We start from the raw sequence: 64535 nt of genomic DNA, 5'->3' as shown, positions 1-64535 counted from the left end.
TGTTGGATTTGAATCCAAGTCCACTCTTGTCATTGGGGGATTGTTGCATACTCAACATCGTGTCAAGTTTGCATTTCCCTTCATGACCCTTTATCAAGTCATTCTTCAAAGAAGTGACTTGGGCCTTGAGCTCTTTGATTTCCTCTACATGGTTAGTAACAACACAAGTACTAGAGGAAGTAGAACCTTCATTGTTAGAGCAACAAGGCAAGGAAGATAATTCATCACAAGATTTAGCAATACTATGAGTGGATGAATTACAAGGACTAGCACGTGGCAATATAGCATTTTGAGTAGTAGTGCTAGTATCCACATGAGGCTCACAAGGTGTTGCCTTAGATATGATAGCCTCATGAGCTAACTTTAGCCTATCATGAGAGGCTAGAAGATCCTCATGGGAGCTAGAAAGCTTTCCATGATTTTCTTCCAATTTCCCATAATTGCAAGTTAGCAAATCAAGTTGAGCCCTTAGCTCAACATTCTCCTTCATGATAGATGCTTCACAAGAAGTAGAGTTAGTAGCACAAGCATCATCACAAGACATATCAAGAAGAGAGGGTAACATAGCATGCTCTTTTAAATATGAAGCTTGTAGTTGCTCATATGACTTGGTGAGGATAGAGTGTTCGCTCTCCAAGGCCTTGTGGGCCTTGTCTAGATCATCTAGATCCTTAACAAGTTTATCATGGCCAACACCAACTTTGAACTTTTCATTTTTAAGCAATTTTAATTTAGCTTTAGCATGGTCTCTTTCTTTAGTGAGTTTAGCAAATATGTCATTTTGAGACACCTCAAGGGTTTGAAGTTGCTCCTCAAGAGAGGCTACGGTCTCTTGTTCTTCTTCAAGATCATTCTTTAAAGATGCTACATCATCGGCATACTCTCGTTCAAGAGCACCCTTTTTATCAATGGTGTTCTCATGCATCCAAATAAGTTTTTGGCTCTCAATAGCGGTAGTCAAGATTTCAAAGAAGTGAGAGCTAGCAATTTTATCTTTGTAAAGAACCTTGAATACACTCTCACCTTTATCGCGTAGAGAGACAACCCAATCCTCTTCTTCATATTCATCCTCATTCTTATCACCACGAGACATATTAGGTTCCATGGTCGGAGGTACCGTGGAACCCTTGGCCATAAGGCATATATGAGGACCGTGAAATAAAGATGAGGAGTTACTTGAGGCTCCTTTCAAGATCTTGTCTTGACCAACAGAATCTTTGGTTTCCTCTACATTGTTAGACACACAACAACTAGAGGAAATAGAATCATTTTTATCATGGCCACAAGACAATGCAAGCATATCATCATTAGATTTTTTCAAGCAACTTACACATGATATGCAAGGACTATCAACACAAGCATGTAAATCATCTTTAGTGCTAGATGTGTTTAAGTCCAAAGATGAACCATTGCAATGAGATATAGATGAAGGATCATCAATAGTAAGCTCAATACCAACATTGCAATCTCCATCACCACTCACCATATCATTACCTTGTGTCTTGAAACACTTTGGTGAAGTGGATGAAGATGAGAACTCATCACGGCCGGAAGTGGAAGCAATACAATCATCCTCAATGATATTGGACACATCATATTTATCTCGAAGCTTTGTCCATAATTCATGAGCGCTCCCAAAAGGCATGATTGAAGAAGTAACTACATTGCTCACAACAATGGAAAACACATGAGAAGCAAGAGCATCGAGACAAGAGTTTTTCTTCTCCTCATAAGATAAATTTTGGGGATCCTTAGGAGAAGAAAAACCCATGTCAAGAAATCGCTCCATGTTCGGGGAAATACCCCGCAAAATATTAAGCACATAAATTTTCCATAGATCATAATTTGTGCCATCAAATATAAACAAGTTATTGTGATCTAATCCCCTAACCGACATCTTTACTCTCAAGGCGGTGAAGCCTAAGAATGAGAGACCTTGCTCTGATACCAATTGAAAGGACACGGATGTCGCCTAGAGGGGGGGTGAATAGGCGATTTAAAACTTTTACGAGATGGGCTTAACAAATGCGGAATAAAACTAGCGTTTACTTTGTCAAGCCCAAAGCCTATATACTATGGTTCACCTATGTGCACCAACAACTTATTCTAAGCAAGAGGTCACCTATGTGCAGCAACAACTTATGCTAGGCAATACAAGCAAGTATGTGATAGCAAGATATATATAACTTCAAGCACGATGGCTATCACAAGGTAAAGTGCATAAGTAAAGAGCTCGGGTATAGAGATAACCGAGGCACGCGGGAGACGATGATTTATCCCGGAGTTCACACTCTTGCGAGTGCTAATCTCCGGTGGAGAGGTGCGGTTGCTTAGTGCTCCCGAACGCCACAAGAGGCTCACCTTGAGGTGTGGTTGCTCGATGCACACCAACGCCACAAAGGCCTCACCCCAAGATGCGGTACTCACACCACACACCGAACGCCACGAAGGCGCCTCACCTAAATCTCCGGTGACCCTCGCCACAAAGGCCTAGGTCACGGTTCCACTAAGGGATTTCCTTCGAGGCGGAAACCGGGCCTTACACAAAGATTGGGGCACACATCCACAACTTAATTGGAGGCTCCCAACAAATCGCCACAAAGGCCAAGAATCCGTCTAGGGTTCCAAGAACCCAAGAGTAACAACTTTCTTGCTTTCACCTCCACGAATCACCGTGGAGAACTCAAACCGATGCACCAAATGCAATGGCAAGAACACCACAAAGATGCTCAAGTCCTTCTCTCTCAAATTCCAACAAAGCTACAAAAGCTATTGGGGGAATAAGAGAGGAAGAACAAAGGAATTCACAAAGAACACCAAGATCAAGATCTAGAGAGTTCCACTCACAAAGAGATGGATTTGATTGGTAGAAATGTAGATCTAGATCTCCTCTTCCTTTTCCCTCAAATGGATTCAAGAATCATTGGAGGAGTAGAGGGATGTGGAAAGCTCTCAAGGTCAGCAATGGTGGAGAGCCAAAGGAGGAAGAAGAAGTGGGGAGAAAGAGGAGGAAGAAGGCCTTAAATAGGGGCCTCAGATTTCTGCCCGTTGGGGCAAAAATCGCGACAGGCCGGCAGTGCCGGCCTTGTGCCACCGGCAGTGCCGGGGTGGCCGGCAATGCTGGCCATTTTCCACCGGCAGTGCCGGGGTGGCCGGCAGTGCAGGCCTTGCGCCACCAGCAGTGCCGGGGTGCTCCCGGCGGCAGTTCCGGCGGCAGTTCCGGCCCCCCAGTTTTTTTGCCCAAACACCCGATACGAAAACTTTAAGAACTTTTGCATCCGGACTCCGATTTTGATGATCTTGGGCTCGTTTCGAAGCTAGTAACAAGCTCTACAAGATCATGCAGGGAACCATCATAGTCCAGTAAGGTAGGATAGAAATAAAAGACGAAAGGTTTGACCTGTCTAAAAAAGACATACCGGTAAAACCTCCAACCTCGAAAATGCAACAAGTTGAGTTAGGAAACTCGGATTTAGGTGAAACCAATTTTGTTGTAAAGGGTATGACAAGAGCTACCCAACAAAGAGTGAAAAGCTTAAGAACAAGTGGGGTAGGTTTTTCTATGTATTTTAGAGTGAAACCTCTCAATACGAGAAACCGAGAAAAACTCCAATATCGAAAACGCAACAAGTGATTCATGCGGAATCCGTTTTCGATGAACTAGAGCTTGCTATGGAAGTAAGCACAAGCTCTAAAACATCACATGGATAAGATCCAAATAACAACCAAGAAATATGATGCAAGGATGCAAAGGTTTGAGCTCTCTCCGAATGATACGATCGAGTTACTCACTCGAGAGCCCTCTTGATAGTACGGCAACTAAACTATAAGCCGGTCTCCAACTACACTATGAGACCGGTGAGAAAGAAACCCTATCAAGAGCAAACCTTATACTTGCGCATTCCACTTGAGCTCGATGATGACGATCTTGACCTCAACAAGATGGAACGCCTTTCTTGATTGTGCTTGCTTGACGAAGTCTTGTGGGTTGCTCCCCCATAATCCACCATGGGAGAGCTTCTTCTTCGGCGCAACTTCACATATGCATGATAACCATATGGATGGCAAGAGTCAATCAAAGGATCTCTTCGAGATGGCTCATCTTGAACTTGCACTTCATTTCTTCATTCTTCATCATGTTGATGTCTTGAAGGAACTTGAGGGCTCACTTCATCTTCATCTTCAAGACATACTTGATACTTGATATCTTTCATCAAATTCTTCTTATTGCAACCTTGAAGCCAACATATGGTTCAAGAATTGCCTATGGACAACTCCTACAAATATAACTCAATGCAAACATTAGTCCATAGGGATTGTCATTAATTACCAAAACCACACATGGGGGCTCCATGCACTTTCACCAGTCCCCGAGTTTCGGGTTAAGAACTTTGTTCTTAGCGCAAAACTTATCTTAAAACCGCGCAAAACCGGCACTGCCAGTCCCCGAGTTTCGGGTTAAGAACTTTGTTCTTAGCGCAAAACTTAACTCATTTCTTCTTTTTCTTGAACAGGTCACCGCTGACGCTCGGAAGGCGCTTTTCGAGGAGCTTTTGTGGGAGCACCGGGAGCTCGCTGAGGCACATGACAAGTGCCAAGGTAAGTTTTTGTTCCACCGGCATCTTTGCTACCGGAAACCTTTTTTCCTTGTGATATTTACAATTTCTGTTCAACAGTGATCCCGGAAGCTTCCATCGATGCTCTGAAAGAGCAGCTCGCCACGGCCCAACGTACTATTTTTTCCTTTCTCCTTTGAACTTGGTTTCTTTTCCTTTTTACTAGTGTAACCTTGTTAACACTCTTTTTTCCGGTTACAGGGGAGAAGGACCAGCTCAACCGGCAGCACCAGGAGGAGCTGAACGCCCTCAAGACCAGCTACCAGGAGCTCAAGTCTCAGCTGATTCAGCTGGGGCTTGACCACGCCAAGGCCCTCAGAGCCGCTGAAGTGACCGCAGCGGCCAAGTTGGACGAGGCTCTGGAGGATGCTTGCAATGCCACTGTGGTGTTGCGGGCAGAGCTGGAGGAGATGGCCAAGGCCCGGAAGGGTGCCGAGGAGAAGGCCGCGCGGCTGGAGGAGGAGCATAAGGAGTGCGATCAGCTGATCCTGCAGACCGACACACTCGCCCTCCGTAAGTTCTTTTCTTTTACACTTTGATTACTGCACACAAGCCTTTCTTCCTTCGACCCCATTTTCTTTCCGCTATCTTTCCATCCGGTCTCTCTTCTTCCGGATTCTTTTCTCTCCGGTCTCTTTTTCTTCCGGACTCTTTTCCTTAAACTTTTTCTTTCTTTGCATAGGCCTCTTTCCGGACTCGCAGAGGTACGCCGTCAAGAAGGTCGACGCGCAACGCAAGGACAAAGGCCAAGCGGATCTTACCGTACCATGGACGCCCAAGGACCATCTGGTCGCGCTTAACGCGCGGGTGTCCCATATGCGCTGCATAGACCGCAATCTTTCGGACATCCCTGATGTAGCTACCCAGCTATACAGGACTTTATGGCACAGCGAGGAGGTGCCGGACACCTTCTCCCTCATCGACGATCGCCTCAAGGGTGCCGGCAAGAGGATCCGCGAGTGGCGGTGCTCTGCTGCCCGCGCGCCGGAGCGGACTCCGCCCTCCGCGTCGCCTGCTCCTGGTACCCGGAGCTCAACCTGGATGCGCTTACCGGCGTGCGCGAAGGCGCAGAAACGGATCTGGACCCGATCCTTACCGCTAAGCGGCAGGATCGCGCGTACCGGATCGCGGAGTATGCCGACATGCGCACCTTCATCCCTCCCCCTCCTGGCGTCACGGACTATCTCGACGAGGAGGAGGATGAAGCCGAAGAAGAGCTCCTGGACGACGCTGATGCCGGTGCTGCTCCTCCGGAAGCCCCTGCTGCGTGATTACTCTCTTTGAAGTGTTTGCCTGCTATCTGTTTGTTGGTCCTGCTTATCTTTGAAACAATGTTCGTTAAATTCTGCCCCGGAATGCCGGGGTCTATGATGTAAGACTTTAAGTTTGCCTGTGGTTGTGCTACAACATTTCCTGCCGGTAAGTTATACCGGTAGCTAAGTATTTCTAAGTTTGCTTTAGCACATTTGCTTTTGGTTTTAACTTTATCCTGCACTGCAAAGATTCCTCAATTGTTTCCGCATCCAATTTGATGCATACTTGGTTCTTTTGCCTTGGCTCTGCCTGCCTTCTCTGGGCGTTCTTTGGCGTATGAGCACAAGGTTCTTTCACCAAACAAGCATCTTCTTGAACTTAGAAATAACTTTGAAATTTTGCAAAAAACCGGTTTAACCGGGGTTAGTTAAACTTTCCGGATTGTTCTTTCCTGCTCTCCCTTCTCGCAGTTCATGTGCTTATCCCCTACCGGTTTATCTTGCTTGCCATGAAGCCGATTTGCGGACAGCAGCAGAGTCGAAGACTCCGGTAGGATTTAGCACACTACTAAACCGGAAAGAAAAAACATTCAATAAGCAACCGGTAAACTGAAAAAATAGACAAGTTACATGCAACTTAAGTTGGGGTAGTCCCCGAGATTCATTCAAGGTTCCGGCATCTTTTATTCATAGCATATAAGGTACAAAAAGGAACTTCTTACACCACCACTTCAAGAGTAGAAAGGGCGCAACAGAGCTACGTTCCATGGACGCTTGCTCTCCTCTCCGGACCTGTCCGCCTTTCCTTTCTTCCACTCCTGTGCATCGATCAAGTAGTATGCATCATTGTGAAGCACCTTGCTTACAATGAAGGGACCTTCCCATGGTGGCAAGAGCTTATGCCGGCCTTCAGTGCGCTGCACCAGGTGAAGTACAAGATCTCCTTCCCGGAAAACTCTCGGGTTAACCTTCCGGTTATGATAGCGTCTTAGGTTTTGCTGGTAAATGGCTGTTCTTGCCAAAGCCAGCTCTCTTGCTTCTTCTAGCAAGTCCACATCGTTTTCTCTGGCCTCTTTGACCTCTTGCTCAGTATAGAGCTGTACCCTTGGTGAATCATGAATGATATCGGTTGGTATCACCGCTTCTGCTCCATAAACCATGAAGAAAGGAGTGTATTCGGTAGACCGGTTTGGGGTTGTTCTTATACTCCACAGTACTGATGGTAGCTCATCGAGCCAACATCCCGGTGACTTTTCCACTGCATCAATGAGTCTAGGCTTGATACCGGAAAGCACCAAAGCATTCATTCTTTCCACTTGGCCATTGCCTTGTGGGTGTGCCACTGAGCACAAATCCAACCGGATGTTGTTGTCTTCACAGAACCTTTTGAACTCACCTTGAGCAAAGTTGGTTCCATTATCAGTGATGATCTTTGTGCGGGTATCCATACCGCAAAATGACATCTTTTAGGAATTTCACCGCTGTATGCCCATCACACTTTGCGATAGGTTTTACTTCTAGCCATTTGGTGAACTTATCCACCATGACCAAGATGTGAGTCATGCTGCTTCTTGCAGTTTTGAATGGGCCAACCATGTCAAGGCACCAAACAGCAAATGGCCATGTTAGCGGTATTGTCTTTAAACCGGATGTTGGGGTATGGTTTTGCTTGGCGTACCTCTGGCAGCCGTTGCATTTTCTTACCAAATCCTCAGCGTTCTCCAAAGCAGTGGGCCAATAGAACCCATGCCGGAAAACTTTTGCTACCAGCGCCCTTGATGAAGCGTGATGCCCACATTCTCCTTGGTGAATTTCCTCAAGCATTTCTTTTCCTTCCTCCGGTTCCACACATCTTTGAAGGACACCGGTAACGCTTCTCTTGTACACCTCACCATTGATGAACGTGTAAGCTTTGGACCTTCTTTGTATCCTCCTTGATTCATTTTCGTCAGTCGGCAAGGTGCCGTTGATCAGGAATTCCTTAATAGGTTTAACCCATGACGGTATCTCTCGAACCAAAAACACCGGTGCATCTATTTCCATGCTATCCACCAGCATCATTTCTTCCGGTATGGGTACAGCAGTCCCCGAGCTTACCGGAGCAGTCCCCGAGCTTGCCGGAGCAGTCCCCGGGTTCCCTTCATCGATATCCATGGGTACTATGTGTGACTCTGGTACAAAAATTGATTCTGATTCCGGGCTTGGTTTGATCGATGGCACTCTTAAGTGAGCCAAAGCTATTCCGGGAGGAATTTCTTGCCTAGATGAGCCCAGCTTGGACAAAGCATCCGCGGCCTCATTTTCTGCGCGTGGCACATGGTGGAACTCACACCCTTCGAAGAATCCGGCAATCTTTTGCACGTGAAACCGGTACAAGGCCATGTTGGCATCTTTTGCATCCCAATCTCCTGAACACTGCTGTACCACAAGATCTGAATCGCCATAGCAAATGATCCGGTGCGCACCGATTTCTTTTGCGACCTTAAGCCCATGGATCAAAGCTTCATATTCAGCGACATTGTTTGATGCCCTGAAATGCACTTGCAAAACATACCGGAGGTGATCTCCTTTTGGGGAAGTGAGCACCACACCGGCACCTAGACCTTCCTTGACCTTGGATCCATCAAAGTGCATCTTCCAGTATTCTATCCTCTGATCTGGCGGTTTGTACTGCATCTCCGCCCAATCAACAAGGAAATCAGCCAAAGCCTGTGATTTTATGGCATCTCTTCTTTCATACACCGGCACGTATGGTGATATCTGGATTGCCCATTTCGCAATCCGGCCGCTGGCGTCTTTGTTGCACATGATGTCGGAAATTGGTGCTTCACTTACCACCTTCATGGGGTGCTCCTCAAAGTAGTGCTTGAGTTTTGTGGTGGCCATGTACACGCCATAAGTCATTTTTTGGAAGTGAGGGTAGTTTTGTTTTGATAGGGAGAGCACCTCGCTCAAGTAGTATACCGGCCTCTGGACGGTTTTTTCTTCCTCTTCTCTTTCAACCACAACCACTACACTCACAACCCGGTTTGTTGCTGCTATGTATAACAGCATAGGCTCTCTTTCTAGAGGTGAAGCCAGTATAGGTGCTGTGGCTAGCATTGTTTTTAGCTCTTTAAACGCTGCGTCTGCCTGAGGGGTCCAGACGAACGTGTCGGATTTTTTCATGAGAGCATAGAGTGGCAGAGCTTTTTCTCCCAATCTGCTTACAAACCGGCTCAGCGATGCCAAGCTTCCGGTAAACTTCTGCACATCTTTTAACTCTCGAGGAATAGTCATTCTTTCTATTGCCCGGATCTTTACCGGATTAACCTCTATGCCCCGGCTTGATACCAGGAAACCGAGCAGCTTGCCGGCAGGGACACCAAAGGTGCATTTTGCCGGATTGAGTTTCATCCGGAACCGTCTTAGGTTATCGAATGTTTGCCGGATGTCATCGATTAAGGTGTTCATTACCTTAGTTTTTATCACGATGTCATCCACATAGACTTGTACGTTTTTCCCAATTTGATCAAACAAGCATTTTTGCATACAGCGCTGGTACGTTGCACCAGCGTTGCGCAAACCAAAAGGCATAGTGACATAGCAATAAGCCCCGTGCGGGGTAATGAACGCAGTTTTTATTTGATCTTCCTTTTTCAAGGGAATTTGGTGGAAACCGGAATAGGCATCTAGGAAGGACAACAACTCACACCCAGCAGTTGAATCAATCACTTGATCGATTCGTGGCAAAGGAAAAGGATCTCTTGGGCAAGCCTTGTTCAGGTTGGTGTAGTCGATGCACATGCGCCACACCTTCGGAGCTTTGGCCTCCAGGTTCTCATCTTTCTTCTTTTCAACCATTACCGGATTGGCCAGCCACTCTGTGTGCGTGACCTCCACAATGAATCCGGCAACAAGCAGTTTGGTTACCTCTTCTCCTATGATCTTTCTTCTGTCTTCAGCGAACCGGCGCAGTGGTTGCCGTACCGGCTTGGCATCTTTCCGGACGTTTAGAGAGTGCTCAGCCAGCTCCCTCGGAACACCTACCAAATCATCAGTTGACCAGGCAAAGATATTCCGATTCTCACGGAGGAAGCTGACGAGCGCGCTTTCCTATGCTTGGTCGAGACCGGCACCGATACGAACGGTGCGCTCTGGGTAAGCCGGATCCAGCACGATGTCCTTTGTTTCATTCGTTGGCTTGAATGCCGGTGAGCCCATGTTTTCACTCATTGCCGCTAAGCTCATTTGTGAGGATTGAGCCAGCGCAACAGCTGTTTGCATTCTTTTCTTTTCCTCCGCGATCACCAGCGATTCCGCTAGGTTCGATCCGGCAGATGCGATTTCCAGTGAGATCTTATAGTTTCCCACCACAGTCAGTGGTCCACGAGGTGCCGGCATCTTCATCTTGAGGTAAGCCGTATGAGTTGTGGCCATGAAGGCTGCCAATGCCGGTCTCCCCAGCAATGCATGGTAGGGGCTGTCTAGATCCACCACCTCAAACTCCAGATTTTCCACCCGGCAATTGTCACGTCCTCCAAATGCCACGTCCACCCGAACTTTTCCTATCGGGGCACAGGACAAGCCAGGAACAATCCCGTGGAACGTTGTGCGCGTTGGCTGAAGCATGTTTTCTGTTATGCCCAGCGTATGCATGGTGTGCTTGTACATGATGTTGATGCTCTTTGCCATTGTCTATCAGCACCTTGCTGAACTTCACTCGAGTTTGTGGCCCTTTCATGATTGGGTCCACAACAAGAGCATATCCACCCGGATTCGGCATGATCTTTGGGTGATCCTTGGATGACCAGGTAATTTCCTGATTGGACCACATCATGTACTTGGGAACTGCCGGCATCACGGATTGACCTCCATGGAGCGCCGGTGTACACTTTGCCGGTCTGTTGGCTCGGTGACAAAGACAACACAGCAGATGCGGATCTTCGTAAACATTCCGGCCTAAAGGTGCCGGTGGAGGTGGCTGGTTATCATTTTGCTCCACCCGGTTAACTTGCGTACCGCTTTGCCGGTTTGGCTGTACCAGGTAAGGCGTTTGCCCGGTAAGTGGTGGTGGTGGCGGTAGCTGTTCTTGCTGCTGCGGCATGTCTTGTGGTGGCCGCGCATCTTTCATCGTTCCTTTTTGCATCAAGTACTTGGTCCAGGTGCGATCCTTTGTCGATGGTTTGACGGGTGTGCCGGATTCGGCGTGTGCCACCGGCAAGGTTGATCCATGGCAGCTTCCATGGTGTATTTTGCGGGTTCTTGCCGCTTTCTTTTACGGACCCAGGGTTTCTTTTCCACCCATTGTTTCTTAGGACCTGCCCATGGCTGCGATCCGGTTTTGCCTCTGCTGTCGGCCCGGCCTCGTAGTTTTCTTGCACAAGCAACTTGCTGCGGACCGTACCTTCGATCCAGTAAAATCTTCTCTTCTTTTGTTATTCCGGTTGTCCCGGTGTAGTTCGTGGCGCAGCTGTTCCGGCTCCGGTTGCAGTGCCGGCTGCGTTGGGTCTCCCAACGCATAGCTATCCGCCACACGTTTCATCTCTGCCCTCGTTGTCGGCTTGTTGCGCCGCAACTTTTGCCACAACGGTGAACCTCTTCTGCATCCACCGCTAAACCAAGCAATGGCTTGTGCCTCGATTACCCCTTCACAGGAGTTCCTTGTGGTGTTCCACGGGCAGGATAATCCCGGTCTGTTTCGTTCGGACGCCTGCACACACAGAGCAAGTTGCTGCGGCTTTGTTTGGCCTACGATAGGTGCTTGCTGAAATTGCTCACAAAGGCCTCCTCAAAATCCAGCCAGCCATTTATGCTCCCTGCCGGCAAGTTGTTTAGCCAGATTCTTGCCGGTCCAACCAAAAACGATGGTATGATCCTCACGGCCCAACGCCGGTTTCCTCCTCCTGCTACGGTTCCTCCACCGCCTGCAACGTATACCGCGGTCACGTAATCCGCGAGCAGTCTTCGGCTTTGTGGTGCCATCATATGTTTTTGTGTCACGGGGCAACATAAAGTTGCGAACTGGTGGTTTTTCTTTCATGATCCTTGGGCCAAAGCACTTTGGACCTGGAGGACCTTCCTCCTCGATCATTTCGACAAGTACACTCTATCCGTACGGTGCCTCGCATCCCGTTCCGGTAAGTATCTCTCTCCCAGGCGTTCTCCCAATGGGTTCCGGTATGCTGCCGGTCTGGTGGAATCGGCTTCATCGTAACATTCCGGCACCGCGGCCCTTGCCTGCCGGTACCTAGGGGGATCTATTTCCTCCTCATCGTACGCTGCCCTTGCAGCTCGATAGTTTTGCCCGGTCTCATATCTACCGGCATGATTGTTTCCGGCATAGCCTCTGGCGTAGCCTCGCTCTGCCCCTTGGCTTTTTCTTCTAGCATCATGTTGCCCGGCTTGTTGCTTTCCGGCAAGAACCGGATCGTACACAGTCATCTGCTGCGCATTCACATCTTTTTCTCTTTTTCTATCCGGATGGGGGGATGAAGCCTGCCCATGGGACTTGCTACCGGCATTCTTTGTTGAACGCACGGATTTTGAGGCCGCTGCCTTGTTCAGCTTAGCCAGCTGCTCAGCATTTTGCTGCTCTATGGTTTCCAGCAGCTCTCTGACGCGCTCTTGCTGCTTTACCAAAGCCTCTCCGGAAAGCGACTCACATAGCTCTCTGCAGCCTTAGCAGCTTTTATAGTTTTATCCGGGCTGCTATACTTAGGCTTTTCCACGATGCTAACGGATGCAGAGGCGCTCTTGCGGTAAGAATCTCTTTGCGCAAATCTTGATCTAGGTTGCGAGCTTTTAGCCGGTTTTCCGGCATCCTAGCAGCATGCGCGCTAACGAAGCAAAGCCATGGGCAGCGTTATACTCACGTACGGTTAGGTTCAGCTCGCGGCTGCGCCCGACGATGTCCTTGCCGCTCTCCGGCATCTTCGGCGCTGCGCCTCCAGCCTCCGCTTTGAGCCGCCGGAGTCGATGTTCTCGCGATGGGGGTGGCGAGGACGTTCATCGCTGCACGGAGCGGTGTCTCCGGTGGCGCGGATGATGCTCCCGCTGCGCCTGCGCCGCGCTCCAGCGGTGGCTTAGCCGCACGGGTCGAAACCGCGCGACCGGCACCTTCAGCCGCAACCTCCTTTCCTGCACCAGCCACACCGGTCATCATTACCTCAACGCTGCCGGCGGCGCGACCAGCACAGAGCCATCTTGGCGGGTCCGGTGCCACCAGCACCGGCGAGAGGCGCCGCGCACGGGGACGGTGCCGAAGTAGACGCGGTGGGCTGCCGAACTCGATGATGCGGCCGTTCTTGGGGAAGATGCCGCCGTTGGCGAAGCAGCTCGCGTTGTCGTTGATGAAGTCCATGGCGTAGATGCGCTGCACCAACGCGGACACCGTACGCTCGCCGGAGATCTCGAGGACGCCCGCCCGAATGTGAACTCCATCAAGCGCCACTTCATGCCCCACGGTGGGCGCCAACTGTCGTCGTGGTGAACGAGCAGATGCCATAGGATGGCTTAGTTTGGGGCCGAATGGACGCAAGAGGATTCGGGGAGGGTTTGCGATCAGGTGGGAAGAGGTTCCGATGGTTTCCTCAAGAACTTGGCCAAGGCCGAGGTTGAAGAAGAAAGACACAAGGAAGAACTCCCTCTAGATCACCATTTTCATTGATTCACACAAGTTCTGTGCTCTGCCTTCCTACATACGCGCGTACATACTTGCCCGTGAAGAAGGGCTGCCCCCTCTCCTTATATAGGGGAGAGGGTGGCTTACACTGCAAGAAACCCTAATGGCATCTTTGACTGGACAAACTACTTTACAGAGTTACTGTACAAAGCTACTTTAATCATAGGTGACACCGGGGCCTTCTTTTATCATAGAAGCTGACGTCCTCCGGCTTCTTTCTCCGTCACCTCTCTCTTTGGCGCCAGGGCTCTGAATAAAGTTACTTTGCTTAGCTCATCCTTGTCTTCTTGCTCTGAAGAGAATCTTTGACCAGTCCTGCCCGACAGGCTCTCCTTTCCGGTATCTTAAATAGGGTTAATACCCCTTTGGGGATACCGGCTTAGCCTTGCTCTCCCGGATTCCTACTAGGCTTCCGGTAAGAACATTAAACCGGTATCCTGATGGCTCAAACCATCCGGTTTGGCATGCCTTTGGCATACCGGGGGTTATCCCCCCAACAATAACCTGCAACATAAAAACGTTGCAGCCCCGAAGGGTCATTACACTTGGAATGGAAATGGCAAGATGTCATATGGTGGCTTTTTATGGCGCCTATCGCTACATGATATTTGGCAGGTGGAGTTCATATTTGCGTAAAGCCAGTTTTATTTTCCCTACTCTCAAAACATTTATTTAAAACATAGTATATCAATAAGACTAATTACTACCCATAATCCACCTGGTGCATTAATATTCAGAAATTCGACTGACGAGATCATCCAACAGTTTCAAGCTCTAATTGCTCATAGATGTCCGTAACCGGGGACACGGCTAAGTACTTAGATTTGACATGGTTGTTTTCATTAAGAGAATAAAACATTTATCTCTCGCAACCTCTCCACTTTGATAATATCCCAGGGCCAGCAATTTGAAAACAGTATGCACATAAAACAACTACCAATGCATAGAAAACAGTAGGATAATGAGTTTGTGACACTTGCCTTGGTCGGTGTTCAGACAGTCGTCGCAATCGCACTCGTTGCAATCCGGGCAATCTAACGCAAGCAAAACAATTCACAATCAAACACCAAACAACACAAACAGGTATAACACATAATGAAAATATGCATGCATGCTCTGGAAAGAAATTTGATATCAAACATTTTTATAAACAATTACTTTATGCAATAAAGATTTCAAATAGCCATTTAACCATGAACAAAATATATATGTATAAAATAGTTTCTTGCAGGCATACTGGTGAATAGGCAATTTAAGTATCTGCAATTTGGCGTTGGATTCATATTAAAATATTTTGCAGAATTTAAAATATACTAAAAATACTATATACACGATTTTAAATTGCAAAATTCGCAAGTTTCGTAACAGTACAAACTAACAGTACCAAAATATTCTTCTCATTTTTCTGAATCCAACGATATATTATTTGTTCAAAACCGAGTTACGAAACTTTAATAATGAATTTTACAAGATTAAACATTTCGCGGTTTATTAATAATTTTATCCGAAAAGCTGTCAGGAAAAGTTTCTCGGATGGAGAAACTTTCTACACGAAAGTTGCAGGGAATTCAATTACGAACTCAATGCAAAAGGAATCATCTAAAACGGAGCTATAGATTATTTGTTATGAATTTTCAAAGATTATATGCGTGAACAAGCTAGCACCAACTGCATGACCGATCGATTAGGAAGTACGAGACAGTACGGTTCAGTTATTTGAGCTACAGCCTACAGTGACCCTTGGATTCAGATCTAGTGGCATACGGAGGATTTGCTAATTCTATTCCAAAGTGAAAGCTGTGGCTTACTGTGGCACAGACGCGGCAAGGTGATGGCTCGGGCGGCGTCTCCGGATGATTTGCAACGGCGGTGACGTGGTCTGAGCAATGCGGCGGACACTGGCAGTACCGGCGGTGTTCTTGGCGACGGTTCTCGCGATCCTGAACGACGGCGACGACGGGACGACGACGACAACACCGGGCGGCACACTCTGCTGATCGTTCTTGTCTTCAGCAGAACTCCGGCGGCGATAATATCCCGGCTCCTTAGTGGTCTGTAGATGGGGTAAAAGGATGAGAACGAGGTGGTAGATCAAGGGGAAGATATTGGCGTAGGCGAGAGGGTCTCAGGAGGTCTGAGACGACGACGACATCAACCTCCGAAGCTCAGCGATGGCGGCGGCGGCTCGAACTCCGGCGAGAAATTTGCGCAGCCTGGCGGCGCAAAAATTGGGGATTTTAGGGGAATAAAATAGAGGAGGTTTGGGGGTATTTATAGGTCGAAAATCCGTGGCAAACGCCAGCGAAATCGTTGAGATTTTTGCGTACTGGTTCTCCGTTTCCTTCTCGTACAGGAGCTGGAGTTTTGCTGAAGGTTGAAGATGTACTGCGGGACCCACGGTCAGGAAAAGAAAAATTAAAGAAATCAAGAGAAGAGAAGATAGGATGCTGTGCGTCGTGGGTTGCTGGGACGACCAGCTGAGCCGTTTGGCTTGGCTGTGTCTTTTGCCCTGGCCGGTCAGTTCTCTTTTATTTTTCTTTATTCTTTTCTCTTTTCTGGTTCTTATTACTGTTTTAGCTACAGGTTATAAAACTGACGCAATTAATAATTTCGAAAATTTGTAAATACTCCCAGTACAATATCTGGACATAATGAGCACAGCTCCAATCCAGTAAGGCACTAGGATAAAAATAGTATGCATATAGATTAATCAACAAGGAGCAATACTAGCAGTATAAAACTTTTATGCAAGATACAAGTAAAACATTTTCTAAAACTGAAACTTTAACATGCTGATATGATGCAATGCATGTATTTGAAATGCACAGTTTTTGGGATGTTACACATACTGAAAGGACAGTAGGAGATATACCGTACCCAACGTCCTTCATCTCAGTATCAACGCCAATAACAACATTTGCGGACTTGCCGTTGTTCCCACGCTGATCATGGCGTTCTGGGCAATCAGGAGCCCAATGTCCAGGAGCGCCACAAACATGGCAGTTCCCTTTCTTCTTATAAGGAGTCTTCCTCTTGAAGTTGGTTGAGTTGGAGGCTTTGTTCTTCTCGTCAAACTTGCCTTTTCCATTGTTCTTATTCTTAGACTTGTGAGATTGGAAGTTCTTCTTCTGTACCACATTGACACTAGAACTCCCTCAAAACTACGAGCGCGTGTGTTCTTTGCTCTCGCCTTCTCTTCCACATGAAGCGAGCCAATGAGATCCGAAACGGAAAACTCTTGTCTCTTATGTTTCAGAGAAGTAGCAAAGTTCCTCCACGAAGGAGGAAGCTTTGCAATAATGCCACCAGCCACAAATTTGTCCGGTAAGGTACACTTAAATTGCTCGAGTTCTTTGGTAAGGGACTGAATCTCATGAGCCTGCTCAACCACGGAGCGCTCATCAGTCATCTTGTAGTCATAGTATTGCTCCATAACATACAATTCAGTGCCAGCGTCCAAGACCCCAAATTTGGACTCGAGCGCGTCCCACACATCTTTACCATGGTCGAAAGCTATGTACGGGTCAACAATGTTGTCCCCAAGAATGCTGAACAAGATCGCCTTAAACATGGCGTCGACCTTCTCAAACTTTTCCTGTTCCTCTGCAGAAAGAGGCCCCTCAGGTCTAGCATCCGTGGCGCTAAATCAACCTAGGTTTGTAAACCATAGAACTGCCTTTGTGCGCCACCTCTTGTAATGCATACCATCAAAGATGGGAGGTCGAGTAGCGGCAGCAACGCTGCTTGAATTGATTTGCCTAAAATTAGGTTTTTGGATTGTTGAATATATAAGCAAATATCTATATGAAATAATCCGTATAAGTAATTGATAAATCATGACTATGAAAATAACAAATAAACCAATCGTGCAGACTAGTAAGGTACATGAACATATCACATCTAAACAAGACAAACCGATCACATCTACCACAGAAACTAGAAGAAGAAACTCTAACAGAAACTGAAAGAGAAACGATAAGATCACATACTTTGCAGCAACATCGTTGTCGCCCATGTTTAGGTTGCCGAAGAAGTCGCTGAGATCCGGGAAGAAGTTGTCGGTGTGGAGGAACTCATCATCCGATGATGACGTCGTGATGCCAGTAGTCGCGCCGGAGCGCTCCCCAAAAACATGATTGTCCCTCACCCGTACAGGTTCACGAGAGGCAGGGTTCCGGAGGCCTACTGTCCCGACAGTCGGTGCACGCCGACGGAAGGGATGAGGACGTCGAAGGCGGCGGCGCAATGAACTGGAAACATGTAGTCACGTATGCGTCTAGTACAGGCTAGGGTTTGCGTCTGCGCTTATATAGTGCGGTTCGGGAAGGTCGTGGGACGCAGCCCACGTACGAGTCCAGAAAAACCGGAATGAAAACGGTTGTGTTAACGTCCGTTAATGACTCGTAATTTATTACACAATTAATTTCTCAAACATAAAAAAGATAAGCTCGGCTCGGCGAGATTCCCGCAACCCGGGACGTGTTTGGCAAGGCGGGCGGCGGAGGAGGAGGAGTGCGCGAGGGCTCTCTCTTCTCACTCACTTGCTAGCACTAGAACAACCCACCTTATATACCACTCCAACTATCTTCCAACTAGCAATGTGAGACTAAACTTTAGCCCCCACTAGTGCTGCCACTGATTTTTGAATTGTGCCATGTGAGTTTCAGAATTTGATAATGGGCCATGGGCCAAACGCCAAAATGCCCAAAAATTCCAGCATGGGCTGCCGATGTTGTTGCAGCTAGCATTTATACTACTTACTACTTGGGCCTTCATTATGTTACCTGCTTGAGGCTTGTAGCTCTCCTAGAACTCGATATGTTATGTTATCATGCTTGCAACCTTATGAATTAGCAGTACTATTGTTAAAACTGTATGGTCAAAACTAGTAAATCACCAGACTTATGCCATGTACTTCAGTGGAACACCTGGACGCTTGGATTTTGGGCGTGTGAAAGATGCTATTCTAGTTTTTCATTGAAAAATGGGCCTACTGATCTGTTCCTCTACGGGCCCAACTATGATACTAGCTGCCTGCACGGCTCCACCTCGCTCCACCTCCTTTTAAAAGAAGATCAGCAGAGAGACATTCCACAGCGGCACAACGCCTTCCTTCGAAAGCAGAGCAGTAGAGTCGGTCACTCCACGGCACAATAGAGAAGACAAAATGTCACTGAAGCCACCCTCAAAAACACAGTGGGCTTTCCTGCTGGCTTTCTCTGGCAATTGCGTCAGTGCAGACTGGAGGGCGAAAACGCGATGGCTAGGGTTTGGATCACGGGGAAAATCAAGTCTGCTTATTAATTAACTTTGGGGTTCTCTATGTGCGCCCGAACATTTCACTGAAATGCAGGTTAATCTTCATGATAAGTCCATGTCTATGTGGGTAGATGCATGCCATGTTATATACTGTACGTACTCGGTCCAATATCACTTTTGATTGCACTGGACAAAAAACCAAATGCATAGAAAACTACCGTACAACACTACAAAAGTTAAAGTATGATGCACACGCACAAGAGCGGCCCGAGGCAAACCGATCGAAAAGGTTCGTTTTGGTTGCATGGACAGGAGGACAAGGAAAATCCAACCCAACGGTCTGACATAAACGGACCAACGTGTCGGCGATGACCTATTTTCCGTTCTAAATTTTGGCTGAAAATGCGTCACAACGGACATGCCGTGGACCACTCGCGTGTCCCATCCTTGCTCGATCCATAGGCCACCGGCAGTTAAAGCCACCCCTCCCGCTTTTGGCATGGACGTCCCGGAAAGTTCATTAAAATGTGCATCTGATGATATAGTTTTGAATAATATGCAAATCATATTTGTTGATCCAATTAATAGTTAAAGTTTGTCTCAAAAAATAAAGTAGCCATGTATTTAAAAACAAAGGGAGTATATTTAATGGGTGTGTTTATGTTTCAGTTGACTGAAATTTTCTTAAGTCTAAGTCACCTCAGAAAAGTGCAACTGCAGTTTAAAGAAAAATGCAACTTGGTTCAGTTGCACATTTCTAGCAGAAAAGTGCAATAACACTTTTTTAATAGAAAAATGCAACTCAAACACTTTGTATTAAGTGATTTAGACCGAAGAAAATCTCAGTTGACAGAGACATAGCAAAACCAATATTTAATTATGAGAAGGTTAGCTCAAGAACTTGCCGCTTGTAGAAACACATAAGCACATAGCACCACATGGCTAACGTCTAACTTTGTCTTTGGCATTCTGTGGAGTTTGTCATCCACGGCGCAAAAAGCATGGCCGGCAATGGATCAATCGATCGGTTCAAGGAAGGCAAAAGTCTGAAACAAACCTTGTACTCGTAAACGACGTCTGAATCTAACTCTACCCTTTAAATCCCCGATTTCTGAACCTTGATCTCTCTGATCCTGGCCTTCCTGGTCGTTTTCTGGGCAAATATAATTCATGCGCTGGGAGTAGCAGACGTGGCTGGGATTACAGCAAATCTAGACTAAGGGTGGGCCTTACTGACCGGTGGGCTTAAAATTTCAGTTACCCCTTTTTCCTCACCTCAATCTCTCTGCAAAACCGCGCTTCTGTTCCGCCTGCTCGCCCCGTTTCCTGTTTAGACGCTGCGGCAATGGAGATCATCAGGTGATCGCGGCGGCGGTAAAGCGATCCAGGCGGCGCACGTCGTCCCCGAATCTAGACGTTCATCCTCGACTCCGCGACCAGTTCCCGACCAGTTGGAGCTCCAACTTCTCATTATCCCTGAGACTCTTGACCCGCGGCGGCCGCAACGACCTGCAACTCGCCGGTAGGGGAGACTAGGACAACGAAAGGGAGGAAGGAGGTAACCACCCGGATCCCATTCTCACTTCTTATTCTTAGTCTCGCATTGCTAGATTTTTAGTTTTTCAGATTGATAAATGTGGGGTTTGTGGCTGTTAATTCAGGGGTGTCTACTTCTAAATTATCCATGCGGTCAATTCAAGGATGTCTAGGTGTTATACATACATTTAGGAATAATATTTACAAGGTATACATCACTTTTCATGTAGGACATTTTCTGGGAAGTTAATCATGGATCCTTTTGAGGCTTTGATTGTACGATTTCACTTCGGTGGCGAGTTCATCCGAGTTAGTAATGAATTACAGTACGTGGGGGGAGATGAGTCCATGTCCTGCATTGAGCGTGCTAAGCTATGTTTTGTACAGCTGAAAGGCCATTTGAGTAACCACATGAATGTTAAGGCATCGATGAAGTATTATTATGTTACTCCTGGTAAGGAATTGGCCAATGGCCTGTTATTTTTGGGTGATGACATTAGCTGCAAGAAGATGTCAGATTGCACCATTGATGGTAGACTGGCTGAAGTATTTGTGGAGTACCATGGTGAAGAGGATGAAGAAGAAAGTGAGAAAAGTGGCAGCGACTTCCAAGATGAATTTGAAACTGAAAATGACAATGAAGATGGTGAAATTTCAGAGCCTGAAGTTGTGCTCATAGCAGATGAAAGCAATGTTATTGGTGAAGAAAATATTCTTGTGCCAGTTGTAGCTCGAGTTATCAATTCTGTGGTCACAAGTCCAGCAAAAACGAACATGAACAGAAACTCAACCTCAAACAGTTTTCAAAGAAGTGATAAGTTTGGACAGGGAAAGAGCTCACAAGGTGTATTCTCTCAGGGTGCTATGACCAGCAGCTCGCAAGTTTTAAATCCAAACACACAAGGGGGTAGCCAAGGACATTTACTAGCAGATCATAGTGGGATGGCTGATATTGTAGGGGGTGAATATGATAGTGATTCAGATGATTCAGATTACGTGCTTCCTTCTGATGACAGTGGTGAAGATGATAAAACAGTGCAGCTCAGAAAGTTTGCAAGGATGTACAAGAAAAAGTTGAAGGATTCTCAAAGGTTTGTGGAAAGTAAGGCAACATGTGCAGTCCCAATTGATCTTATGGCAAATATTGAAGAAGTAACTGAACAACAGAACATAGAGGCTGAATATGACTCAGGTTCAGAAGATTTTTCTTATGATGAAGCAAGTGATGGAGAAGGGAAATTTATTAGGAGGAGGACCAAATATGCAAGATATGATTCAAATACTGAAATTCCACACTTCAGTCTCGGAATGGTGTTCAAAAGCAAGATTGAATTTAGAAAGGCGGTGATTAAATATGGATTAAAGACTTATAGAAACATTAAGTTCATGAAGTCAGAAGATGACAGGGTGAGGGCAAAGTGTGCATGGCCAGGATGTCCTTGGCTCATATATGGTGCTATTTCCAGCAGATGCTCAAGGTTTCAAATAATAACTTACGAAGATGAGCACCATTGCGCTCCAAATAGAGTCAACAGTCTTGTGTCTGCCAAAGTAATTGCAAAAAGATATGGACATTTCATATTAGCTAACCCTACATGGAAAATCAGTAACATGCAATGCACCGTTTTGAAGGATTTCTTCGCTGATGTCTCTATATCAAAGTGTAAGGCAGCCAAAAAAATTGTCATGGACAAGTTGCTATCAGGTTTGAAAGAGGAATACACTAAGGTGTTTGACTACCAACTAGAACTGCTAAGGAGCAACCCTGGCAGTACTATTGTTGTATGCTTGGACCCAACAATTATGGAACAAAACATATTTCAGAGATTTTATGTTTCCTTTGAAGCCTTGAAGAAGGGGTTTAAAGCTGGATGTAGAAAAGTGATTGGGCTTGACGGATGCTTTTTCAAAGGAGCATGTCAAGGTGAGCTCTTATGTGCAATTGGAAGGGATGCTAATAACCAGATGTATCCTGTTGCTTGGGCGGTTGTAGAGCAGGAAACAAAAGAAAATTGGGAGTGGTTCATTGGCCTTTTAATCAAAGACTTGGATATAAATAATGATGGAGATGGTTGGGTTTTTATTTCTGACCAGCAAAAGGTAAACTATATTATTTATGTATAAATAACATTCTTATTTATGTACCTATACATTGTACATATACATTCTATATGTAGGTAGCTATATTATTTATGGAGCTAGGTCCATTAGTTATTTTACCTTACATTCTTATTTTTCAATTACATTTGTAGGGATTGATAGCTAGCATGCAGAATTATTTGCCAAGGGCACAACACAGAATGTGTGCAAGGCACATCTATGCCAACTGGAAGAAGAAACATAAATGCAGAAATGAACTCAATTATGCTCTGTTCTCTTTCCCTTAATATTGTATACTGTACATAAATGCATAAATGAACTCAATTATGCTCTGTTCTCTTTTCATTATATTGTATACAGTACATAAATGCAAATATGGATTCAATTCTGTTGCGTTCCTCTTTCTTTATATTGTATATATTGAACTAAATTCATGGTGTTCTCTCTTTTCTTTATATCGTAATCAGTACATAAATGCAAAACTGAACTCATTTTTGCTTTGTTCTCTGTTCTTTAGATTGTATACAATACATAAATGTAAAATTGAACTAAACTCTACTATTTTCTCATATTGCAACAATTACCAGCAATCGCAAACAGATTTCCAAGTCAGAGCAATCCAGATGCAGAACAAAGGAAAGGAAGCATGTCAATCTAGTTCAGGAAAGAGGAAGGGAAGTAAACCTGTTGATGCAGCAGGCAAATTTCAAAAGAAGGCCAAGAAGTGATCATCAACATGCACTTCTATTTTTATTTTTTTTGCTTTTTTGATGACAAACCGATGTCCTGAACATTCCAATTGTCACTTTGACCTACTGAAAATGATGTACTGACTGTATGGTGGCTAATGGTACTTGTACTACCTAATCTGAATCCATGTCAGTTTGTCATTTCTATATCAGTTTGTGTGTCATTTCTATATCAGTTTGTGTGTCATTTCTATATCCACATGACTTTCATTGACATCAAACCGTAGCATTACAATTTGCCCATTACATGACCACGCTAATGGCATCGCAACCTGTGAGAGAGGAAGAGCAGCTTCAGCCTGAGGCGCGGCGACAGGTCTGTGACGGCGCCCAAGAGCGCTCCGAGCCGGTCGAGCGGCCGGAGCTCGTCCGCCAAGGACAGGTCGTGCCCCTCCATCACCAGCCGCGTCAAGCACCAGCCCACACACAGGTGACGCCTCGCCATGCCGCCGTCTCGCTCCCACCGCATGGGGGACGGCCTAGTACACTGCTTTCAGCTCCCCAGCGCGCCGGACCGGCTGCACCGGCGACCTAGACGACGCCCTCCCTTCGGCATCCCTACAACGGTGGTTGTCCCTTCCGTGAACGACCTCGGCATGGCCACGGCCTCTCCTCAATCCCCTACACGCCCCCAGGCTGGACCAGGCCCAAATCCAACGTTAGTCTAGATTCCCCCTAATCCCAGCGCACAAACAACATTTGCCCAGAAAACGGCCAGGAAGGCCGGGATCGGAGAGATAAAGGTTCAAAAATCAGGGATTTGAAGGTCAGTGTTTGATTCAGACTTCGGCTACGAATACAAGGTTTGTTTCAGACTTTTGCCTTCAAGGAAAGATGAAGAGAATCGAGTCGTACGTCATCACTTTGAAGTTTGAAAAGGCTGCCAACATATATCACACCCATCACATATATGGTTGCCCCCGTCATCCTTTCCTTTCCTCTGTTGGATATTTAGCTGTATGAAAGGATGCAGGAAGCCAGGATCAATGCTGATTGCACGCGGCACGCATCCATGTTCCTCTTTCTGATCAACAATGCTCAACATATATAGGCTTGGCGAGGCATCAATGCTCAAATGTTCCTCTTTCCGATCAATGCTCGACCTTGTAATCTTTCTGTGAAGAAACCGTGTGCGGCGTTACTGTAAGTTGGTCAGCTAACATAATGTAAGCTTGTTTGTTCAGCACACGCTGCGAGAGTAAGAATTGTGGGCTCGGATCTATGAGCTTTTTACCGAGCCATATCCTGTAGGCGGTCGACACGTATCGCTCCAACTTTTTGTTCCTTTCTTCCCACTGCACTGCCCTTCCAAATCAGTCAAACGCAGGTCGTCTCCTCTCGCGCGTCCAGCTCCAGTAGACGCTCACTTAGCTACCTCCTCTTGTGTTGCGCGCGATCGATGGCCGCACTGTTGGCGCTACTTCTTGTGCTCGCCGTATCTGGAGGCGCCGCCGGCGACGACGAGGCCATGCTGCCCCGGCTCAAGCTCCGAGACGTGTCCATGAACGGCTGCGGGAGCTTCGTGAGCCTCCACAACGTGACGGCCAACGCGAGCGACATCTCCCACTCCCAGCGGCCCGTCCTCGTCGGTGGCGGCGGCGGGCTCGCGGTCTTCTGCCCGGACGAGGCGTGGCAGGGGCTCGTGGACCTCATGTCCAAGAACGGCTGCGGGAGCTTCGCGGGCCTCCTCTCCGCGACGGCGAGCGCGGCCGAGATCTTCCACGAGCACCTCCTCGGCGGCGGCGGGCTCACGGTCTTCTGCCCCGACGACAAGGCCGTCGCCGCGTTCGACCCCACGTTCCGAAGCCTCGCCGCGGGCGACCGGGTAGCCGTCCTTCTCTACCATGGCGTGGCGGCGTGCTACGGCAGGGAGCGGTTCAAGGGGTTCAACTATGTGTCGGTGCACACGCTGGCGGAGGACGCGGCGACGAAGAAGAACCAAGCCATAACAGTCCACGACGAAGGGGGCGCGCTCGCGCTGTGGCCGGCTCCGCCGTCGTACCCGAACGGCGGTGCATGGGTGACCAGGACGGCGTCGGAGGAGGCCCCGCTCGCCGTGTACGTGGTGGACACCGTGCTGCTGCCGAGCACGGTGGCGTGCATCGGGTATCTGGGCTGGCTGCGCTGCTCCATCGCCCCCTTCTCGGACTGGATTATGCCGATCTGCATCATGTCTTCCGCAGGGGGCCTGGTGGGCGCCCTGCTCGGAGTTCTTATCGCCGAATTCCTCATCCCCATCGACTGAGGCAGCTAGCAGGGATGCACGGAAGACCACCCTGTTCCATGAAGAGGTGTTTATCTTGTGGAATTTTACGCAGCTGCACCTGCATTAGTGTGCATACTAGGCTTTGCATGGCACCGTATGTGTACATGTGCTGGACTTGGTACACAATTAAGCCATTCTAGAATTAGAGAAAAATCGAGGCTACATTTTACAATTAAGCCATTCTAGAATTAGAAAAAGAAACCATTCATCCTTTTGCGATCTGATTTCGAAATTCAAAGACAGCATCAACTGACTCGCCTCCCTGTTCGAGAGCTCGACCTGCTCCACATGATCAGCTGATGGCCTACACGTTGGAAAGCTCCATCTGCTCCAACTCTCACGTCACAGTCTTGGCCGGAAGAGGAGCCTCTTCTTTGATCCCGGCTTATGTTCTTAATTTCTTGATAGGCAGATTTAATTGATAAATTAATTAGGATTAATAACAAATTACCAAGTTGTTATGAGCCTTGTTTTGGGAAAAATCAAATTAGCCTGTTTTGGGAAAGATCAAGCCATGTAAACATCAACATGACAAAACTGAAAAGATAGGAGAACCCTAACTTATGCAAAAAAGAAACCCTCATCTACAAAGGAAAATTTAGACAGAAGAAAACCCTAAGCAAAATATCAACGTGTGCCACTCGCCTTCGGCGCCAACCGTGGCAGCCACCAAACATAAAGTGGAGAGATCACCTTTTCACCTGAGCTCGAAGCGGGTCTATCGCCGATCAGCAACTTTGCTGACCTCCAAAGTACGTAGCTTGCTAACAACACATCCATTGCCATTGAAAGAATCTGGCTAGGGCAGCACAACAAATACGCCATCAAATTCCATATCTTGCACCCCGCGTGACGACGTCGGAGGAGGAAACTAGGCCTGGCAAACAAGAAGTTGAAAGCCACTTCTTGGGCTTGGCCACATGCACCGAAGGGGAGGCTTAATTTCTGCCCCACTAAAAATACCAACATTAAAGCATCTCCAACCGCCTTCGTATATTTGGCTAGAATTGTTATAAACAGAAAACTTGGTATATTGGTTCCAAATTGTTGCTCCAGCACCTTCGTATAAATGGTCCACACCAATTTTTTTTAGCAAACTTGGTATATTGGACCCTCAACTTGATATATTTGCAAAGTCTAGTGTGACTTCGTATATCTCCCGGAAGAGCCAAATTGTGATTTTTTTTTGGGAAAAATCAGGCCTGAAACCTTTTAGATTATAAGAAATATTTAAATTGGAAAAAATACAAAAAATTGAAATTTTCTTGTATTTGAAAATTTTCTCAAATTTAAAATGTACTCGAATTGAAAATTTCTTGAATTTAAAATTTGCCTAAATTTGAAATTTGCTCCAATTTAAATTTTGCTTGAATTTGAAAATTTGCTCGAATAAGAAAAATATGTTAAAAATAGAAAAAGCAGAAAAAGGAAAAACGGGGAAACTAAAAAAGAAAGAAAAAATCGAAAGAAAAAAAAAGAAAACGAAAACCAGAAAATTGAAAGAACCAGAATGAACCATAGAAAAAAAGAAAAACCCGAACCAGAAGGGCTGCAACCCGCTCGCTCTAGCGCTCGCGCGTGCATTAATCCGCCGCGCTGCGGGGCTGGAATAGAGATTGGTGAGAGAGAGAGGGCAGCGAGGGGAGGCGATTCCTATATGTCGACCAGGTCGGCGGCTACTCCGTGCCGCACACCCCTGGCCGGGTTTGGGCCAGGCCTATTTAACAGTTTTTTCCTTAATTAGTCCGGTTTCCTAGTTGAGTTTTCTATTCCGGTTTTCCTTTTTTTGGGTTTCTTGTTTGGTTTTCTATTTCACAGGTTTCAAGATTTAAAAAATGTTTAAATTTAAAATGTTCAATTTTCGTAAATTTCCATTTTTCAAGTTTTCGAATATTTTAAAATTTTGAAAATATTCATACACGGAAATTGTTCAATTTTTAAAATTTGAAGATTTAAAACTATTCAATTATAAAATGTTCAACTTTCGAAATATTCAGATTTGAAAATTTGTTCAAATTTCGAAAATAGTTAGGTTTAAAATTTGTAGAAATTTTGAAAATGTTTAGTTTTAAAATTTGTTTAAATTTTAAAAATGTTAAAATTTTAAAAAAATTGTTCAAGTTCAAAAAACGTTCACATCTAGAAAAAATTTTATATTTCTTTTTCAGAAATAATTATATTTTTGTAAAACCGAAAAAGTAAAAATAGAAAAAAGGAAAAGAAGATATTACCTGATCCAGCTGCAGTAGACGCTCACTTAGCTATCTCGAGAGCGGCGATTTTAAAGGAGCTTGTAGGTGTAGGTGTCACATCTACCATCCACTCTCTGCTTTAAAATTGGTAAGGCTTTTGACATTTGTCTAATATAAAACTAGTAATTGAAACATAAGTCAAACTTTTTTGAAACTAAAGTGATACATGCCTGTAAAAACAAGTTACTGTTTGCGCGCGAGCGATGGCCGCACTGTTTGCGCTACTTCAGTACTTCTTCTGCTCGCCGTATCTGGAGGCGCCGCCGGCGACGATGACGCCAGGCTGCCCCGGCTCAAGCTCCGAGACGTGTCCATGAACGGCTGCGGGAGCGACATATCCCAGTCCCAGCGGCGCTTCCTCGTCGGTGGCGGCGGCGGGCTCACGTTCTTCTGCCCGGACGAGGCGTGGCAGGGGCTCGTGGACCTCATGTCCAAGAACGGCTGCGGGAGCTTCGCGGGCCTCCTCGCCGCGACGGCGAGCGCGGCCGAGATCTTCCACGAGCACCTCCTCGGCGGCAGCGGGCTCACGGTCTTCTGCCCCGACGACAAGGCCGTCGCCGCGTTCGAACCCACGTTCCGAAGCCTCGCCGCGGGCGACCGGGTGGCCGTCCTGCTGTACCATGGCGTGGCGTCGTGCTACGGCGGGGAGCGGTTCAAGGGGTTCAACTATGTGTCGGTGAACACGCTGGCGGAGGACGCGGCGACGAAGAAGAATCAAGCAATGTTCGTCTGCGACGAAGGGGGCGCGCTGGAGCTGTGGCCGGCGCCGCCGTCGTACCCGAACGGCGCTGCATGGGTGACCAAGACGGCGTCGGAGGAGGCCCCGCTCGCCGTGTACGTGGTGGACACCGTGCTGCTGCCGAGCACGGTGGCGTGCGTCGGGTATCTGGGTTGGCTGCGCTGCTGCATCGCCCTCTTCCCGGACTGGATTGTGCCGGTCTGCATCAGCTGTGTCGCAGGGAGTGTGGTGGGCGCCCTGCTCGGAGTTCTTATCCTCGAATTCCTCGACCCCATCGACTGAGGCAGCAGGGAGGAGGGATGCACGAAGACGGCCCGTTCTGTGAATAGGTTGATCTTGTCGACTTTTTCTGCAGCTGCACCTGCATTAGTGCATACTAGGCTTTGCAGTTGCACACCATAGTGTAGGTGTTGGACTTGATACACGTTATTTTTTAGGTTATTTGACGGTACATCAGAAGCAAATCCAGTGGTCCAGATCGATAATAGTACTACTACGCAAAGATTATGTGTAGTATATTTTAGCGTGAAGGGTATTTTATGTGTAGTACATTTTACAATTAATCTGTTCTAATATTAAAAGAAGAAACCATTGTCGCACGATCTAAGTTCAAAATTCAAAAACAGCATCAACTCAATTGCCTCGTCGTTCGAGAGCTTACATGTTCCACCTTTCCTCCAAGAATTTGTCTAGGCATTGTCCCCGACACCAGAGCCCGTACTCCATCTCGGCCAGCACAGTATGCTTGCTTCAGGTTTGCATGTTTGTTGAACCATCTCGACACGAATAGATGTTGTTCATATGCTCGGGAACAAGAAAGGACCAAGGACGCGGACCACCACGAGAAACCAAGCTATTTATCCAAGTGGAGCTTTGAGGAGACCAATGGACCCCACATTAAGTCCTTAATTCCTTGATAGCTAGAATTAACTGATATGAATAACAAAAAAAAATACCATGTTGTCCTTGGGCTTAGTTTTGCCAAAATCAGACTAGTTGTTATTTTGCAAGTAATACATGTCTCATTTATAGAATAAGACCAAGTAACAAGCCACGGAAACACATACGACCTAACAGAATTAAAAAGATAGGAGAACCCAAACTTTTGCAAAAATAACCTTTGGCTAAAAAGGAAAATTGCAATCCAGACCAAAGAAATCCCGAGCAAAATATCAACGCATATCACTCGCCTTAGGCACCAACCGTAGCGACCACCCAAGGGAAAATAGAAATATTACCCCTTCACTTGAGCTCGACGCAGCTCCATTGCTGGTCAGCAGAATTGCCGACCTCCAAAGTAGTAGCTAGCCAAAGGCAAAGCAATTGTCATCAAAAGAATCTGGCCGGGGAAACACCCTGGAAACGCCATCGAACTCCAAATCTGGCACCCCAACGCAACGAGGTTGGAGGAGGAAACCATGCGTGCCAGCTTTTAACCCCGAACCCGACACAAGATTCCCCATCTTCAAACTGTAACCAACGTAGACTACCTTCTGCACTCACTCTTGAACAACCTCCCGAGTTCCATTCCGACGCTAGAGCGAGCACCGTCGAATCGATGCCCCCCGAGGACCCAAGTCCACCACGAGGATGTCGCTAGCCACGCAATCCCCGCTTGAACAGACTACCAGCCAGAATAGTCGCCGACCACATTGTAGAACACATCGGACAAGAAACTGGAACAGTTTTATTCATCGCTGCAGTCACCTTCGCCGAAACCAAGACGCGAGCGGCTAAAATCAAATTAGCCGTTGTATACACTTAATACTACACCCTAAATTATCTAGTGCCTTGTACGGTGGGAAATCTCATTTTTTTGTTGGCTACAAAATCTTCTTTTTTAGAACCCGTAGATATGCACGTCTTTCTATTAAGCTCAAAGGAAAAGTTATACTACGGTAGTTTATTAACCAAGGAAACCCACAAAAGAGAACTGGAATGCTCAAGATCCTAGGTGGACACTCAGCAGGCCACCAATGCAATCCAGTCGTTGTCCATTTATGTAAATCCTTTGGTACTAACTCACACTCCCTCTGTCTACAAATGTAAGACGTTTTAGCTAGCTAATCTAACTTGCTTAAACATCATACATTAACCAAACGAAGCGAGTATAACCTAAATGAAATGTACCGTATGGAGGAACCGAGTCTCTAGCTGTTTTCGATCAGTTTCCCTGCTGCAACATGGAATCCTGCACTGATGGCTCCCTCGTGGTTGTGGCAGAATATCTTTTCATCCCGTGACGTTGTATTCAACAAGTTTTGCTTGCGCTGTGAGCCGTTTCCATTTTCGGATCCCCTATCGAACACACGAGCCACGGTACAGACCTTTACATGCGTGATGAGTTGCTCACTGACTTTGCATTTTTCGTCTTTGGTGCCCCAGTCACGTCACACACTACTGCACAACTGAAGACGGGAAACAAAAAAGAGAAACCAACATACGCGGTGGCTTGCAGCGTGGCATGTGGCCTGTTGGCTGCCAAGTGCAAGCAGCCGATCTCTTACGAGTACTTCAAAGCTCAAACTGTTGTCACTCACGAGCCTGCGAGGTTGATAGTTAAGTACTCGTACGAGATCATCTCTTGTAAATGGCGTGAAACGCGCAAACAATAAAATAACCACGGTTTCGCGGCTTTAGCCCCAATAATTGTTTCGAGTAAAAACCGCTAAACGGCCTCATCCAGATATCTTTTTACTGCAAACGAGAAGTGTGCCTCCTAAATCCTCATATAATTAGATCGATTCGAGGAGTAGATATCCAGTTTACTGAATAGTTTTCTGGCACGTGGTGGGAGGAACAATTCAGTTTCCCTTCCCTCTCTCACAAGCATCCGCCCATTCCACGCCGCCAAGTGATCGTGATGGGATTCAAGTAACCGCCGCCCTCCGGTTCCGAGGTCACGCCGCGGCAATTAGGGGCTCCCATCTCGCCGCCGCCCCAAATTAGCCCTACCGCAATCTCCCCTTACCGACACGCCTCCCGAAAAGTACCTCATTGTGTACCGATTTTGTGGATTGGATTTATGGATTTTGGAGGGACCCTGTCCTCTTCAAGGATTAGGGTTTCTGATCTTATGGATGTTGGATGCTAATTAAGCTATTGGACATTTTGGATGAAAGCGAGCCTGCTCGAGGGAGGGGGGGTGCGGTGGTTGGGCTTGGCCCCCCCGGCGGCGCCCTGGCGAGCGCCACGGGAGGGAGGTTAGGGTTGCTAATTGTTGCGTTCAGAAACCCACCGGCGAGCAGCGACGGGCAACACAGTAGAGCCGGGAGGCTCCCAGGACTGCGGCTGGCCCTGGTCCCTCCGAGCGACGGCCCGCAAAGACTCGGCACGCACGTCCGATGCTGGTGCAAGGGCGTGCCACCTGACCTATACCTGGTCAGGAAGGTGATGGATGTGCCTCGCTTAGTTTCCTGCATGGCATACACGTAAACATTAAATACGAGCCTCGATCGGCTCTCAGGTTGTCCTGTGAATCGGCTCAAAGAGCCGATCCACCCATGATCCGTACGAGGTGTACGAATATATGGTGGTCCTGCTTGATCAATATAAAGCTAAAACGACCTACTACGATTTAGGGTTATCACCACATAATCGGAACATCCTACTCGTGATTGAGCCTGGCGGCCACGCACGGTGATCGTAAACCGACCCTAGACAAGGCCTAAAAACCAACACGAAGTTGATCCCCGGAACATCCTGTCTAGGGCTAGCAAACTACACCCTACGCGCCACTGGATCCTTCAACCCGTTTGTAAGGCCTAACTATGCAGATATTAAACTAATCCTTGAAGAACAATGAGCAATCATAACGGATCGGATCTACTAAATAATGATCAAGCGGGGTGCCGCCCTTACACCTAAGATAGGTGTAAGGGCGGCTAGACGTCTAAGGGTTGCACGACGACAGCATATGATACGATGAACAATGCTAACCCTAACACATCTAAGATAACTACGTTGCTCGCCATCAACAAGGCTTCAGCACGAGCAACGCATGAACAGCGAATAAACGTGTACTGCCTAGCTCGCAAGATGCGATCTAGGCAGCATGATGCTTATCCGGAAGAAACCCTCGAGACAAGGGAGTTGGCGATGCGCCTAGATTGGTTTGTGGTGAACGTGATTATTGTTTATTTCATAAACCCTAGATACATATTTATAGTCCGTAGACTTTCTAACGTGGGAATAATCCCAACCGGGCACGAGCCAAACTCTATCTAATCGACACGTATCCTACTATATTATAGATACACGGGCAAACTAGCCCAAACTTTGCATATAAGGCCGATTCATGTATTCCTTCCATGTATATTCTTCAAGCCCATCTCCAATCGCGGCCCACCTCTGCGGTCAAATTCTGGTGATAACACATGCCCCCCTGGTTTTGGAAATGACAATTCCAAAATCATTCTGCTTTTCCTTCGTCGGGTCATGTCGTGGCAGAGCAGAACCGTCGCAGTATCCTTCATCATGATGCCGTGCCTCCTCAACTTCTTTGCAAGATTTGATAGCTTTAACATCACTCCCTCGGAAACCGTAATGGCATTAAATCTCCACTATACCCCCTTTATTTAACTGTGCCGAACGGTTCGCCACTTCATCCCCTTGCTCTGTTCCGGCCATCGGCACCTAAAAAACCCTCTTTCCCTGTAGCAATGTCTTCCTCTTCCTCCATCTCCTCAGGCCTCTCTTTCCAATCTTCCTCCTCGAGCGAGCAGGAGTGGAACTTTGATCACGTGCCAGATGGCCCACCCGAAGCACTCGTCGGGTCAGATGGTGACTTACCTCTGACCGATGGGGAGGACGACTTCGAGTTCCTCATCGAAGGGGAGCTGAAGAGCGAGAGCGAAGACGACCTCCACTCCTGGGCGAACTCCACCTCCTCCGACGAGGAGGAGGAAGAAGAAGAAGCAGAGGAAGAAGAGGAAGAGGAGGAGGATGATTCCTCCTCCTCCGCTGGGTATCCGCCGGCGAAGCGCTTCCGCGCTTGGGCGGACAGCGAGGACGATGATGATGACGAGGAAGAAGAGGCTCCGGCCGAGGGCTGGGGCAACAGCGACGAGGAACTCTCTGGAAGCAGCGCCGACGGCAGCTACGATGCCGACGACGAGGCCAGCGAGGATTAGTAATGTAGGACTAGTAGTTCCTGAGCAATCGGCTCTTCTTTTGTTCTTCCTTTCTTGAGCAATCGGCTCTTCATTGTAAAAAAAAAACCTCTTATTAATGAAGAAGAAATTTCTCAGCTGATTCTGTCCTTTTACCAAATTTGCCGATTGCTAAAATAAGTCAACAAATTAAGAGCTGATGGCAGCGCATCGGACCTTGCCATGAAACGCGAGCAAAGCCAACTCTATTGTCTATCCAAATGGTAATCTGTGACTTGTCCGCAAGAGCAAAACCCAAATCCCCAAAACGCCGCTTGAACAGATCCAACCCACGGCCATATGAACCTCAGATGTCAATCGCGCAGGTTCGCAACTGCAATGGATCCATGGGCAACACCATCCAATGCCCACGCTATGGTTTCCAGCCTGAAGGTGATCCTTAACTGCTCCTTGCTGTCCGAACATAGCGCCTTGCTCTATCTTTTCGCAGCAACAGAAACGGCCCTGACCCTGTAGACGATGACGGCTTCCCTTTCAGGCTCCTTTCAGCAGCTCTAGTAGTCTTCTTCTGCAACAACTCACCGCTTTCGAAGAAGGTTATGATGCAGGGTCAGCCGATGACACTCCAATCGGCTTCCACAAACAGAGTGTCTACCAAATCAGCTGCCCCCCGAGCCTCAGTTAAGGCGAGAAGAGTGTCTAAAGTCGATGTCTGTGCATCGGCTGTACATCGTGAGAATTTTTTTTTACTGGCCGATTTTTCTATCGGCCCCCAATATTTCACTGCACATGTATCGCACATGTTCATCTGATTAGGTGCCCCCCGAGCCGAATCTGCCAGGTAACTGCGGATATCGGCTCTGTAGTTAGCCAAGGCACTGTATTTGAACGTCGGCTCCATTAGGACTAATGTGGACTTTCTCCAGCTCATCAGCCGACGTAAAACCGCTGCCCATTAGATCGACGTTGAACACAGGCAGAACGTATGGTGAGGATAATTCTGGCTGATTGCTGGAATCGGCCTCCATGTTGATTGAATCGCTCAATGAAGGTTTTGCAATGTTCCTCCATAGATCTTTGGGGCCGATCCCAAGGATCTGCCTCGCCACGTTTGTCCACAGGTTTGTTCTTACTATACAGTCAGGCCGGTGGATAAGACCAGCCTAACCCCGTCCTTCGTCACGTCGATGCGCTCGCAGTCGTCCAAATTGATGCCTGAGAGTGGCTCTTGGCCTGTTGTCTCCCAAACGTTCATGCCAGCCGTTCAAATCTCGGCTGACTCATCTTCATGGACAACCTCTACTTCATCTCCATCCAACTGTATTAAGCATTGGTGCATCGTGGATGGAATGCAACAGTTGGCGTGGATCCAATCTCTTCCTAGCAGGACAGCATAGGTGCTCTTGCTATCGAAAATAAAGAATGTCGTAGGGATGGTTTTCCTTCCTACGGTCAGATCCACGTTCAGAACACCTTGTGCGTCAGATGCTTGGCCGTTGAAATCGCTCAGTGTCACGTTGGTCTTGATCAGATCCGAGCTAGAGCGTCCCAACCGACGTAGCATGGAGTATGGCATAATGTTGACTGCCGCTCCGGTGTCCACCAGCATCTTGTTGGTAGGCTGTCCATTGATATAGCCTCGCAAGTACAGGGCATTCAGATGTCTGTAGCTTCTTTCTCGTGGCTTCTCAAAGATAACTGGCCGTGGGCCGCAGTCAAGTTGTGCCACAGGTGCTTCGTCTAATCCTAGAGCACTAAACTCCGTCGAAAGGATGAACACCATGTTTGTGCCAGCCGATGTTTCATCATCGGCTTTCTTTTGTCTGGGGCGCCACTCTTTCCTTTGTGGCCGACCTTCTTCGTCCAGGGTTCGCTGAATTTTAGCGGCCAGATCAGGCCGCGCCTTCCTCAACGTGTGCAGGTATAACCTTTCGGCTTCCTCCAAACCACGTAGTCGCTGAACCCTACGCTTTTGGGAACGGCTGAGTCCATCAGGGCACCACCTTGGCCGGTGGTACTTATCTTCTTCTTCTTCATCATCGTCTTCCAAATCCTCGAGATCTTCCACCCGAGAGGACTCAGCGTGCTTGTTCCGAGGCGGGAGAGGCCCTAGACGTTTGAACACGGACACGTTAGCTGCATCCTTCTTCTTCTGTCTATATTCTGGGCAGTTGCCGATTGTAGGCAATCGGCTCATTCCTGAATCCCAGCAGTGTCTGAAGAAGGGACAGTCCCAGTGCCTATCCTCGTCATCTTGCTCTCTTGACCTTTCCCTTGGCGTGGCGCTCATATCTCTCCTCGTCGCGATCATGCCGACGATGTCTCCTGGCGTCCCTAGCCAGACGATCTCTTTCATCATCGTCGTTGGGTCGTCGGCGTTGGTCATATTGACTCACATACTTGTTGAGGAGGTGATCAGAGAGAGGTCGCTGATATCTCACATTCCTCACTTCTCCCTCTGTGATGTAGTGCTTGCCATCGTGACGGAGCCGATCGCGTGGAACGGCTTCCTCTGTGTCCTTGCTATGAGAGCAGCTGCCCTCGTCTCCGTCCTTACCAGAGTGGTGTCCAGGTCCTACCATGTTGATGTTGAACGAGAATCCTGGCTGGCACCCTCCAGGGTAAGTGCACTCCACCATGTTAACGGCGGGGAAGGGGTGTGTGTCGACTTTCATGGCGTACTGGCTGAAATTAGACGCCCTTGTTCTATCGCCATTTGGACCTGCTGCCGCCACACCCTGCAGTCGTTGGTGGCATGGGTGAACGTGTTATGCCACTTGCAGTATGGCTTTCCGTTCAGCTCCTGCGCTGTGGAGATCTTGTGGCCTTCGGGTACCTTTAGCTGCTTCTCCTTAAGTAAGAGGTCGAAAATCTGCTCAGCTTTGGTAACGTCGAAGTCAAACCCTCTTGGAGGACCTTGTGGCTTAACCCACTTGCAGGACACGGGGCTTGCCCCCCGAGTCCGTTCAGCCACTGCTACCTCTTGATCTCCCGCAGAGCCATCGTCTTCATCTGCCTCAACCAGGACCACCGCACGCTTGAATTTATCCTGGTATACATCTGGGTGGCGCTGTTCATATACTGACAGCTTCTGCACCATGTGCGCCAGTGAAGGGTAGACTGCTTGGGAGGCCACGTCCTTGATCGGTGATGCGAGACCCACCACCGCCAACTCGACTGCTTCTTTTTCAGTCACACGAGCCGAATAGCATCGGTTCCTAACGGTCCTGAAGCGCTGGACGTATTCTGACACTGTTTCTCCGCGCTTCTGTCGTACTCATGCTAAATCGGCAATGCCAGCCTCGGAAGCCTCTGAGTGATACTGTATGTGGAACTGCTCTTCCAACTGCTTCCAAGTCCGGATTGAGTCTGGTGGCAGCGATGTGTACCACCCGAAAGCCGATCCTGTGAGGGACTGTGCGAAGAACCTCACACGCAGCTCATCTGATGCTGAGATCGTGCCCAGCTGTGCCAAATATCGGCTCACATGCTCGATGGAGCTGGAACCATCTGATCCATTAAACTTGGAGAAATCAGGGAGCCGATATTTGGGTGGTAGCGGGATCAACTCGTACTCGTTGGGGTACGGCTTGGAATAGCCGATTGTCCTCCTTTTCGGCACCATGCCGAACTGGTCTCTCAGGATTGTACTGATCTGATCCGCGGTGCTGGCTGCAGGAGTCGAACTCTGAAGATTCGCCGGAGTGGCATACTTAGCCAGCCATGCTTGCTTTTCCAGCTCTGAGCCAACTGCAGGAGCTGAGCTCTGGAGGTTTGTCGGAGTGGCATACTTAGCTAGCCACGTCTGCTTCTCAAGATCTGTTCCCGAAGTTCCTCCTGCTGTTCCAGAAGTCCCTGCTGTTGCAGTCTGGTTTGTGAGTGCCCAGTTACTGCAGTCTGGCACGTATGTGCACGTGTATCCGTGAGGGATCTCCTTAGGTGCCTCATGCAAGAACTGGTAGTCACTAGGGTCACCACCGATCTTGTAGACGACGTATGCCGGTGAATTCGGCACTTCTGGTGCTGCCAACGCGAATGGCAGCGGTGGACGGGACTGGAGTGGCATCTCTCCCTGGTAAGTCCCTAGAGCTGGTCCTGACGGAGAGTACTGATGCCTCATGATTTCCTGGATCACCCGAAGAGCGAACGCTCCAAAGTGTTCACCAGGCTCTCAGAATGGCGGTGTAGCGAATGAGCTACCATGAAGTTAATCTCCTGACGCAGAGACCTGGTGCGTTCTTCTGACGAGGTGGACAGGTCCACTCCATCGAGCGCGCCTTCAGGTGAGAACCCTTTCCACCTGATGCCATGTGAGCGGGTTCTGTGAAAAGAGCCGATGAGGTCGGCTTCGAGGATTGCTTTGACCTCGTCATACTTCTTCTTGAGCTCCTCGGTCAGATCCTCGTACGTGACTGGGGTGCCTTCCGCCATCTCAGATGTAGATGGCGATGCGGTTGATGTCGAAGACTGTCCCACCGGGCGTGCCAGAATGTGTTGCGGTCAGAAACCCACCGGCGAGCAGCGACGGGCAACACAGTAGAGCCGGGAGGCTCCCAGGACTGCGGCTGGCCCTGGTCCCTCCGAGCGACGGCCCGCAAAGACTCGGCACGCACGTCCGATGCTGGTGCAAGGACGTGCCACCTGACCTATACCTGGTCAGGAAGGTGATGGATGTGCCTCGCTTAGTTTCCTGCATGGCATACACGTAAACATTAAATACGAGCCTCGATCGGCTCTCAGGTTGTCCTGTGAATCGGCTCAAAGAGCCGATCCACCCATGATCCGTACGAGGTGTACGAATATATGGTGGTCCTGCTTGATCAATATAAAGCTAAAACGACCTACTACGATTTAGGGTTTTCACCACATAATCGGAACATCCTACTCGTGATTGAGCCTGGCGGCCACGCACGGTGATCGTAAACCGACCCTAGACAAGGCCTAAAAACCAACACGAAGTTGATCCCCGGAACATCCTGTCTAGGGCTAGCAAACTACACCCTACGCGCCACTGGATCCTTCAACCCGTTTGTAAGGCCTAACTATGCAGATATTAAACTAATCCTTGAAGAACAAGGAGCAATCATAACGGATCGGATCTACTAAATAATGATCAAGCGGGGTGCCGCCCTTACACCTAAGATAGGTGTAAGGGCGGCTAGACGTCTAAGGGTTGCACGACGACAGCATATGATACGATGAATAATGCTAACCCTAACACATCTAAGATAACTACGTTGCTCGCCATCAACAAGGCTTCAGCACGAGCAACGCATGAACAGCGAATAAACGTGTACTGAAGATGCGATCTAGGCAGCATGATGCTTATCCGGAAGAAACCCTCGAGACAAGGGAGTTGGCGATGCGCCTAGATTGGTTTGTGGTGAACGTGATTGTTGTTTATTTCATAAACCCTAGATACATATTTATAGTCCGTAGACTTTCTAACGTGGGAATAATCCCAACCGGGCACGAGCCAAACTCTATCTAATCGACACGTATCCTACTATATTACAGATACACGGGCAAACTAGCCCAAACTTTGCATATAAGGCCGATTCATGTATTCCTTCCATGTATATTCTTCAAGCCCATCTCCAATCGCGGCCCACCTCTGATCCGGTCAAATTCTGGTGATAACACTAATACATATATTAAAGAAAGTAAAAGTTCAGCTCCACACAGCCGCAACCACCTTAAAATGGGGAGAATTTCACTTCCCGGCCTCTGCACCAACCAGGGATGCACACAACATTTTGACATGTGTACTAAGATTTTTAATCTTGGTTAAGATTAAAGCGCACACTCGTGAACCCAACAAAGCAGAACACATCTTCGTTTGTTATGCCACTTATTACAAAATATCCATGCCGAACCAATGCAAGTGTCACAACTTATTACAGAAGTTAAGGACTATCAAAATCAGTTGATGTTGCCTGTTCAAACTAATTAGGTTGGTTTTAAATGTTGTTTTACAAAAGAATTTTGTGCGGAAATTCAGATGTGGGTGAACGTGCACACTTACTAATAACGAATAAGTACCATTAGCTAAATAATTCGTTCAACGAGTCAGACATATATTCCATGCACGCTGAAATAACAATTTATTAAATAGACAATAAGAACATGAATATAGGTGTGATGTAATTACCCTAGTGTTTTCCCACGGGACATATCAATGTATCACTGACATATAACAAGGTACATTTGCCAAGTAGCATGGTTTGATAATAAATATAAAAGCTAAACAATAACCAACGGAGATAAAAATGTCTTCACGTATGAACCGATACATGATTGCAAGCTCTTGAGCATGCCGCAACTGTGGGGAAATCGTTCACTTATTGCATGTGTAGTTGACAACTTTAGCTTGTGAAAACAAAACCGCCTTGCACTGTAATTTTGCCGCTTAATATGCCAGCTGTTCCTTCACAAGTCTTTGGATTTGCAGCCATGTTGGCACCCTCTCGAAGAAAGGTATTGGTGAAAACCTTAATATCCTGCAGACATTATCCGAGTTCAGGAATATGTGGGTTTTTATTGTCTGATGTTTGTTAAAAGGGGTTGTTGATTGCATACCTCTTTGTCTACTCCCTCAGCTTTCTGCTGGAGAACAGGGATTGATGAGGTAATTCCTGACGGGATAAACGAGGAAAATGCTCCGAGGATGCTTGAGTACATCACCGCCTACTCAGAACGAATTTAGTTAGAGCATGTATGTATGTTGCGTTGATGTACACAAATGATATGTGGATATATTGCTACGTGGTTCTCTGTTATGTGCTACAACATCAAAATGCACAATGAAAATAAGCGGACGCAAAAAATTATGAACACACACACGCACTTACCGAGTACAAATACTGCATGATATGGTTTATAACCGTTGTCCCGGTGATGGACAATATCCTCAGGTGCAGGGATTGCATCAGGCTCAGTATTGCAGTATGGAGACCCAAAAAGACAGCCAGAACAAAAATGACCAAAGCTGATATGGCACAGGGAAGCAATAGTAATATTTCTGTAAACATTGTTTGTTGATGATGTTTTTGTTGCCGATGATATTGTTGTTGTTGTTGCTGCTGCTGTTGTTGGTGTTGTTGTTGCATTGTACTTCTTGGTAAGAAATTATCAGACATATGTGGTGATCCCTTGGCTGTTGGACGCTGCCAATTGTGAGACGATAGCCACGAGAGCATGTATGGAAGGCCCTGCATCTTGTGCTTGTTGGCATCCGAAATACCCTTCTGCATTTCCAAGATATCTTTCTGGAACTCCCACTTGCTGTACATGCGGTGCTGTTGAGGTGTGAGGTACTTATTCCGTATTTTCTGCAAACCATCCGCAGTAGGCTCTGCCAGGGTAGAGATAGCAAGCACCAGTGCAAGGCGGTAAAGTTCCGCTGCAACCAGAGGACAATACTTAGCACCATAGCTTATTTCTGGCCGTTTGACTGACACAACCACCGGATCAGCAGAAACATTTGTAATGCTGACGGTCATCAGCTGCATCTTGCTACCACCCCCGCCTGTTTTAAATTTCTCCGCCATAGTCAGCGTCTTCCCCTTCATGACTGTGAGGTAGACGATGAAATCGCTGACCTGACTAGCATACAGGCGGCTGATCTCAATTACAGACTGCTTGCTATTAGTGACACAGTTCTTGTGGCCACCAGACTTGATTGACGATATTGTGACACCGTCCTGAGTCTGTAACTTGATCTCGGCATTCCTTGCGATGACAGATCGCTGGACCTGGATCAACTCCTTGAGAGTAGACCCCATAGCATCCATATCCCTGTATATATAAGAGTATGTGCCACATGTGTTTTGAGCGATGTGGTCCATTACCTTAGGGTCATGTTCGGTATCTAAACCAATGGTGTGAACCGGGAACCCATGGTTGATTGGCTTTGTGTAGACCGAATCATCTTTGCCGGCCGAGATGAAGACAGTTAAGCATTCGCGGTTGATGCAGTCATGCATTTTCCTGCCCTTCAGAATCTGGAGCGGAAGAACGAGAAAATTAGCAAATGTTGACAACTCCCAAAGATAAATAGTCGAATATTAACAAGCTTGTAAAAAAAACGTACTTTTGCAGCTTGCTGCAGTGCTGCACCCATGTCAGTCTTCCCCCCGGTGACTAAATTTTGGACCATAGAGCTTGCAGCTTCTTTACCATTAAGAGACATTTCAGTGAGTTCTGTACGGCTCTGCACTTCGCTACTGAATGACAGCATAGAGAAACGATCTCTCGGGCCAAGATCTTTTATCACGGCTAGCATGGCTTTCTTCACATTCTGAAGCCTCTCTCTTGTCATGCTTGCGCTCATGTCAAGCACTGCCACAAAATCGACGTCTGTGGCGTCGAATGTGGCTGGTGCTGTAACGCGTACTAGCACAGGAAATTCCTTGTCAAACTCATCATTTAGAATCTCATCACGTTCTGTGAAAGCTGCTAACTTTACTCCCGGGGTATCAGGTGCCACCTACAACAAAGAAAGATTCACGATTAATTTACTGCTATAACCAATATAACAAGTATAGAGGATGGAAACTGTAAATGTAGCTCGGGCTACACATAGACGGTTTGATGAAACAAATTAAAAATGACCTTTTGAAGTTCCAAAAAGATTTTGAATTTTTTTAGATGTTGATAATTATGTATTCTACCAACATGTAAAAACTCATTTTTTTATATATTTTAGACTGCACAACAAATAACAAAATCTGATAATTTTTAGAGGTTTCAAAGATTGCACTTTTCACTACTTTCGATTTTCACTTTTACTATGTATAAAAAGCATAAACATCTACTACAATACTAAACGCACATAATACGTCATTACGAGAGAAATCGAACTGAAACCAACTACCCACTTTTTACATAAAAAATATTTTAATTATATTTAAATTTAGATGTATCTATACACTAAATTGTATCCAGATACATTCAAATTTAGATAAAGGAGAGACATTCTTTACGAGCCTGAGTAAAAGCATCCACAACATTGTCATAGTAAAATTTGGAAACACCTCTACAATATTGGCATGGTCAAATATCTGTACTGGGTGCCAACACTGGATAAAATCTGGTTAAAAATGTCATATCTATTCCTACCTAAGGGCATCTCCAACGGAGCGATGTAAACGGACTAAAAGCGTCTTTTTATGTCGCGCGGACAAAAAAATGCGCTCTCCATCGGCTAGATGTAAAATGACCGCAACATCCGTTCTAACGTAAATGTGGAGCAAATATGCAGCATGAATGCATTTGCGCCTCTTTTGACCTGCATGCATGCTTATGTGCTGGTCATTCTTGTACACATAAAAAAACATCTTTTTTCTCTCTCCTCCCTAATTATTGTATGGCAGGGCTTTTGCGGTTAAAAAATACGTTTCTGGGGCTAGAAAGGAGCAAACGCATACGGACATGTGACCACTTTTTGTGTCCATGTCCAATACAAACGGAAATAAATTATATCCAAAATGCATCGTCCGTTGAAGCTACCCTAAAGCTACAATATATAAAACTACTCTTATAGTCTAGGAAACTAGTTTCAAAAGCTAAAATGGATATTTGGTTCGGAGCAAGGAATTGCACCGCTTCTTAATTTTTGTCGTTTTGGAACAACCTCCACGGTGGTTTGGAACAACCTCCACGGCGGAGGAAACTATCTAAAAGCTTTGGGCAAATATAGAATTACATTTGACTACACATTATGACTGCTCTAACCGAACTAGGTAAATTGGTATAGGTGATAGGTATGTACGTGCACGTGACATCATTGCTATTGTCACATCAACATGATTCGGTCATGTTTGGTCCATATGTTAATAGACGATTTTTTCCCTATAGCATAATATTATTTTAAAATTCTGTATGAGTACGAACATATAAAAAAATCAAGCTCCATTTTAGCATGAATTATATTTTAGAAATTTGTTGCCAAGCTGCTCTTTACTTTTATAAGTGTACTATTGGGACAATTAAAAAATAATATGAATAAAACTTTCAAAAATATATTATTTATTAATTATTTTAATATATTCATCGAAAAAAAACTTCATTTGCAGCATGAACGCATCTGTCTGTCTAAAATGTAATGTATTTCAAAAGGAATTTGTTGTTAACAAAAATCAAGTTCAAGAAAATTAACAAAAATGAAATTTCTTATTATTATTTAGTTTTCATTAAGAAAATATAATTAAATTTTCAGTTTGTAAGATTAGCTAAAAAAATCTAACCATTTTTCCCTAGCTAGACCTTCATCACTATTTAGGTTACAACATATAAACGGGAAATTCGCTTTGACTCCTAGGAGCATATGAACCCGTTATATGAATATACATTTGAAGTGTAAAAAAATTCCGAAACAAAATTTCGCATGTATATATAGACATTTTATGTTCGTACACAAGTTTCTAGAATTTTTTTTTCTTCTGTGTCTCCTGTAAAAAGAAATTTTTTGATTACAACACGACTACGTACATGACATTTTTTTGTACATGCCAAATAAAAAATATTTTTTCACGAAAACTTGTGCACTTACATAAAATGTCATAATGTACATCATAAATATGTCAGAACTTTTAAAAAAAAACTAAAATTGTTTTTTAATTATTTTACATAATAGATGCAAATTCTTCTATGAGCCAAAACGTCTCCTGTCATATAAACTTCATAGTTCTACTTCCTATGTCCATTAAAGATTGCTATAAATTTGTCTAAATTTGAATGTATTTATACACTGAAGAGTGTCTAGATACATCTATATTTAGAAAAACTTGCAGTATTCTCGTATGAACAGAGGTAGTGCCAGTGACTATCTATATGAATGATTACGGGGTAGCCTTTTTCCGCCGAGCAGTCTGCCAGGCGTGTAGCGTCCCTCCGCTTGGGGTCCACACTAGTTGCAGCCACCACCTAGGGTCCAACCACCATGGAAGCAATCTGTCGAACATGCTCTGGGAAGGTGCGCACCGAGCGGCCTCACGTGGAGGAGCCGCCACGGCTGACCGAGCAGGCGCTGTACTCCCCGAGGAGAAAGAAGGCCCGTCCAACTTCTGCCGGTCACGCGAAATCTGGCTCGTGGCGAGAAGCTCAGAAAAGAGGGGAAGGGAAGAGGTGGATGGCAGGTTTGTGGTTGGTGGATCTAGTTCGTCGTCGCGGTCGTGAGAGGATTCAGTTTCAAGACTTTGAGAAGCAAAATCACCAGAGTAAATTAATCATTTGCAGCCCTTCATTTAAGATCTAACGTACAAGATTAACCTATATTTGAATTAAAAGTTCAAAGTGCTCAGAAAAGTTTTAAAAACCTAGTAAATCATGAATGTTTCCTTGTATATTATGATAAAGTTTCAATCCATTTCGACTAAATAGCATTTTTTGTTTTCAATAATCCCCACGAAACTATTTACTCATAAACTACTGATCTAAATGAGAAATTGTTTACACATAAACTACTCAACTAAATGGATTGGAACTTTCTTGAAATATTTACGATTTACTATTTAAAAAAATAAATAAACTCAGAGTACAGTATGTTAGATCTGAAATGTAGCGCTGATGATGATGTCTTTGCCCTATGAACTCCCCGAAGTGCAATCAGAAATTACAAAAGAAAGGGCAGCAACATTATAATTTGCAAGGGAGAACAACAAATCACCTTGGTGCTCCAAGGCATACGCATATCTATTGGTGGATGAGAAGACTTTTTTCAGTTGGTGAGTATGCCGTGTTTCACTTTGACGAGAGTGGATTGATAACCAGCTGCAACATGCGCGGGTTAGTAGAACTCGGGCTGAAGGACAATGGCTATATATAGACAAATTTGAAATTACTAATTTGCCCCTGTGCGGTCAAATGTCAACCCCTTACGCCCTTACTACCTATGGCTCAAAATTAAACAAACTTGTCGAAACTATACTCCCTCCTTCCTAAAATAAAATATAATTTTTAATCAAAAGTAAATTTCTAAGTTTGACCAACTATATAAAAAAATAGGTCAAAATCTATATTTTCAAAACATTATTGTTATAGCGATCACAAAATGTATCTTCATATTATGTGCATTGGTATTGTAGATATTTCTATTTTTTTTATACAGTTAGTCAAACTTTAAATAGTTTACCTTTAACTACACACCAAACTATTTTGAAAACACCCACTCAACTGAAGCACGTGCCCGAACATGTGAACATCATGTGCATGAACATGTGAACGTTAGGTCAGACTATTGCAAGTCAACTCAGTAATTACTCGCTACCGTCCAGACAAGTCTAATCATGTTATTTGAAAATTAGGCTAGACGAAGACCACTGGTCATAAGTCGAAAACTAAATCTTAACACCGGGCTTCGGTAAATATTAAATATACTATGTAGTTGGGTACTCCTTCTATTTACTAAAGGGTAATATATTAATATGACCATTCAACAACATGTTATAAGAAGTTACTTGTGTGTAAGAGATGCTTAAAAACAGAATTATTAAAGAAAAGAGAAAATAACCCAAAAAAATCAACAAGAACAACCAAACATCAATCATTATCTCGGTGACAACACCAAAACTACGAGACATAGTCTCCTTAACGATAAATGTCATGGGCTCAGACCATTTTACATGTTTACTTTCACCTTGGCATTTCTACATGCATCATCATTCTAATCAATCGAGATTCTAGATTCGAACCTATATGTATGCTTTTTCTCCATTAGGAGCAACTGAGCTAGGATCGACGAGGATATTTTTCCCGGGTTAGATGGATCGATCAAGCTAGTTCCTAGTACCTGTGTACCCCCATTTTCCCGAGACACGGATAGGCGACTAGGGCTTCCCTGCCTCTTGTCGGCAACGTGATCGATCCGCCTCACCTCTCGTGGCCTTAGGGCCATGCAAGCGCGGTGGATTCCGGTCCTTATCGGTGTTAGGGCTATGTGTTTCAATAATTTCTTTAGTTTTTTAGGGTTTGAGTCCTACACAAGAAGCGGTGGTGAATCCCTGAAGATGGAAAAAGTCTGCCCGCCTAGCCTCCATCTTGGCGGTGATTCTAGCGTTTTCGGAGGGTGTGTTGAGGTTTGTCTCTAGCAGATCTCGCAAGATTTGGTCGGCGTTCATTCCGATCTACGTTTTGCTTCATTGACGATGGTCGCTGCTCTCGTGCGCTGCTCCTTTGAGGCCTTTATCACGATAACTTTCCGTTGGCTACTACAACAACCTCTACTACGACAAGTTTTTCTCGGCTCCAATGTTGCTCGGCTCCAATGAGGGAAAGGCGAGGATGCCTTCACACCTTCGGCTTGTTCGAGTGCTTTTAGTCATCACTATGTGGTCCAGTGAACTTTTTGTAGTTCTTATTACTCTTGGGATTCCTCGTACTCATGTTGAACTTTATGAATGATTGGTGTACTTCTCGCAAAAAAGTTGGTAGTACATGCACACACGTTTCTATTTCTTTCTTCCCTTTGTCTGTTTTCCTTGATATCGTTCCACATTTTTTCTTTATTTTTTTGTTAGTTCTCTTATCATTTTTATTTCTAAAACATGCTCATATGTTTTTCATGTTTTTTCTTCATTTTTGTTCCTGATGTGTTTACACTTTTTCCGCATTGTACAATTCATTGTTTTCTCTACTGTGAGTTCTAAATTTTGTTCAACTTTGGTGATATATTTGCTCCTCCCGTCGTCATGATTCCTTCCATGGATGCCAAAGTTTATTTCACTTTTTTCTAAAATTCAAAGTATAGTAGGAATGCCTCTACCATTTCATTTTCATTTTATAAATGGATCTGTACAGATGGACGGTGTTACAAAAAGATAAAGAAATTTACAAAGTACCAAACTTGGCCTACATACACTCGTTAAGACTAGACTTAGCTCTATGTCTAATCATGTCAATGTAACCTTTGATAGTAATGTGACATGCATGTTTCTTGATCTCTCTATGCCTGATAAAGAATGATCTTATTTCTTTAGTTCCATATACCCCAGCGTCTAGCGATTCTTTCTTTGAAGAAGGACATTGTTCTTTTTCTTTTTCGCATATATCATCATGTCAATATGATCTAAATCTGTGTCCCATTCCACACCAATCCCCCACCAGATATTTCTTATATTTCTTAAAGTTTGACCAACTATATAAAAAATAGGTCAACATCTATATTTTCAAAATATTATTGTTAGAGCGATCACAAAATGTATCTTCATCTTATGTGCATTCGTATTGTAGATATTTCTATTTTTCATGTAGTTAGTCAAACTTTAAATAGTTCATCTTTAACTACACACTATATGCAACCTATTTTGGGATGGAAGGAGTAGTACAAACACCCACTCAACTGAAGCATGTGCCCGAACATGTGAACGGCATGTGCATGAACATGTGAATGTCAGGTCAGACAATTGCAAGTCAACTCAGTAATTACTTGCTACCGTCCATGCAAGTCTAATCATCTTATTTGAAAATTAGGCTATACCAAGACCACCGGTCATATGTCAAAAACTATATCTTAACCACCCATCTTTGCAACGAAAGACATTCGGTAAATATTAAATATATTGTGTACTTGGGTACTCCTTCTATTTACTAAAGGGTAATATGTTAATATCAGCCTTCAACAACATGTTGTAAGAAGTTACTTGTGTGTAAGAGATGCATATAACAGAATTATTAAAGTAAAGAGAAAATCGCCCCAAAAATCAACAAGAACAAGCAAACATCAATCATCATCTTGCGGGCAACACAAAAACTATGAGACATAGTCTCCTTAACGATAACTGTCATGGGCTCAGAACATTTTACATATTTGCTTTCACCGATACAGAGCAGTGATTGACATTTCTACATGCCTCGTCATTCTAATCAATCAAGATTTCAAATTCGAACCAATATGTATGTTTTTTCTCCGTTAGGAGCAACTGAGCTATGATCGACGAGGATATTTTCCCGGGTTAGATGGATCGATCAATCTAGTTCCTAGTACCTTTGTACCCAAGTTTCCCGAGACACACATAGGCGACTAGGGCTTCCCTGCCTCTTGTCGGCGACATGATCGATCTGCCTCACCTCTCGTGGCCTTAGGGCCATGTAAGCGCGGTGAATTTCGGTCCTTATCGGTGGTAGATCTATGTGTTTCAATAATTTCCTTAGTTTTGGTAGGGTTTGAGTCCTACACAAGAAACGGTGGTGAATCCCTGAAGATGCAAAAAAGTCTACCCGCCTAGCCTCCATCTTGCCGGTGATTCTAGAATTGTCGGAGGGTGTGTTGAGGTTTGTCTCTGGCAGATCTCACGGGATTTGGTCAGTGTTCATCCCGATCTACGTTTTGCTGCATCAGTGATGGTTGCTGATCTCGTGCGCTGGTCCTTTGAGGCCTTTATTACGATGACTTTCCCTTTGTCTACTACAACAACCTCTACTATGACAAGCTTTGCTCAGCTCGAATGAGGGAAAGGCGAGGATGTCATCACACATTCGACTTGTTCGAGTGCTTGTAATCACCACTATGTGGTCCAGTGAACTATTTGTAGTTCTTATTACTCTTGGGATTCCTCGTACTCATGTTGAACTCTATGAATGATTAGTGTACTTCTCGCAAAAAAGCTGGTAGTACATGCACACATGTTTCTATTTCTTTTTTCCCTTTGTCTTTTTTCCGTGAAATCGTTCCACGTTTTTTCTTTACTTTTTAGGGATTTCTATTTTCGTGCCATCGGGTCCTTAGTTGTACTCAATTTTTCCCAACTCCTTAGTTTTTCCTCAGTTTTTCCCAAGCCGTTGTCTGAAACCCGCAGAAGGAGCTCGGACGGGAGGATTCTCGTTTACTTAACCGTTCCGTGCTGACGTGTGGGGCCGTGTCGTGTGGCGCTGGTAGAAATGGACCGCGTGGGACAGGTTGAGACCGCGTTTGGTTGTACGTGAGCAGGAGCTGGGTTCTGTCTCTCTCGGCCCAAATTGACATTTTTAAGAGCACCTTTTTCCACTCTTTATCTCTCTGTCTTCTTTCACCAAGTTAGTATCAAATCTAGAGAAGCTTCTATTTCTGTGTTTCTTCAATTATTTGTGCCTTTTGGCCTCGTTTTTTGCCCAATATGGCAGCAAATCTAGTACTCCCTCTGGTCCATATTAATGACCTCACCTATCTTGGTTCATATGTACTCCTTCCGTGCATGTATATAAGACGTTTTGGTTTTTTCTTTGATTCATCTACTTTAGTTTGTATCTAGTCTAGTTTTAATGTGTAGGTTCACTCTTTTTAGTTTGAATGCAGTCCACTCTAAAAACATCTAAACAATCTTATATTTCTAAATGGAGGGAGTATCTAGTTAAATCTAGAAGCAAAGCTCAATGCTAATGTACGATAAATTCACACCGTCATAATAAATCAAGAAAACAAAATAGGGCCAACAAAGTATAGTAGAATAGGGATAGATCATAAGCTGTATACAACAACTAACAAAATAACAGGTTCTTAACAAAGGCAGGCCTGATGGGTTCGTTACATGGAAAATAAAAAAATTCTACCGTGAAATGAACAAAAACCAAGATCCAATCTAGGAAGAAGCAAGATCTAATCTACCAAGATCGAAGCAACGAGAAGAGTGTGAGACTAATCTACCAAGATCGAAGCAACGAGAAGATTAGATCTCGTTGTTGATGTAGTCGATCGTCCCATGCTGCAATCCGGCAGCACTTCCGTACTCAATCGTGCGTACGGTGTCAATGAAGCACGTTCTCTCCCCGTTCCAGTGGGCAGCGGAGGTGTGGTAGATCTCCTCGGAATCCCAGCAGCACGACGGCGTGGTGGTGGTGGTGGAGGAGGAGAAAAGGTGTAGGGCTTCGCCTAAGCCGGAGCAGACTATGGTGGAGGAGAGAGGGGGCGGCCAGAGGGTCAGGGGTGAAGGAGGGCTGCGCCCCCTTCCCCCTCACCTCTTTATATAGGGGGGAGGCCGGCCAGGGTTTTCCTTGGCCCCTCCTCCAAGCCTATGGCCAGCAGCCCAAGGGGGAAGGGGGGAAACTTCCCCTCCAAGTTGATCCCCCCTTTAGGGTTTGGGGAAAACCTAAAGGGGTTGGCCGGCTGGGCCTTGGGGGCATGTTCCCATGGCCCATTAGGCTAGGGTGCATTCCCTCGGCCCATGCTAGGCCTCCTAGGGTCGTGGGCCCACTGGTGGGACTCCCGGAACCTTCTAGAACCCTCCGAGTCTTCCCTTCTAGAACCGGAAAATCCCGAACTTTTCTGAAACCTAGAAATCAACTTCCCTTATATGAATCTTATTCTCCGGACCATTCCGGACCTCCTCGTGATGTCGTGGATCCCATCCGAGACTCCGAACAAACTTCGGTCTCCATCTCATATTCCCAATCTACTTATGCGATATCGAACCTTAAGCGCGTCACCCTACGGTTCGTGAACTATGCGGACATGATCGAGACTCCTCTCCGACCAATAACCAATAGCGGGACCTGGAGATCCATAATGGCTCCCACATATTCAGCGATAACTTAGTGATCGATTGAACTGTAGGGATTCGTAGCATAGAAAACAAAAAAATTCCTACCGCGAGAACGCAATCCAAGCCAAGATGCAATCTAGAAGATGGGAGCAACGAGAGGATGAACGAGACTAACCCTTGAAGATTTCCAAAGCCTACAAGAGGAGGCTCTCGTTGCTGCGGTAGATGATCACTTGCCGCTTTCAAAAGCGCGTAGAAGATCTTGACGGTGCCACAATCGGGCAGCACCTCCGTACTCGGTCACACGTTCGGTGTTGATGTCGACGTCCTTCTCCCCATTCCAGCGGGCAGCGGAAGTAGTAGATCCTCCTTGGAATCCCGGCAGCACGACGGCGTGGTGGCGGTGTCGATGGAGAACTCCGGCAGGGCTTCGCCTAAGCGTATGCGGGAGTTGTATGTGGAGGAGGGGTGCTAGGGTTTGGGGAGAGGGGTGCCTTGGGCGCCGGCCATGAAGGGGGCAGCCAAGGTTGGAGGCAAGAGTGGCCGGCCACCCTCCCCTTGTCCCTCATTATATAGGTGGAAGCCCCAAGAGTTGTAGTCCAAGTCTTCGAATAAGACCCCAACACCAAAACTTCCCAAAGGTGGGAAACCTACTCAAGGGGGGAGTCCTACTCAAGGTGATGTTGGAGATATGCCCAAGAGGCAATGATAAAAGTGGTTATTATATATCTTTATGTTTATGATAAATGTTTATATACCATGCTATAATTGTATTAACCGAAACATTGATACATGTGTGTTATGTAAACAAACAAATGAGTCCCTAGTAAGCCTCTTAACTAGCTTGTTGATTAATAGATGATTAGTTTCATAATCATGAACATTGGATGTTATTAATGACAAGGTTATATCATTATATGAATGATGTAATGGACACACCCAATTAAGCGTAGCATAAGATCACGTCATTAAGTTATTTGCTATAAGCTTTCGATACATAGTTACCTAGTCCTTATGACCATGAGATCATGTAAATCACTTATGCCGGAAAGGTACTTTGATTACATCAAACGCCACTGCGTAAATGGGTGGTTATAAAGGTGGGATTAAGTATCCGGAAAGTATGAGTTGAGGCATATGGATCAACAGTGGGATTTGTCCATCCCGATGACGGATAGATATACTCTGGGCCCTCTCGGTGGAATGTCGTCTAATGTCTTGCAAGCATATGAATAAGTTCATAAGAGACCACATACCACGGTACGAGTAAAGAGTACTTGTCAGGAGACGAGGTTGAACAAGGTATAGAGTGATACCGATGATCAAACCTCGGACAAGTAAAATATCGCGTGACAAAGGGAATTGGTATCGTATGTGAATGGTTCATTTGATCACTAAGTCATCGTTGAATATGTGGGAGCCATTATGGATCTCCAGATCCCGCTATTGGTTATTGGTCGGAGTGAGTACTCAACCATGTCCGCATAGTTCGCGAACCGTAGGGTGACACACTTAAAGTTGGATGTTGAAATGGTAGAACTTGAATATGGAATGGAGTTCGAATATTTGTTCGAAGTCCCGGATGAGATCCCGGACATCACGAGGAGTTCCGGAATGGTCCGGAGAATAAGATTCATATATAGGAAGTCATTTTATGTGATTTAAAATGATCCGGAAGGTTCTATGGAAGGTTCTAGAAGGTTCTAGAAAAGTCCGGAAGAAACCACTAAGGAAGGCGGAGTCCCGGAGGGACTCCACCTCCCATGGCCGGCCAACCCTAAAGGGGAGGAGTCCCAAGTGGACTCCCCTATGGGGGCCAGCCACCCCCCCACATGGAAGGGGGGAATCCCACCCCAAGTGGGATTCCCACCTTGGGTAGGTTTCCCTATCACATGGAAGGTTTTGGGTTCGGGTCTTATTCGGAGACTTGTAGTCCAACACTTGGGGCTTCCACCTATATAATGAGGGGCCAAGGGGAGGGGGCCGGCCACCCAAAAGACCACAAGGTGGCCGCACCCCTAGATGGCCGGCGCCCCCCTCTCCCCAAACCCTAGCCGCCCCACTCCTCCTTCTTCCCCGCATGCTTAGCGAAGCTCCGCCGGGATTCTCCACCGCCACCGACACCACGCCGTCGTGCTGTCGGATTCAAGAGGAGCTACTACTTCCGCTGCCCGCTGGAACGGGGAGGTGGACGTCGTCTTCATCAACAACCGAACGTGTGACCGAGTACGGAGGTGTTGCCCGTTCGTGGCGCCGTGATCAAGATCTTCTACGCGCTTTTGCAAGCGGCAAGTGAACGTCTACCGCAGCAACAAGAGCCTCATCTTGTAGGCTTTGGAATCTCTTCAAGGGTGAGACTCGACAATCCCCTCGTTGCTACCGTCTTCTAGATTGCATCTTGGCTTGGATTTCGTGTTCGCGGTAGGAAATTTTTTGTTTTCTATGCTACGTTATCCTACAGTGGTATCAGAGCCGTGTCTATGCATAGATGGTTGCACGAGTAGAACACAATGGTTTTGTGGGCGTTGATGCTTTTGTTATCTTTAGTTTGAGTACTTTGCATCTTTGTGGCATAGTCGGATGAAGCGGCTCGGGCTAACTTTACATGACCGCGTTCATGAGATTTGCTCCACGCTCGACATGCAACTTGTATTGCATAAGTGGCTTTGCGGGTGTCTGTCTCTCCTACTATAGTGAAGATTCAATTTACTCTTCTATTGACAACACTAGTATCACCGTTGTGGTTCATGTTCGTAGGTAGATTGGATCTTACTCGAAAACCCTAAACCACGTAAAATATGCAAACCAAATTAGAGAACGTCTAACTTGTTTTTGCAGGGTTTGGTGATGTGATATGGCCATAATGTGATGATGACTATGTATGAGATGATCATTATTGTATTGTGGCAACCGGCAGGAGCCTTATGGTTGTCTTTAAATTTCATGTTGAGTAGTATTTCAAAGTAGTTGTAATAGTTGCTACATGGAGGACAATCATGAAGACGGCGCCATTGACCTTGGTGCTTCGCCGACGATGATGGAGATCATGCCCGTTGATGATGGAGATCATGTTCGTGCTTTGGAGATGAAGATCAAAGGCGCAAAGACAAAAGGGCCATATCATATCACATATGAACTGCATGTGATGTTAATCCTTTTATGCATCTTATTTTGCTTAGATCGCGACGGTAGCATTATAAGATGATCCCTCTCACTAAAATATCAAGATAATAAAGTGTTCATCCTTAGTAGCACCGTTGCCAAGACTTGTCGTTTCGAAGCATCTCGTGATGATTGGGTGTGATAGAATCAACAAGTGCATACAACGGGTGCAAGCCAGTTTTGCACATGCGGATACTAAGGTGGCCTTAACGAGCCTAGCATGTACAGACATGGTCTCGGAACACGTGATACCGAAAGGTAGAGCATGAATCATATGATTGATATGATGAACACTTTGAGTGTTCGCCATTAAAGTTACATCTTGTCTCGTGATGATCGGACTTGGTGTGGTGGATTTGGTTCGTGTGATCACTAAGACAATGCGAGGGATATTGTTTTGAGTGGGAGTTCACCTAGTTTTTAATTATGTTGAATTAAAATTTGAACTCAATTTGTCATAAACATTAGTCTAAACTATTGCAAATATGTTGTAGATATGGCGTCCCCAATCAATTTTAACCAGTTCCTAGAGAAAGAAAAGCTTAAGAGCAACGGTAGCAACTTCACCGACTGGTTCCGTCATGTGAGGATCTTCCTCAATGGCGGAAATCTGCAATATGTGCTTGATGCACCGCTAGGTGACCCTCCTGCAGAAACTGAAACCGATGAAGTAAAGAATGTTTACGCAACTCGGAAAACTCGGTACTCTCAAGTTCAGTGTGCCATCTTATACAGTCTGGAAGCCGATCTTCAAAAACGTTTTGAGCACCACGATCCACATGAGTTAGTCAATGAGTTAAAAACTATCTTTGAGACTCATGCGGCCGTGGAATGCTATGAAGCATCGAAACACTTCTTCAGCTGCATGATGGAAGAAGGCAGCTCCGTTAGTGAGCACATTCTCGCCATGACCGGGCATGCGAAGAAACTCAGTGACTTGGGAATAGTGATTCCTAACGTATGGAGATTAATCGTGTCCTTCAATCACTGCCACCTAGTTACAAGAACTTTGTGATGAACTACAATATGCAGAACATGAACAAAGAGTTACCTGAACTCTTCTCCATGCTGAAATCTGCTGAGATTGAGATCAAGAAAGAGCACCAAGTGTTGATGGTCAACAAGACCACCAGTTTCAAGAAACAGGGCAAGTCTAAAGGCAAGAACAAGAAGAGTGGCAAGAAAGCTGCCACGCCTACTGTGAAACATAAGACTGGCCCTAAGCACGATCTTTGAGTGCTATTACTGCAAGGAGAAGGGGCACTAGAAGCATAATTGCTCCAAGTATTTGGCGGATCTGAAGAGCGGCCTTGTCAAGAAGAAGAAAGAAGGTATATATGATATACATGTTATAGATGTTTGTCTTACTGGTTCTCGAACTAGTACCTGGGTATTTGATACTGGTTCGGTTGCTCATATTTGTAACTCGAAACAAGAACTAAAGAATAAACGAAGACTACTAAAGGATGAAGTGACCATGCGCGTTGGAAATGGATCCAAAGTCGATGTGATCGCTGTCGGCACACTTCCTCTACATCTACCTTCGGGATTAGTTTTAAGCCTCAATAATTGTTATTTTGTACCCGCGTTGAGCATGAACATTATATCTGGATCTTGTTTAATGCAAGACGGTTATTCATTCAAGTCTGAGAATAATGGTTGTTCTATTTTTATGAATAATATCTTTATGGTCGAGCACCTGAAAAGAATGGCTTATTTCTGTTAGATCTCGATAGTAGTGATACACATATACATAACATTGATGCTAAGTGAATTAAATTGAATGATAATTCTACTTATATGTGGCACTGTCGTCTTGGTCATATTGGAGTGAAACGCATGAAGAAACTCCATACCGATGGATTACTTGAATCACTTGACTTTGAGTCACTTGATAGATGCGAAGCATGTCTAATGGGAAAAATGACTAAGACTCCATTCTCTGGTATTATGGAGCGAGCTACTGACTTATTGGAAATCATACATACCGATGTGTGCGGACCAATGAGTGTAGCATCGCGCGGTGGTTATCATTATGTTCTAACCTTCACAGAAGATCTGAGTAGATATGGGTATATCTATTTCATGAAACATAAATCCGAAACTTTTGAGAAGTTTAAGGAATTCCAAAGTGAAGTAGAAAATCAACGTAACAAGAAGATTAAATTTCTACGATCTGATCGCGGAGGTGAATATCTGAGTTATGAGTTTGGCATGCATTTAAAGAAATGCGGAATACTTTCACAATTGACACCGCCGGGAACACCACAACGAAACGGTGTGTCTGAACGTCGTAATCGAACTCTCTTAGATATGGTTCGTTCTATGATGTCTCTTACTGATTTGCCGTTATCATTTTGGAGTTATGCATTAGAGACAGCCGCATTCACTTTAAATAGAGCACCATCAAAATCCGTTGAAACGACACCGTATGAATTATGGTTTAATAAGAAACCTAAGCTGTCGTTCCTGAAAGTTTGGGGTTGCGAAGCCTATGTAAAAAAGTTACAACCGGACAAGCTAGAACCCAAAGCGGAGAAATGCGTCTTCATAGGATACCCTAAGGAAACTATAGGGTACACTTTCTATCACAGATCCGAAGGCAAGATCTTTGTTGCTAAGAACGGAACCTTTCTTGAGAAAGAATTTCTCACTAAAGAAGTGACTGGAAGAAAAGTAGAACTCGATGAGATTGAAGAATCTCTGCTCGTTGATCAGAGTAGCGCAGTACCGGAAGATGTTCCTGTGCCGCCTACACCGGCAACAGAGGAAGCTAATGATAATGATCATGAAACTTCAAATGAGACATCTACTGAACCTCGCAGATCGACAAGGGAACGTGCCACTCCTGATTGGTATGATCCTTGTCTAAATGTCATGATTGTGGATAACAATGATGAAGACCCTGCGACGTATGAAGAAGCGATGATGAGCCCAGATTCCAACAAATGGCAAGAAGCCATGAAATCCGAAATGGGATCCATGTATGATAACAAAGTATGGACTTTGGTAGACTTACCTGATAGCCGCAAGGCTGTCGAGAATAAATGGATCTTCAAGAGAAAAACAGATGCTGATGGTAATATTATTGTCTATAAAGCTCGACTTGTTGCAAAGGGTTTCTGAAAAATTCAAGGTGTTGACTACGATGAGACTTTCTCACCTGTAGCGAAGCTAAAATCTGTGAGGATTTTGTTAGCAATAGCTGCATTTTTCGATTATGAGATTTGGCAGATGGATGTCAAAACGGCGTTCCTTAATGGAGACATTGAGGAAGAGTTGTATATGGTACAACCCAAAGGTTTTGTCGATCCTAAAAATGCTGACAAAGTATGCAAGCTTCAGCGTTCAATCTATGGACTGAAGCAAGCATCGAGAAGTTGGAACCGACGCTTTGATAAGGTGATCAAAGACTTCGGGTTTATACAGTGTCATGGAGAGGCCTGTATTTACAAGAAAGTGAGTGGGAGCTCTGTAGCATTCCTGATATTATATGTAGATGACATATTATTGATTGGGAATGATATAGAACTATTAAGCAGTGTAAAGGGCTATTTGAATAATAGTTTTTCAATGAAAGACCTTGGTGAAGCATCGTATATATGAGGCATCAAGATTTATAGAGATAGATCAAGACGTCTAATAGGGCTATCACAGAGTACATACCTGGACAAGATTCTAAAGAAGTTTAGAATGGACGAAAGTAAGAAAGGATTCTTACCTATGTTACCAGGCAAGGTCTTGAGTAAGACTCAAGGTCCGGCTACGGCAGAAGAAAGAGAAAGGATGAGTCAAATCCCCTATGCCTCGGCAGTAGGCTCTATCATGTATGCCATGCTATGTACAAGACCGGATATAGCACATGCTGTTAGTTTGACTAGCAGATATCAAAGTGATCCAGGAATGGAACACTGGACAGCGGTCAAGAATATCCTGAAGTACTTGAAAAGAACTAAGGATATGTTTCTTTGTTATGGAGGTGACCAAGAGCTCGTTGTAACAAGTTACACCGATGCAAGTTGGAACACTGATCCTGATGACTCTAAGTCACAGTCTGGGTACGTGTTTATATTGAATGGTGCTGCAGTAAGCTGGGCAAGCTCGAAGCAGTGCACGGTGGCGAAATCCTCAACGGAATCGGAGTACATAGCGGCTTCAGAGGCTTCATCAGAAGCGGTATGGATGAAGAGGTTCATTGTAGAGCTCGGTGTGGTTCCTAGTGCATTGGACCCACTAGTCATCTATTGTGACAACATGGGTGCCATCGCCAATGCACAGGAACCAAGGTCACACAAGAGGCTGAAGCATATCAAGCTGCGTTATCATTCGATTCGCGAGCACATCGAAGATGGAGAAGTAAAGATTTGCAAAGTACACACTGATCTGAATGTAGCAGATCCGTTGACTAAAGCTCTCCCTAGGGCAAAGCATGACCAACACCAGAATGCCATGGGTGTTAGGTACCTTACAATGTAATCTAGATTATTGACTCTAGTGCAAGTGGGAGACTGTTGGAGATATGCCCAAGAGGCAATAATAAAAGTGGTTATTATATATCTTTATGTTTATGATAAATGTTTATATACCATGCTATAATTGTATTAACCGAAACATTGATACATGTGTGTTATGTAAACAAACAAATGAGTCCCTAGTAAGCCTCTTAACTAGCTTGTTGATTAATAGATGATTAGTTTCATAATCATGAACATTGGATGTTATTAATGACAAGGTTATATCATTATATGAATGATGTAATGGACACACCCAATTAAGCGTAGCATAAGATCACGTCATTAAGTTATTTGCTATAAGCTTTCGATACATAGTTACCTAGTCCTTATGACCATGAGATCATGTAAATCACTTATGCCGGAAAGGTACTTTGATTACATCAAACGCCACTGCGTAAATGGGTGGTTATAAAGGTGGGATTAAGTATCCGGAAAGTATGAGTTGAGGCATATGGATCAACTGTGGGATTTGTCCATCCCGATGACGGATAGATATACTGGGCCCTCTCGGTGGACTGTCGTCTAATGTCTTGCAAGCATATGAATAAGTTCATAAGAGACCACATACCACGGTACGAGTAAAGAGTACTTGTCAGGAGACGAGGTTGAACAAGGTATAGAGTGATACCGATGATCAAACCTCGGACAAGTAAAATATCGCGTGACAAAGGGAATTGGTATCGTGTGTGAATGGTTCATTCGATCACTAAGTCATCATTGAATATGTGGGAGCCATTATGGATCTCCAGATCCCGCTATTGGTTATTGGTCGGAGTGAGTACTCAACCATGTCCGCATAGTTCGCGAACCGTAGGGTGACACACTTAAAGTTGGATGTTGAAATGGTAGAACTTGAATATGGAATGGAGTTCGAATATTTGTTCGAAGTCCCGGATGAGATCCCGGACATCACGAGGAGTTCCGGAATGGTCCGGAGAATAAGATTCATATATAGGAAGTCATTTTATGTGATTTAAAATGATCCGGAAGGTTCTATGGAAGGTTCTAGAAGGTTCTAGAAAAGTCCGGAAGAAACCACTAAGGAAGGCGGAGTCCCGGAGGGACTCCACCTCCCATGGCCGGCCAACCCTAAAGAGGAGGAGTCCCAAGTGGACTCCCCTATGGGGGCTGGCCACCCCCCCACATGGAAGGGGGGAATCCCACCCCAAGTGGGATTCCCACCTTGGGTAGGTTTCCCTATCACATGGAAGGTTTTGGGTTCGGGTCTTATTCGGAGACTTGTAGTCCAACACTTGGGGCTTCCACCTATATAATGAGGGGCCAAGGGGAGGGGGCCGGCCACCCAAAAGACCACAAGGTGGCCGCACCCCTAGATGGCCGGCGCCCCCCTCTCCCCAAACCCTAGCCGCCCCACTCCTCCTTCTTCCCCGCATGCTTAGCGAAGCTCCGCCGGGATTCTCCACCGCCACCGACACCACGCCGTCGTGCTGTCGGATTCAAGAGGAGCTACTACTTCCACTGCCCGCTGGAACGGGGAGGTGGACGTCGTCTTCATCAACAACCGAATGTGTGACCGAGTACGGAGGTGCTGCCCGTTCGTGGCGCCGTGATCAAGATCTTCTACGCGCTTTTGCAAGCGGGAAGTGAACGTCTACCGCAGCAACAAGAGCCTCATCTTGTAGGCTTTGGAATCTCTTCAAGGGTGAGACTCGACAATCCCCTCGTTGCTACCGTCTTCTAGATTGCATCTTGGCTTGGATTTCGTGTTCGCGGTAGGAAATTTTTTGTTTTCTATGCTACGTTATCCTACAGGTTGGACTCCCACCTTTCCTTGAGGTGGGGCTGGCCGGCCACCAAGGTGGAGCCCACCTGGGACTCCTCCCCCTTAGGGTTTGGCCGGCCATGCTAGTGGAGTCTCTCCGGGACTCCACCTTTCCATAGTGCCTTTCTTCCGGACTTTTCTAGAACCTTCTAGAACCTGCCATAAATGCACCGGATCATTTTCAAACTTGGAATATGACTTCCTATATATGAATCTTATTCTCCAGACCATTCCGGAACTCCTCGTGATATCCTGGATCCCATCCGAGACTCCGAACAAAACTTCGAACTCCATTCCATATTCCATATCTACTTAAACGACATCAAACCTTAAGTGTGTCACCCTACAGTTCGCGAACTATGTAGACATGGTTGAGACTTCTCTCCGACCAATAACCAATAGCGGGATCTGGAGATCCATAATGGCTCCCACATATTCAACGATGACTTAGTGATCGAATGAACCATTCACATACGATACCAATTCCCTTTGCCACGCGATATTTTACTTGTCCGAGGTTTGATCATCGGTATCACTCTATACCTTATTCAACCTCGTCTCCTGACAAGTACTCTTTACTCGTACCGTGGTATGTGGTCTCTTATGAACTTATTCATATGCTTGCAAGACATTAGACGACATTCCACCGAGAGGGCACAGAGTATATCTATTCGTCATCGGGATGGACAAATCCCACCGTTGATCCATATGCCTCAACTCATACTTTCCGGATACTTAATCCCACCTTTATAACCACCCATTTACGCAGTGGCGTTTGATGTAATCAAAGTACCTTTCCGGTATAAGTGATTTACATGATCTCATGGTCGAAAGGACTAGGTAACTATGTATCGAAAGCTTATAGCAAATAACTTAATGACGTGATCTTATGCTACGCTTAATTGGGTGTGTCCATTACATCATTCATATAATGACATAACCTTGTTATTAATAACATCCAATGTTCATGATCACGAAACCATGATCATCTATTAATCAACAAGCTAGTTATACAAGAGGCTTACTAGGGAATCTTTGTTGTTCACATAACACACATGTAACAATGTTTCGGTTAATACAATTATAGCATGGTATGTAAACATTATCATAAACACAAAGATATATTATAATAACCATTTTATTATTGCCTCTTGGGCATATCTCCAACAGTCTCCCACTTGCACTAGAGTCAATAATCTAGTTTACATTTGTAAAGATATAACACCTTGGCCTTCCGGTGGTTTATCATGTTTTGTTCACGGGAGAGGTTTTAGTCAACGGATCTGACATGCTCAGAAACGTATGTATTTTGTAATTCATTTGCGTCTCAACGCATCACTCATTTCCAAATGAGTTGGCATTATATATGTTTGGTCTTCTGGTGGAACCTTAATTCCGCGGTCTGAAATATGTCACTAATATTGTCACACACAATATAGCTTCAAAGTTCTGACTCTGTCGGAACTACACCAAGTTCTCAAAGAACCTCTTGACTTAACATCCTCTGTCATTGTCAAAACAATTGACATACTCTGCCTTCTTTTGTAGAATCCGTCACAATATTTTGAACTCTTCTAAATCTAGCATAGACAACTTCTAGCTCATTGTGCTACCTTTTAAACAACACTTAGTCTAATTTGAGATTGAAATTTTATTTTCATATGTGACAAAACAAATATCGGTGCAACACCTTACAGCGATTTGTTTGTCATTACTTATACAAAACTATATATCCTTGGTTCTTCTAAAGCACTCAGGGATATTCTTACTGTTTATCCAATGATCATCACATGAATCATATTGGTATATGCTCCTAACCATTTATAGCACATGACATCTGATATTGTACATATTATTCGTGATCTCAAATCACTCATGTGTTTTTACTCATTGAGTGTCAGATACACTCAAGTCTTGTAAAATCTTCACATGAAAAGAACACCTTCTTTATATTGAACTACTTCAATATGTACTTTTAACTTAAACTTTTTATGTGTTTCAATCTATCTTCATAGATCTTGACACTAAAATATGTTTCAGTTCATATCCTTTCATTGAAGTTAATTTTCAATGAAACCTTTTTAAATTAATTATATAATTACATTATTTATAATCAACGATATGTCATCTACATAAAGTATTACAAATATGTCTCAGTGCTCCCACTTAATTTCTTGCAAAAGCAAGCTTCTTCATCGTCTCTGATGAAATCATAACTCTTTGATCATTTCATCCGGTGAAGGTTCCAACTCCGCGATACTCACTTCATCCAATTGAAGTTTGTATACCTATCTTAGTATTCCACGGACCAGCAAAACTCTTGGTTGTATCTTGTATACACCTTTAATACGCACTTCTGATAAGTAATGTATTTTGCCATCCTACTAGCATATCTCATAAAAGAAATATGTAGTGATTACTAGAATAATCCACATAGACTATAAGCATTGCTACGGAAGATCTAATCTTATTGTAGTCAACTCTTTGAACTTTGTCGTAAACAACTTTTCGACAAGTCGATCTTCTTCAAGGATATTTCATCCAAGTCCATCAATTTTATAGATCCATTTACTTTCAAAAAGTATTCATCTATCTTGGATTTCATGGCGTATAGCCATTTTGGTTGTAAACTCTTAGACCAAAATTTAAAGAAAGGACTATTAGGGTTTATACCCATGCCATAACTTGTATGGTGTCATTTCAACGGATCATGATGATGATCTATTTAGTGTAAAAGCGGTAGTCTCTAAAGCATAATTCATAAAAATATAATGGCGTCATAATATTTATCTCATCATTAATCCAACAAGGTTTGGATACATCTCTCGGATACTATATCATCATTATGATACTCCAAGAAATGTGAGTTGTAGAACAATTTCATGACTCTCTTAGATGTTCGCTAAAACTCGTAATTCAAATATTTCCACCATGATCTAATCATAGATATTTGACTTTTCTATTACGATGATTTCCACTTCATGCTGAAATTTAATTGAAACCATTCAAATGTTTCAAACTTCTTCCTTATCGAATATATCCACATATATATACTCAATTCATTGTTTGAAGTTTTCATGAAGTAGAAGAATCTCCCGCACACAACTATGCCAAGTGAACCATATACATCATCATGTATGTTTCCACTAAGTTAGTTGCCCGTTCAAATCTTCGCCTATGAACGGTACTTCAGTCATTCTTTTAGAAGAGATTTGCAAGCGCCAAATGATTCAAAAAATCAAATGACTCCAATAATCCATTTGCATGGAGTTTCTTCATGCGTTCCTTTCCAACATGACCTAAATGGCGGTTGCACAAATAAGTGGAATTCAAATCATTTGCGTTATGGCATTTTAGTGTCAGTATTATGTGTGTGTGTTTCACCATTAAGATTTATAATAACTTATCCATCGTACATGGAGTAATGTCATAATTTGAACAACTCATTGTTTTCATTTGACCAGAGCAAAATAACAATTATTAAGTTCTTTATTATAAATTCTAAGGGCTAGATAAAATGCCAATGATGAACATAATAACACTTTATTTTTGTTCTAGACGTGCATTCCTATCATATTCCTTGTCAGTCACTTAGGCCATTGTATTCTTGTATTGCGTTGTTTTGTATGACACTTCATACCAACCAATATGGTACAAATACCCAAGAATTTCATTGTGTGACCAAACGAGGAATACATCCATAACATGTATATCATTTATATACACCTGAGCTAGACTTTCTAGTCTTTTCTTTCTATCTGCCAAAATATCTTTTGTAGTTTCTCTTTTAGCTTTCCTCATTCTCAGAAAAACACTTCATCTTTAACAACTTCTAAGTTTGTTGGTCAAATACCAATAACCTTGAGGTACTTAAGTTGATCATCATATGACAAGTGTTCTAGATTTCACTATTAGTAACTTTGTAATATGATGAATAATTTCACTCATAATTTTATCCATCAATTCATGATGACTTTCTGAGACCATGTCTGTACATGCTAGGCTCATAAAGTTTAACCTTAGTATTCGCATGTGCAAATCTGGCTTGCACCCGTTGTAAGCACACGTAGAATTTCTAA

The 64535-nt window shown here is 45.1% G+C and overlaps 4 protein-coding genes and 1 long non-coding RNA gene across 6 annotated transcripts; 3 read left to right on the top strand and 2 right to left on the bottom strand.

Annotated features, from left to right (window-relative positions):
- Positions 1 to 14095: 14095 nt before the first annotated feature.
- LOC139835154 (uncharacterized) lies at positions 14096 to 15986 on the bottom strand. The gene is made up of 3 exons (XR_011750878.1): positions 15689 to 15986; positions 15341 to 15585; positions 14096 to 14566 (listed from the first exon to the last, which is right to left on the bottom strand). It is a non-coding gene; the product is annotated as an uncharacterized lncRNA (long non-coding RNA).
- A 3847-nt stretch (positions 15987 to 19833) lies between these two features.
- LOC127332630 (uncharacterized) lies at positions 19834 to 23416 on the top strand. Of its 2 annotated transcripts, none has more exons than XM_051358949.2 (3): positions 19834 to 20349; positions 20558 to 22427; positions 23015 to 23416. In XM_051358949.2, the coding sequence occupies exons 2-3, from the start codon at positions 20580 to 20582 to the stop codon at positions 23153 to 23155; spliced, it is 1989 nt and encodes a 662-aa protein (XP_051214909.1). In that variant the 5' UTR covers positions 19834 to 20349; positions 20558 to 20579; the 3' UTR covers positions 23156 to 23416. The 2 variants fall into 2 exon arrangements, with proteins under 2 accessions (XP_051214909.1, XP_051214910.1); XM_051358950.1 differs by lacking the exon at positions 23015 to 23416 and adding an exon at positions 22580 to 23005.
- Positions 23417 to 24513: 1097 nt separating this feature from the next.
- On the top strand, positions 24514 to 25643 carry LOC127330017 (fasciclin-like arabinogalactan protein 2). Its single transcript, XM_051356386.2, has one exon. The coding sequence runs from the start codon at positions 24576 to 24578 to the stop codon at positions 25419 to 25421; it is 846 nt and encodes a 281-aa protein (XP_051212346.1). The 5' UTR covers positions 24514 to 24575; the 3' UTR covers positions 25422 to 25643.
- A 2217-nt stretch (positions 25644 to 27860) lies between these two features.
- On the top strand, positions 27861 to 28792 carry LOC127328580 (fasciclin-like arabinogalactan protein 1). Its single transcript, XM_051355173.2, has one exon. The coding sequence runs from the start codon at positions 27861 to 27863 to the stop codon at positions 28713 to 28715; it is 855 nt and encodes a 284-aa protein (XP_051211133.1). The 3' UTR covers positions 28716 to 28792.
- Positions 28793 to 39629: 10837 nt separating this feature from the next.
- Positions 39630 to 45321, bottom strand: LOC127332629 (uncharacterized). The gene is made up of 5 exons (XM_051358948.2): positions 45213 to 45321; positions 41637 to 42032; positions 40396 to 41547; positions 40124 to 40231; positions 39630 to 40044 (listed from the first exon to the last, which is right to left on the bottom strand). Exons 1-5 carry the CDS (start codon positions 45234 to 45236, stop codon positions 39910 to 39912), a joined length of 1815 nt encoding a protein of 604 aa, XP_051214908.1. The 5' UTR covers positions 45237 to 45321; the 3' UTR covers positions 39630 to 39909.
- Between the last annotated feature and the right edge of the window lie 19214 nt (positions 45322 to 64535).

This window comes from Lolium perenne, chromosome 2 (assembly GCF_019359855.2).
Source record: "Lolium perenne isolate Kyuss_39 chromosome 2, Kyuss_2.0, whole genome shotgun sequence".
Taxonomy (NCBI): Eukaryota; Viridiplantae; Streptophyta; class Magnoliopsida; order Poales; family Poaceae; genus Lolium; species Lolium perenne.
The sequence above is the reverse complement of the archived record's forward strand: the minus strand, read 5'-3'. Positions and strand labels throughout refer to the sequence as shown.

Excerpts from the sequence above, each read along its gene's own strand:
- LOC127332629 (XM_051358948.2), bottom strand. The coding sequence starts at position 45,236 with ATGCGTATGCCTTGGAGCACCAAG. Across the intron at positions 42,033-45,212 it reads GTATGCCTTGGAGCACCAAG|GTGGCACCTGATACCCCGGG; the intron begins GTGATTTGTTGT and ends TCTTTGTTGTAG. Across the intron at positions 40,045-40,123 it reads CTGAGGGAGTAGACAAAGAG|GATATTAAGGTTTTCACCAA; the intron begins GTATGCAATCAA and ends TAATGTCTGCAG.
- LOC127332630 (XM_051358949.2), top strand. The coding sequence starts at position 20,580 with ATGGATCCTTTTGAGGCTTTGATTGTACGATTTCACTTCGGTGGCGAG. Across the intron at positions 22,428-23,014 it reads TTATTTCTGACCAGCAAAAG|CAATCGCAAACAGATTTCCA; the intron begins GTAAACTATATT and ends AACAATTACCAG.
- LOC127330017 (XM_051356386.2), top strand. The coding sequence starts at position 24,576 with ATGGCCGCACTGTTGGCGCTACTTCTTGTGCTCGCCGTATCTGGAGGC.
- LOC127328580 (XM_051355173.2), top strand. The coding sequence starts at position 27,861 with ATGCCTGTAAAAACAAGTTACTGTTTGCGCGCGAGCGATGGCCGCACT.